At 37.6% G+C, this 60948-nt stretch overlaps 8 protein-coding genes across 18 annotated transcripts; 4 read left to right on the forward strand and 4 right to left on the reverse strand.

Annotated features, from left to right (window-relative positions):
* Positions 1 to 2186: 2186 nt before the first annotated feature.
* LOC113735229 (thioredoxin-like fold domain-containing protein MRL7L, chloroplastic) lies at positions 2187 to 6860 on the reverse strand. Of its 3 annotated transcripts, none has more exons than XM_072082868.1 (7): positions 6451 to 6860; positions 5295 to 5541; positions 4659 to 5176; positions 3449 to 3530; positions 3259 to 3370; positions 3038 to 3164; positions 2187 to 2905 (listed from the first exon to the last, which is right to left on the reverse strand). In XM_072082868.1, the coding sequence occupies exons 2-7, from the start codon at positions 5460 to 5462 to the stop codon at positions 2902 to 2904; spliced, it is 1011 nt and encodes a 336-aa protein (XP_071938969.1). In that variant the 5' UTR covers positions 5463 to 5541; positions 6451 to 6860; the 3' UTR covers positions 2187 to 2901. The 3 variants fall into 3 exon arrangements, with proteins under 3 accessions (XP_071938969.1, XP_027118037.2, XP_027118040.2); XM_027262236.2 differs by having other exon boundaries at positions 6444 to 6860; XM_027262239.2 differs by lacking the exon at positions 6451 to 6860 and having other exon boundaries at positions 4659 to 5162; positions 5295 to 5457.
* A 6445-nt stretch (positions 6861 to 13305) lies between these two features.
* Positions 13306 to 15685, reverse strand: LOC113735227 (tyrosine--tRNA ligase, chloroplastic/mitochondrial). The gene is made up of 2 exons (XM_027262235.2): positions 15579 to 15685; positions 13306 to 15047 (listed from the first exon to the last, which is right to left on the reverse strand). Exon 2 carries the CDS (start codon positions 15034 to 15036, stop codon positions 13495 to 13497), a length of 1542 nt encoding a protein of 513 aa, XP_027118036.1. The 5' UTR covers positions 15037 to 15047; positions 15579 to 15685; the 3' UTR covers positions 13306 to 13494.
* Positions 15686 to 17056: 1371 nt separating this feature from the next.
* On the reverse strand, positions 17057 to 25314 carry LOC140037772 (poly(ADP-ribose) glycohydrolase 1-like). Its single transcript, XM_072082869.1, has 11 exons — positions 24778 to 25314; positions 24451 to 24645; positions 24106 to 24209; positions 23080 to 23284; positions 22790 to 22894; positions 21833 to 21951; positions 20732 to 20875; positions 20019 to 20163; positions 19623 to 19823; positions 18919 to 18981; positions 17057 to 17909 (listed from the first exon to the last, which is right to left on the reverse strand). The coding sequence occupies exons 1-11, from the start codon at positions 25087 to 25089 to the stop codon at positions 17763 to 17765; spliced, it is 1740 nt and encodes a 579-aa protein (XP_071938970.1). The 5' UTR covers positions 25090 to 25314; the 3' UTR covers positions 17057 to 17762.
* A 445-nt stretch (positions 25315 to 25759) lies between these two features.
* On the forward strand, positions 25760 to 27957 carry LOC113722561 (uncharacterized). The gene is made up of 2 exons (XM_072082870.1): positions 25760 to 26136; positions 27251 to 27957. The coding sequence occupies exons 1-2, from the start codon at positions 26077 to 26079 to the stop codon at positions 27704 to 27706; spliced, it is 516 nt and encodes a 171-aa protein (XP_071938971.1). The 5' UTR covers positions 25760 to 26076; the 3' UTR covers positions 27707 to 27957.
* Positions 27958 to 29173: 1216 nt separating this feature from the next.
* On the forward strand, positions 29174 to 32008 carry LOC113722564 (inactive glucose-1-phosphate adenylyltransferase small subunit 2, chloroplastic-like). Its single transcript, XM_072083202.1, has 9 exons — positions 29174 to 29353; positions 29548 to 29859; positions 29988 to 30248; positions 30416 to 30589; positions 30712 to 30818; positions 30924 to 31038; positions 31188 to 31286; positions 31355 to 31480; positions 31664 to 32008. The coding sequence occupies exons 1-9, from the start codon at positions 29174 to 29176 to the stop codon at positions 31778 to 31780; spliced, it is 1491 nt and encodes a 496-aa protein (XP_071939303.1). The 3' UTR covers positions 31781 to 32008.
* Positions 31940 to 41996, reverse strand: LOC113735230 (potassium transporter 4). 3 transcript variants are annotated; one of them, XM_027262240.2, is made up of 10 exons: positions 41627 to 41996; positions 40646 to 40801; positions 39258 to 39498; positions 38924 to 39169; positions 37930 to 37980; positions 37578 to 37838; positions 36615 to 36667; positions 36258 to 36372; positions 35910 to 36164; positions 31940 to 33609 (listed from the first exon to the last, which is right to left on the reverse strand). In XM_027262240.2, exons 2-10 carry the CDS (start codon positions 40799 to 40801, stop codon positions 32522 to 32524), a joined length of 2466 nt encoding a protein of 821 aa, XP_027118041.1. In that variant the 5' UTR covers positions 41627 to 41996; the 3' UTR covers positions 31940 to 32521. The 3 variants fall into 3 exon arrangements, with proteins under 3 accessions (XP_027118041.1, XP_071938972.1, XP_071938973.1); XM_072082871.1 differs by lacking the exon at positions 41627 to 41996 and adding an exon at positions 41386 to 41586 and having other exon boundaries at positions 32334 to 33609; XM_072082872.1 differs by lacking the exon at positions 37578 to 37838 and having other exon boundaries at positions 32334 to 33609; positions 41627 to 41995.
* Positions 41997 to 44116: 2120 nt separating this feature from the next.
* LOC113735233 (RAP domain-containing protein, chloroplastic-like) lies at positions 44117 to 49954 on the forward strand. 6 transcript variants are annotated; one of them, XM_072082873.1, is made up of 4 exons: positions 44117 to 44445; positions 45077 to 47091; positions 47183 to 47265; positions 49143 to 49954. In XM_072082873.1, exons 2-4 carry the CDS (start codon positions 45180 to 45182, stop codon positions 49239 to 49241), a joined length of 2094 nt encoding a protein of 697 aa, XP_071938974.1. In that variant the 5' UTR covers positions 44117 to 44445; positions 45077 to 45179; the 3' UTR covers positions 49242 to 49954. The 6 variants fall into 6 exon arrangements, with proteins under 6 accessions (XP_071938974.1, XP_071938978.1, XP_071938975.1 ...); XM_072082877.1 differs by having other exon boundaries at positions 45350 to 47091; XM_072082874.1 differs by having other exon boundaries at positions 44117 to 44413.
* Positions 49955 to 50986: 1032 nt separating this feature from the next.
* On the forward strand, positions 50987 to 55630 carry LOC113735266 (uncharacterized). Of its 2 annotated transcripts, XR_003459554.2 has the most exons (4): positions 50987 to 51145; positions 52307 to 53259; positions 55243 to 55304; positions 55380 to 55630. XR_003459554.2 is itself a non-coding variant. In XM_027262290.2 (3 exons), exons 2-3 carry the CDS (start codon positions 52309 to 52311, stop codon positions 55246 to 55248), a joined length of 957 nt encoding a protein of 318 aa, XP_027118091.1. In that variant the 5' UTR covers positions 50987 to 51145; positions 52307 to 52308; the 3' UTR covers positions 55249 to 55630. The 2 variants fall into 2 exon arrangements, 1 of the variants encoding a protein (XP_027118091.1); XM_027262290.2 differs by having other exon boundaries at positions 55243 to 55630.
* The last annotated feature ends 5318 nt before the right edge of the window (positions 55631 to 60948 follow it).

Raw genomic sequence — 60948 nt, forward strand, 5'->3', positions numbered from 1 at the left:
ATCCTTACCCCCCTCAGCCTGTTCCTGCACCTCTTGTTGCCTAAGAGAACCCCCTATGTGAGCTTCCTCCTGACAGAAACCAGACACTTCACCATCAACCCTCAAACCATTCAGGTCTTTAGAAAGGTTCTGGCTATCCTGCCTCTCCCTCTCCAAGACCTTATTCAACTCTAGTTGGTTCTTTTCCAGGACACTACTCGGCTGGGCTATTTCAACTAAATTTCCATTGAGGAACTTCCAGTAACGTTTATCCTTATCCACCTCAGGTCTGGATTGCTTGGTCTGTGGTGAGCTCTTAGTGTTTCCTGCTCTCAACCAGGGGCCATACTGATTGTCCACATTTCTACCTAACACTTCTAGCTGACTGGTGCAAGATCTCTCACCATGTCCTACGAACCCACAATTATAACAGAAATCAGGACATCTTTCGTACTTAAACGCAACCCAAGTCAAAGTTCCCTCAGTTTTTACTATGGTCCCTCTTAGCAGGGGTTTTGACAAATCAACAGTCACAAACATCTTCAAATGCCTTCCTTCCTTACCCCCCATTTGGGGTATGATAACATCCTTGACTTGATGAAACACTGCCCCTATCTTACGACCAATCTCTTTAGTGATCCAATGAATCGGTAAATTCCACACTTGCACCCACATAGGAGCCAATTTAAAGGCTTCCATATTACCTTCTATACCTACCATCCACCTGTTCACCACCAGCATTTGGTTATCTATAACCCAAGGTCCCCCTTCCAGGATCTTTTCCCTATCATCAGGGTACGGTAGATTGAATTGAAAAAGGTTCGGGCCCAGTTCTACTACTCCCAAATTTTTGGGATACCCCCATGCTACTGTGACGAACCCTTTAACCCCTGCAAAGCTCACCACCTTCTCACCCATAATTCTACCTATTATACTATCCTTACACTCTCTAACCCCACTTTCTAGATCCCCTAAGTCCAAAGTAGCTCCAGTAAGCTCATTACCAGCTAAAGAAAATTTCTGCATCATATCACTCAAATCCGCCTCCATAGAAACAGACCAAGGTCCTACGGGGAAAAATTCACTACTGAGTAAGGAGATGAGAGGACAGACACCAGTGCCAGAAAGGACAAGGAGAAGAGAAAGATAAGGGAGAAAACTACCGAACTACGAGAAGCTCAGGGCACGGACCCTGCTGAAAAAAAAAACATACCACCGAACAGAGACAATAACCAGAAAACCAGAAAAACAGTAGCTTAACCACAATACGCAAATACTTAGACATGAATAGCTCAGGAATTACCAATAACTCTCAGTTGGAACTGTAGCTGCGAAAAAAGCGTATGCTATCAAGATCGACACGGCTTGCAACTTCATAACTACGTTTCTTCTCATTCCTCTGCTCCAGATGTTTCCATAACTCCAGTCCTGTCACTACTTTTTGCAATAACTCGTGCAATAACTATGTCCGAACAAGAATCAAAAGCTAGTTTTTGGATTTTAGGAAGGTTGTTGAAATCTAGTGCATTACCGGGATTCGTGGGTTTAGGAGTTTGAAAAGTTTTGAAAACCCACCAATGGGGGGAAAGTTCTCTCAAGGAAAGAGAAAGGTGCTCTCAAAGAGAGAGAAGTTACATCACAGATTTGGTAATTGCATCCAAGGCTGCAAACGAATCGCGAGTGGCTTGAATACGAGCTCGGTCAATATCGAACTCGAGTTGAGTTCGAATTAATCAAGTCGAATTCGAACTCAAAAATACCAAGCTCATTCTCGATTATATATACATATATATTTTTTATTTTTTAATAGTAATATTACATATATATCTCTAATATTTTATTATTTGTTAAAAATTTATTATTTTATTCATTTTTAAAAATAAAATAATCATTTTTTTTAAATTTTTTTAAGATCGAGCTCGAGTTTAAGTTTCGTAAAATTAACTTGAAACTCAGCTCGATTAAATCAAAACTCAACTCGACTCGACTCGTTTGCATCCATTTGCATCTCACACAAAAAAAAATCACAGAAAAGGTCACAGGACGAAGGAAAGTGTAAGCAAACCTTAACTTAAGTTGCCACTGCAGGGATCGGAGAGCAGAACAGAATACCAGCTCAGGGACCATTCGAGTCCTAACATTTTCTAAACCTTAAAAGAGTAGTACGTGACTTTAGGCTCCGGAATAGCTACACATTGTCCTGTGAATTTGCTGAATTCAAGAATATATAAAGACGGAAAGATTTGCCTTTGCAATACAGCAGTTCTTGTCGTAACTACATTGATTCCTTAGTGTTCTCTATACAACCTGCATCAGCTTGAAGAAAGTTTGAACAGCATTTGTACTCTGATATCAGACACCCTCAAGTATTGATGCAATGATATTTGTTTAAAAGGAGCATGGAGTTAACATCTACTCTATCTCTGTAACCACTACCAGTGATTTTTGTTTTAGTCTAATAAACAGGAACCTCAGAGAAACAAAAGAGCATTCTTGCAAGCTAACTGTTACAACATAATCTAATACATGATGTGCATCTCGTAATGAATAATCTCACAGGCTCATATCTAAAGCTAAGTTATAAGAAGCCATTTGCAGGCTAGAAGCAACGTCCCACACTCTTTTATCCAATTGAGCTGTCCTTCTGTACCTTCAGCCTTTCATTATGCTAAGCCTTCAACCACAACCTACTTAAATCATGGATTAGCTAGTAGCCCCTTTCTCTTTGTAACTAGGAAGGGAACTTTGTGCTGTTGAAATGAGAATATCGACACCAGGAAGAAGTTCTTAACAGGCAACTCATGTAGGTGATAATACCGCCTCGAACGGTTAAAAAGAAGCAGAGCAGCAGATCTTTGCTGCAACTTTCATATTTAAGCTAGCTTCTATCAAGCCACTGATACATGGTATCAGTATACCAATTTACCTGCCAAGTGTAGAATACTTATTTAACATTAAAGACAACAAACTACACAAGAACCTGGCCCCTGAACATTCGATTTTTAAGAAAAGAAATTGCACGCATTGAGCTGACTAAGAATGTTTAGGCACGACTTACTGCAAGTTCGAACTATAGGAGGGAACATCTTCTTCAATGTTCTTAATGCCACTAAGACAGGGTGGCATTGCTGCTCCAAAGTAAAAGAATGCCATCATTCTTGACAACTCATCTGCCGTTCGAATCGCTGAAGAAGCAAAAGGAAATAAAGTTAAATCACAATGATAGTTTCTTATGAAGGCAATCATCTAATCAGAAACTTCTCAACACTTGAACTTTACCTTTCTCGCGATGTAAGATTTTCCCTGCTTTAATAAATATGAGCTCCGGGAAAACAGAGACTTGTAGAGCAGAGACCAAACCGAGCTCCTTAACAGCATCAATTGCTACACACTATTTTGAAATACACGTATCAATATGCTGAACATGGTAAACTAGCAAATAACCTAATAACTCAAAGCCCTCGCTTACTCTAGGAGATGGTAGCCTGCAGTTCCATATGATATGCACAGCGTTCTCCAATTCATTCCTAATCTTTTCATTTTCCTTTGGTCTGCATAGATTATAAAGCTATGAGGAATAATGAAGAAATCCTTACAGAAGCAACCAATTATAGATCTTTTAAAATTCTTTCCTTTGGATTGCATTCTTGAGGATTTTTTCAGAATAATCAGCACTTCCTCGTGGATGAAAAGGGGATCGGCAAACTATAATGGGCATTGTAAAATGTGTTAGCAAAATGCTCCAAAAATGTTTTGCCAATGACTATTTTGCTCAATATAACCCAGCTCAGAAAATGTAGCTGCAAAGGGTGTTACCAAAAGCCTTCCATCTGAATTTTCATATTACTACCCCCCCCCCCCCCCCACACAACACAAATAAAAAAATAATCCAGGTTCTCCCCGTGGAGCTGAAATTTTACCAAGTACAATATTTTTCCAGATAACAGATCTACAAATATATATGTAGACAAATACCACAAAGTTATCCAAAACCCAGAAAATTAGGATCAACAAGCAAGGGGAAGAGCACAAGAGGGGAGGTAGAGGATTATATCAATTCTTTCAAAATTTTGCTGTTCAGTAACTTTGCCAAGTCAAGCAACCAATCAAGCCTATGTACGTGAATCAAATCAAATGATGCCAATTGCAATCAGTAAATTCTTGTTGGCACATTACCAGGACCTTAGTTCTATGTTTGCAAGTTATTCGATGCAAGGTAGAATATAGAAGCAAGCCAGAGTTCAAAAACTGATAAGACGCAGTCACATAATACTGAGACCTTAAGATAAATCAGCAAACACTTAGCTGGCAATAGCCTGCTATAAAGGTCAAAGTAACTCAACACAGGCTATGCATATGCAATATCAATAGCATTTCTGGACAAACGTTCCTAAATGTTTAACCCAGGGAAGGCCATTTCACAGCAGAAGAATAAGAACTTAAAGAGATCACCTAGCTAAGAAATTGATAGCCAGAAATTATCCCAAAATGATTCAGGCACAGCAAATAGTCAGGCATCAGCACCAATCTACAACACTAAGCATTCATATTAAAAGACGGGCAATTTGAGGTAACTAATCCCGATAACATTTTAAAAAGAAAAACATGGACATTAAAACCAATTAACTTGCACGCACTAAAGGAGTGCTAATGACAACAACAAAGTAAAGCAAACAAACCTTTTATAACGGTTATGTACAAGAACAACTAAAGGACTGATGTCCTTGAACACTGCCTCTTCCCATTCTGCAGATGTTATGTCCTTAATTGGACGGATATAATCATCATCTTGCCACACAATTTCATTTTCACTATCATAGTTGTCATCATCATCCTTCTTGACATTTTTAATGGTAATCTTGTTGAAGAATTGACCTAAGCTGAAACCCCAACCATCAGCATCTTCTGGCCAATTGGGGTCATCTTCGTCAACAACAAGAGGATAATCAACCAAAAGCTTTTGCATCTTTTTTCTACGTTCATCAGGATCTGCCTCTTCATCAACGGCAGGGTTCTTACTGATCACTTCCCTAATTTTTTTCCTCCATTCCTGCCTCTCTTCATCATCCATATCGAAGGCATCATCAGGTATAGAATTTTCACCAGATTTTTTGCTTCCTTTCTCCTTCCCATCCTCCGCCTCTGATACATCCACCGCTTTAGTAGTCTTTAACCTATATTTTCTGAACCCATGAACCTGATCAAAAACCCCTACCACTAAGACCTCCACAATGGTATGAATTGACACAAATGAATATTATGAAGTAGAAATAGACATTAGACACGGAAGGGAAATGAGGATCAGATCCACGTACCCATGAAGGCGATCTGGATAGGCCGTTCATAGGCATCCAGGTTGATGATAAAACAGTATGGTTCTGTTTCTTTCTCCTCATAGAGAGATCACCATAGCATGAAGAAGAATCTTTTCTGCCTTCTATTTGAATAGGTGAGAAACAAGACTGCAGCCTCAATGCATCCATTTGTTGTAACCACGACTGCCTTTTATTTTAGTAGCTGAAGAACAACCTTTGCTGCAAGGTCCTCTTATTGCAACCAGTGCTGCAAAATAACAGTGAAAATATTTTCAACTTGAGTAGCAGCAATGGTGGCCTCAATAGACAAGAAAAGACGTGTGTGCAATACAAATGCAGAAAAGAACCCAAAACAAATCCAATCTCAATATCCACGTAAAGGTAGAAGCTGTACTCCTAAATTACAATGGCAAATGTCAATGGTTAAACAGGCTATCTTATCTTTATTCCATGGAAACACCGTTAGCAATTCCTTATTCCTTCTTTCCAGTCTTCCAGGAAAAAAAATGAAAATAAGAATATATTTCACAAAACTTTTCGTCCGTACTTGACTTTGTGTGATCGTGTTCTTCTCAACCATCAGGGCAGAAGCATGAGATAACGAAAGTATGATATATGAAAGGGCATGACACTAAAAGATCATTTGAAAAAAAAAAATCAGAATTTAGCAAACGCCAACACCAGTGGAGTGCTGAAAAATGAGATTGGAGCTAAATACACACTACTCATTCAACAGCCAACCCAGCAGCCTCAAAATGTGGAATTAACAAACAAAGCCCCATAAAGCAACCCCTTCCTTTGTAGCAGAAAAATGGAAATGTGCAATTCTCCAAGGCTCCCATGAAAAGAAAAGGACAAATAGATAACAATAGAGAAGCTTTAAATTACAATTACAGGAGAAAATGTCTAAAGGTTATCTCCATAGGAAAACTCCCATAACCCCTCACTCCCCAGTGGAAAAGATGCTGTACACATTTCAATTGAAATCACAGAGAAAGATTCAAACTTTGATTTGGGGGAAAAAAAAAAAAAGGCAGCATGCAGCATGGAGGACTCGCATAAATTTGTACTACTACTAACTCCTGATGGCATAGAAGGTACAAAAGTTTAGTAGTAACCAAGAAAGGGATTTGAAGGCGGGCTTCTTACCACTTACAAGTTACAATAGTATTTTGTTTTGGTACTGTGAAAAGCTTGAATCCAGAGAGGGCACAGATAGAGATGTGGGGAGGTGAAGTTCTTTGCTTTGCGGATGGAAACCGGTCTCCTCAATTCTTTCTTAGTTCTTCTTGCTGGTATTTAGTATTACGGACTACAAAAGATAGCAAACTCGGTATCCTGCTACTGTTTTCTACTCTAGCAGTGGCATGGCGAATTTCTGGAGCAAGGGATGATGCAATAATAGGGATAATTTGAGAAACCGCCCGTGAACTTTTATAGCTGTTGCACGATACACCTCAAAGTATAATGTTTATAGGCATCAAACCCCCCTCACTTTGTCCAGAATCATCTTAGACTGCCAGTCTTCCCCTTCCAGATAATGCTGAAGTTGTGTTGCATAGAGTGGGATGTGGTGGTCCATAAAGCATCTAAATAATTTTGGAATATGGTGTTTGCGAAAAAAAACTGTTGTTTGGAATATTATTTATATATCAATTATTTTTGGTACTTTTTCCTTTACTCTTTACCTTGTTCCATTTTACATTTTTCTTATTCTTTTCTGTCTAGTTATTTCAATTTTTTACTATTATTATTTATATATTATTTTTAATGAACTTCAACTTATTCTCTTTTCATCTCTTTTTTATGTTCAATTATTAGTAGTAATAATAATTGCAAATATATGTTAGCTATGTGCAAAGCATATTTTGCATAGTATTCAAATTATTTAGATACATCAAAAACAAATGAGCTCATAATAAATCTAATTATTAATAGTAAAGTTACAAATAATAAGATTAAAATAAAAAGGAAAATATTAGTAGCAGTATATTATTGGTTAAAGACATTTTTTTAGAAAGTTTTTACTCATTTGAGTAGATAAAATTTTCGTACTTTTTGTTTTCTTTTTGGATAAGAAAATTATTTCGAATAATATTTTACTTGCATCACAAACACAATTTACAATAAACATTTTATCTTTCCAACCATCTTTTTTTTTTTTTTGGCGTACATCACATCCCAAAAAATACTATAATAGTTATTTCAATTAATTTTCTTCTTGGACTGTGAATAGTCCATGAAGTGCATGCTATTCTTCCGCACCTGTATCTTGAGTTGAAGTTTGTTGCTTCATATGCATTGCTTGAGCTGCAACTATTAGGACTGTGCTCAATGTGTGTAGAAAACTGTGCAGCATTTGTGAAGAAGAGGAAATAAAAGTGGAGAAACTATGATGAAAATGATAATAAATGAGCATAATGGACAAGTGATGATAGGTGAAGATAACCATTTATATTTGTTTGAAAGGAGGACAATTCTATCAGGAAATTTCAACGGACAGAGCTTGCAAGACACGCGCTTTGTATGACCGTGAAATCTGTGAATAATAGTTTTATCAAGGTACAAAGTGCTTATAAACATATTTTGGGGTATATTATGCATTAATTATAAAAGTTCATGAAGATTTTTTGCATTTAACCTTATATAATAATATTTAAGGACGGCAACAAAGGCGCGTACTCGTACTAATCTCACGGGAAAAATAATAAGGCAGGGTAGGAACGGGGAGGGTGGGGGGAATTTTTCTCTCGCGCTTTAAATGGTGACGGGACAGAGGATGATACCTACCCCATCACGAAACATCGTTGGGGCAAGTATATCCACCACCCTCTTACAAGTCTAGATGCGCATTAAATTAATCCCGCTCTACCCAATACTTGTGTTTGTGTAAACCAATTTTCAGTCATGAAAAATTTTTTCACCTATTTTATTTTGTGGAAGTAAAAGATATGACAAAGTAATGGTCCTTGTATGAATGGTAACTTTTGAACCTAATACTAGGTGTATAGACTTAATTGTGGGCACAAAGATAGAGAGATCAACTTGACGAAAAGAGTCATACTCATGGAAAGGGACAAAACAATTTTAGACCAAACATCCGATCCTGTCTTTCAGTGAATTCTACGAGCCTCCGTTCACAAAACAAGCAAGAGAGGAATACATGAATGTGGGTTAGATCCTCATAACTAGGCTGGTTATAGACAAAGCTTTTTAACCAATTTCTGATAGCAGCAGAGTTGCTGTCGCAAGCCAGTGTTTGATCACATATGCTTCAGCAGCAGTTTCAAATCCGGGGCAGTGGGCAGTAGATAGTAAATACCCTCCATCTCCATGCATGCAATCCCCTATTCTGTCATTTTCTTGTTCAATGAATAGCTAGAATGTCTTCAATTTATCTGCCCTTGAGCTCATCCATTCTCCCTTACAGGTGAATTGAAAAGGAGACATGCATCTTGGGTCAGACAAAATCAACAATCGGTGCAGAGCATCTCCAGATGCACTTCTTTTTCGTCACTAACGAACAATAAAATGTCCCTCAGATACACAGACCGCGCACCCTATAAGGAAAAATTATGCCAAGTATTCTATATTTCCACATTGCAACCAACAGTCATACATGAAAGCATTTACACTGTGCTAGTCTTCCAGAGTGAATCAAATATGAGCCGCACCAAGCCAAGAAAGTGCCCAACAAAGAAGAAATTTTGGTCAATGTTCAGTAAATCTCTTGAAGATTCAGGTGATGCCCAACAGCTCATGCATCATTGGAATCTACCAAGGGAAGGAGCCAACTGAAAAAGCCAACTCTGGTTTCACCTTTTAATCCCTTGGATCCGTACTCAACCATCATATTCCAAAGTTCTCCAACAGTCCACTCATGGGATATAATCCAGCGAGTCACCTGCTCAGTGAAATCAAAGAGAGTGAAAATAGAAACATAAAAGGAAATTGTCAATGACAAATGGGCATGAAAAGAAAGTGTCCATCCATAAAATAAGGAAAGGTGGTCCAAAGTTCAATCAGTCAGATCTAAGAATCTAATGAATAATAGGCTGTGTGTTAGACCTATAATTCGCGAAGTGTAGGAGACACAGTATCCAGAAGCATAAACAATTGACAAGAAATTATTTCAGTATTTGAAATGCAACAGCCACATCATCGGGCACTAAATTTGGTAAAGGTTCAACCGTGCTCCTTCACCACCAATTTGTTACCTTTTGACTTGAACTTAGCCTGCCACAACCTTAAAAACAAGGGAAGTTCCTTGATCAAGAAATGACAATAAATTTAACAGAGGAGCTCCAAAAGATAATGGCAACCATCTTTAAGCTATAGTTAATAAATGGACAGAATGAATTTGAGTCAAAGGGACAAACTAAACTTTGGCAAAGGCAACCAACCAGAGGATAGTTTGCCTTCTAAGATTAGCATTAAGAAAATGCTCGGAGGTGACACCACACTTAGTCACAATTCAACCATTTGATCACACCCCTAAAAGAAGATTGCAGGACTAGAATACAGTTTGTTCTTCACTTTTAGGAAACCCCTTTTTCGATAACAATGCACAAATAGTGGTCAATCATGTACTTTTTCTAGTTTGGCCTTGAAGAAGCTGACCACAAGTGCATGTGGATATATATGAGAATTGTGCAGGTAAGTGCAATAGGAATTGGGACCCAGAAGTGAAGAACAAATTATGATGGAGGGAGCAAGTGTCTGAATACAAAGAAATACTCCAAAGATCATCCCTTTTTAAGGCCACATACTCAAAGCTGACAAAGTAACCAAGACCACTTGTCCTTTACTTATTTTTGTGTTCCAAAAACAGAAATCCATTATTCAGCAGAAAAACAATAAAAAAGAGAAAAAATCTCATATACATTCAAATCAATGTACTTTATTTTGCTTTCCTGGTACTCCTCATAACGCCCGTATAGAGACCTGAAACAACATTAGTATCTGATATATCCACTTGCTGACTGAACTGAAAATTCAGATAAGAATCAACAGCACTCATTAGATTTGATTGATGAAGTTACAATATACATAATCACTCCCAAAGTTTATAGCTTCTCTTCCACAAGCTTCGAGATTGTAGAGCCAACCTCTCTCTCTCTCTCTAAGTTGCCACTATCCTAGACTTTCAAGGTTTGACTGTGCTCCGACCACGATGACTGAAGTGCACAGATCAAAATATGAGATGGAGACATGAAACTGTATGATGTAGGTCGTCAACTTGTTATGCATTATAATCCTCCTTTGTTATGTTAAATTAAGCACACACATGCAGTACACTAAGTGTATTCTCCTCCATGCTTGCTGATCTACACGCTTAATTAAAAACTCAAAGGCCAGATTTACACCAGGAAAATGTTGTCACAGAAAAGCTAAATTGAAGAAAGACTAAGTCTCGACACAGTTAACCCATTGAAACTTCAGACCCATAGGAACCTTGTGACCACCAGTTTCGAAGAAAAAAAAATCATCAGTTTTCGATAAGGTTGCCCAAGCCGGTTGTTCCTTGATATCAACAAAAAGGGCCCGTAGAACATTGCTGGGAATATGCCAGGGAAAAGTTGTCAATTTGCAAGGACAAGCAAGAGTGCAAAAATAGCAGAGCAGTTAATAATGAAGAGGTATGCACAATTTATGATGATGCTGACTGATGGAATGATAACATACGCAAATAAATGATGAAAGTTGATCGTTGGGAGATATGTGGCACCTCTATTGGCAGCAGGAAATAAAGAAAAGAAAGCGCAAGAAAGCAGAGCAGCAATCAACTCCTGTTGGGAAATAAAACAAACACAACAGCCATCAATGTTAACCAGAAGTGCAAATTGTAAAGTAGGAGCAGAAGCAAAGAAGTTTCCTTGAATCAAAATGCATAGAGAAAGAACAATCAATCCAAAATTGAACAGAATAAACGCGTTCTGGCATTTAATTGGTTAAAGTAGCAACATTTGGTGACTACTAGTAGGAACAAACAGCCAATAGAAACAAGCATAAAAAGAAGTCCATAAAGAATGAAGGAATTTGCTTCTTATTCTTACTTGAGAGAGAAGCACAAGGCCAGGCTGCTGGGAGTCCAACAAGCGGAGGCAAGTTGAATTACTATCAAGGGGCTGCTGCTGCTGGCGCCGATAGTGGGTCTCATTTTGAGTTAAAATATTAAGGACCAATTTAGCGCACATGCTAAATATTGAGAACTGAACTTACATTTCTCCTATAATCGAAGTAGGAAAACTAAACAATGAGCATGGGTACGATTTGCAATTTGGTACCAACAAGTTTCCTTAGTTTGGCAATTGGGGGGATAAGTTTTACCTTTGACCAATACTAATTTTACCCTTTTAAGTGTGTTGCTGCATGCAAGTCTTGTAAAACAGTGCAGAAATCAACTCCTGTTGTCATATAAAACAAACAAACAGATGTAAATGGTAAAGCAGGAGCAGAACAAAAGAAGTTTTCATGAATCAATGCATTGTCAAAGAACAGTATGTAATCAAATGGAGTAGCTGTATTCTCACACAAAATTGATTAAACCATCTACATGTGCATATAAAATAATACTAGGTACAAATGATTAATAGTAGTAAGTATTAATAGTACTCCATAAAGAGTTGACATTCTTACTTCAGAGTGTCTAACAAGCAGAGGCAACAGTAGGCATACTCTGAAGTAGCTGCTGCTGCTGATAGTTGGTCTCCAAAAGGGACTTCAAATTCACGAGCAAATCAGCCATCGTTGGAAGACCTAGTCAAACCACCTCACACTTTCTTTTTTTTTTTTTGGGGAGGCGGGGGCTGAGGTGTCTTAAGTCCAGACATAGTAGACATATCGGGAAAGATTTGTAGTAACATTTCAGACCATTAAGCTTTTTTGTTTCTTGCTATCAATACTAGGAAATATGTCTTCAGAGGAATTATAAGAACTTTTTTGAAGCATGTTAATTTAGCATTTGAAGCTTTACCATTGAAGAACTAGCAACTACTATTCATAACAAATTTTTATCCTTCAACTGAGAATCAGCTGGCTCACATCATTTTAACAATCATCCGGGAGCATAAATTCAGATAATAACTAAAAGAAACTTGCTTCTTGTCCCACCAAATGATGCGGCTAAAACAGGGCACCAATCTTTTGTCCTTAAAGGGAGGGGAGAATATTGAATGTTTACCATTACATGACATCTATTGTACCATCACGAATGAAAACTTCTATTTGTTTTATCTCATTTAAACAGACAAACCAACAAGACAAGCCAAAGCCATTGCTATGCAGGGCAAATTGGTCGGTAAAGGGGATTTACTGCAGTTCCATACCTTCCCACAACCCCCAAATTCTCAATAGCTTTCAAAATCAAAACTCCTTTTGACAACGCAAGCTATTGTAGCCCAAAACAAGTTAAAAATTTCTCCGCAGCTTGGGAAAGTTTAGGTTTGTATAAGTTGAATTATCAACGTTACCCCTTCTGAAGAACTGAAAGGCATGGCTATAGATTTTAACTCTTTTACCCAGCACATGCTTCTTTCCATCTCTTATTATCTTTGAGAATATTTGCTGTAGAAAAGAGGTATTCTGTGATCGACATAAGTCTCCACTGCAGTATACAATTTAGTGAAGTGAACCAAGAAGCCCAGAAAGTTGCAAAATTTATTAACAATAGATGATATATTACACATTATGAAGTATAATTTTTTTTTCCAGAAACAATAAGATATATATATATTGATCAGGTAAAACTGTACAATTGTCGGGCAACGGCCCAAATTTCACTTTACAAAAATGTACCTAATACTGAGGATTATCCCATTCCTCATCTTGAGCTATGCTTAGTGCATAATTACAGACTATGTTGATTCTATATCTATTTTCTTGAGATAACAAACAAAATGAGAATTTCAAAAACAAGAGACTTAAGCGATCTCAGTAGTTGCAGAATGCCTTCGAAAGGTACTTCCACTATAAATGATTAATAGTGAAAAAATTCAGATCAGAGTGAAGCTGATGAAATGATAAGTAATATCTATAATAGAATACAATAATCAAGGAAAAGAGGAACAAACGATATTCCAAATAGCATTAACTCCACCAAAATCTACGTCCATATGTTTAATCTAGACAAATCCAAAACTTGCAATGATGAACGTTCTGCGATGTAAAAGAAATGAAAAATAATCCCAGGCAAAGGCAATCAAGAAACTCTTACAACCATCTTATTCTTCTTTCCAGCAGATAAAAGAATAACTTTTCCGTCTATAATATCATTTGCCTCAATCTTTTTTGCCTCGCTGTCAACCCTACTGTTGTTCAGATAAAGCCCTCCTTGCTTGAGTAGACGCCGTGCTGCTGATTTACTCTCAAGCAATCCACTTGAAACCGAGAGATCCAACAGAGACAGACTCAGGACCTGATCGTAAGGGAGCGAACAAGAAGGAACATCCTCTCTAATCCCCTCAATGGTTTTAGCATCCAACTTGGTAGCTGCCCCAGGCCTCAAAGCCTCAGTGGCCTTGAGAGCCTCGTCCAGACCCTCTTGACCATGTACAAACCGAGTAACCTCCTCAGCCAGCCTACGCTGGGCAGTGTTGGGAACATAGCCAGGGGTATCCATGTCCCTTTCCAGCTGTGCAATCTCCTCCAAGCTCAAGAAAGTAAGCATCTTGAGGAACCTGACAACATCATCATCAGGAACCGAAAAGAAATACTGGTAAAAGTTATAAGGGGTAAACTTGGAAGGGGAAAGCCAAATGGCACCATCCTCTGATTTTCCAAATTTAGTACCATCACTCTTGAGGAGGAGAGGGAATGTGAGTCCGTAGGCTGCCCCTTCAACGCGAAGAATTCTGCGGATAAGGTCCGTCCCGGCAGTGATGTTGCCCCATTGATCGCTGCCACCGATCTGAACAGAGACTCCTTCTTGGCGAAAGAGATGGACAAAGTCATAGCCCTGGAGGATCTGGTAGGTGAACTCAGTGTAGCTCATGCCCTGATCAGATTCAAGCCTCTTCCGGACGCTTTCCTTGGACATCATGGTGCCCACCCTCGCATACCTCCCAACATCCTTGAGGAAATCCAGCAGCCTAACATCTTTCCACCACTCATAATTATTCAGGATAGAAACAGAATCAGGGGTAGGAGCAGCCCTGCTAAGAATGTGGCGAATGGTGGCGGAAATCCCAGAAATGTTCTTATGGAGGGTTTCAAGGTCAAGCTCAGGCCTTTCGGAACTCTTGCCAGAAGGGTCACCTACGCGGCCGGTGGCTCCCCCGATGAGGGCGACAGCACGATGACCGCAGCGGAGGAACCAAGAGAGGACAATAATGCCAAGGAGATTGCCGAGGTGGAGGCTATCAGCGGTGGGGTCAAAACCACAGTAGACTCGAAGAGGTGGTTGGTTAGGGGCGGAGGAGGAGCAGACGGACCTGAGACCATCGCTGGTGAGAGATTCCAGCAGGCCCCTCTGTTCAAGAATTTCCACCACATTGGAGGAGGTATTGGCGTGTGAGCGTGGAAGTTGGGAAGCAACAGCTGCTGCTTCTTGTGAAAGCAAAGAAGAAGTAGAATAAGAAGCGAAGTGGTATCGGTATGGAAATGGTGCAAAAGCTCGGAGTCCTTTGAGAAGAAGACAAGAGCGGTAGGAGGTGGAGGGGGAAGAAGGCAACCTGTTTAGTCTGAACAAGGCGACCGCCCCAGCCCCAACAGCAGCAGCAGCAGCCGAAGCCGCCACAGACATCTCTTCTGCTGCTAGATATATATAAAAGGGCATGAAACTAAAAGATCCTTTGAAAAAAAAAATCAGAATTTAGCAAACGCCAACACCAGTGGAGTGCTGAAAAATGAGACTCGAGCTAAATACAGACTACTCATTCAACAGCCAACCCAGCAGCCTCAAAATGTGGAATTAACAAACAAAGCCCCATAGAGCAACCCCTTCCTTTGTAGCAGAAAAATGGAAATGTGCAATTCTCCAAGGCTCCCATGAAAAGAAAAGGACAAATAGATAAATAACAATTACAGGAGAAGATGTATAAAGGTTATAACCATAGGAAAAATCCCATAACCCCTCACTCCCCAGTCGAAAAGATGCTGTACACATTTCAATTGAAATCACAGAGAAAGATTCAAACTTTGATTTGGGGAAAAAAAAAAAAGGCAACATGCAGCATGGAGGACTCGGATATATTTGTACTACTACTAACTCCTGATGGCATAGAAGGTACAAAAGCTTAGTAGTAACCAAGAAAGGGATTTGAAGGCGGGCTTCTTACCACTTACAATAGTATTTTGTTTTGGTACTGTGAAAAGCTTGAATCCAGAGAGGGCACAGATAGAGATGTGGGGTGGTGAAGTTCTTTGGTTTGCGGAGGAAACCGGTCTCCTCAATTCTTTCTCAGTTCTTACTGACTACAAAAGACAGCAAACTCGGTATCCTGCGGACGACTGTTTTCTACTCCAGCACCAGCAGTGGAAAGGCAGGTTTCCGGAGCAAGGGATGATACATAATAATAGGGATAATTTTAGAAACCTCCCTGAGGTTTCTAATAGTTTCACTGTCCTCCCCTGAGGTTCTAAACATATAACTAACCTCCCTTAAAACTAATTTTCTTGTAACAATTTAATCCAATTCAAAAAAGTAACAATAAAAAAATAATTTCAGATGTGAGAAGATTTGTTTATACCAAAAGTGCCCCTCAATTATGATATTAGTTACATTAAATATTTGATCTAGCTTGTTAATTTACATATGGGGCCATTACTATACATGATCAATAAAAAATTTATATTATCCATACAAAAAATAACAACTTCCAAAATTTAACAAAACATTTTTTTTCATACCTTAAGATTCTTGCTATCACCACAATTATAAGAAAATTTAGCTCAACTAAAATCTCTTAATATTTGGTTCCTTTTTTGTTTATCAAGTGCATAAATTGAAAAAAAAAAACTGCCTAATATTTGATCCCCTTTTAGATGCCAAATTAGATTTTTTTTTTTTTTTTTAACATTTCAAATTATGGGAAAGTTAGTACGAGAGCATCTGGCCTACTAAGTGTACTGAAAAGGAAAAAAAAAGGATATAAATAGGTAAAATAATCCCCGGAATGGGAAAAATTACAATAGCTTAATCATTGGAATGGAAAAAAGTATTTTCAAACTCGAACTCTGAAAGCCACCCCAAACAAAAAAATTGATGTTCATCATGAAACATCAAGCACAAAGAGAGAATTAATCCCCTAAAGTCGTCATCAGGGCAAGTTTATCCACCACCCTCTTACAAATCTAGACATGCATTAAATTAATCCCGCTCTACCCAATGCTTGTGTTTGTATTAGAAGTGCAAACAAATCGAATCGAATTTTGATCTAATCAAGTCGAACCTCTAATTAAACTCAAATTCAAGCCGAGCTCGAGCTCGAGCTCAAGCTTAAAAAATAAAAAAATAATTATTATTTTATTTTTTTTAAATGAATAAAATAATAATTTTTCTTAACAAATAATAAAATATTAAAAATATATATAATTTAACTATTAAAATAAAAAATAAAAAATATATATATATAATCAATCTCGCAAGCACCAATCTTAATATTTTTGAACTCAAGCTCGACTTGATTAGCTCGAACTCGTATTCCAGCTGCTTGCAATCGACTCGCAAGCGACTTAATTCGTGAACAGCCCTAATTTGTGTAGACCAATTTTCAGTAATAAGAAATTTTTTCCCCTATTTTATTTTGTGGAAGTAAAAGATATGACAAATTAATGGTCCTTGTATGAATGGTAACTTTTGAACCTCATCCTAACGTGTATAGACTTAATTATAGGTACAAAAGGAGTCGTACCAAACAGCTGATCCTATCTTTCAGCGAATTCTACGAGCCTCCGTTCACTAACAAGAAAAGAAGGAAAACATGAATGCGGTTTAGATCCTCATAACTAGGTTGGTTATAGACAAAGCCTTCTAACCAACAACTTCTGATAGCAGCAGAGTTGCTGTTGCAAGCCAGTGTTTGATCACATATGCTTCCACAGCAGTTTCAAATCCGGGGCAGTAGGCAGTAGGCAGTAGACAGGAAATAACCTCCATCTCCATGCATGCAACCCCCTCCCCCCAACAGAACATCCTGTCATCTTGGGTCAGACAAAATCAACCATTGGTGCAGAGCAACTCCAGATGCACTTCTGCTCGTTCACTGTACAGAATCTCATTTTGTAACTAACGAACAATAAAATGTCCCTCAGATACACAGACCGCGCACCCTATAGGGACAAAATTATGCCAAGTATTCTATATTTCCACAGCACAACTAACGGTCGTAAAGGAAAGCATTTACACTATGCTAGTCTTCCAGGGTGAATCAAATATGAGCCGCACCAAGCCAAGAAAGTGCCCAACAAAGAAGAAATTTTGGTCAATGTTCACTAAATCTCATGAAGATTGAGCTGATGCCCAACAGCTCATGCATCATTGGAATCTACCAAGGGAAGGAGCCAACTGAAAAAGCCAACTCTGGTTTCACCTTTTAATCTCTTGGATCCGTACTCACCCATCATATTCCAAAGTTCTCCAACAGTCCACTCATGGGATATAATCCAGCGAGTCACCTAAAAGAGTGAAAAACACAAAGGGAAAATTGTCAACAACCAATGGGCATGAAAAGAAAGTGTCCATCCATAAAATAATGAAACGTGGTCCAAAGTTCAATCAGTCGCATCTAAGAATCTAATGAATAATAGGCCACATGTTAGACCTATAATTCGTAAAGCGTAGACACAGTATTCAGCAGCATAAACAATTGACAAGAAATTATTTCAGTACTTGAAATGCAACAGCCACATCATCGGGCACTAAATTTGGTAAAGTTTCAATCGTGCTCCTTCACCACCAATTTGTTACTTTTTGAATTTGAACTTAGTCTGCCACAACCTTAAAAACAAGGGAAGTTCCTTGTTCAAGAAATGACAATAAATTTAACAGAACTCCAAAAGATAATGGCAACCATCTTTGAGCTATAGGTAATAAATGGACAAAATGAATTTGAGTCAAAGGGGCAAACTAAACCTTGGCAAAGGTAACCAACCAAAGGATAGTTTGCCTTTCAGGATTAGCATTAAGAAAATGCTTGGAGGAGACACAACACTTAGTCACAATTTGACCATTTGATCACATCTCTAAAAGAAGATTGCAGGACTATAATACAGTTTGTTCTTCACTTTTAGGAAACCCCTTTTGAAATAACAATGCACAAATAGCGGTCAATCGTTTACTTTTTATAGCTTGGCCTTGAAGAAGCTGACTACAAGTGCATGTGGATATACATGAGAATTGTGCAGGTAAGTGCAATAGGAATTGGGACCCAGAAGTGGAGAACAAATTATGATGGAGGGAGTAAGTGTCTGAATACACAGAAATACTCCAAAGATCATCCCTTTTTAAGGCCACATACTCAAAGCTGACAAAGTAACCAAGACCACTTGTCCTTTACTTATTTTGGTGCTCCTAAAACAGAAATCCATTATTCAGCAGAAAAACAAAAAAAAAAAAGAGAGAAAATCCCATATACATTCAAATCAATACGTTAAACATCATTTACAGCTGGCAGAAGTTAAGTACCTGGTCTAGCACCTCCAATGTCTCCAAACCAAATGTGTGGTACAAGATGAAAGGTCTTAAAGCCTGGAACATAGGATAATATCAGAAAAATCATAAAAGAACTGAAAGGAGAAGACTAAATAAAACCAGTTGATAACAAAATGCACGAAATCTATCAACTGATGTCTTCGGAAAGAGAAAGAATGTCCATATTGTATATCAAATAATTATGGTATTACACAAATAGGATATGGGCCAAGCATCCGTTCCTAAACCAGATTCCATTACAACAGCAGTAGAAAAGATTTAGTAAGTCACATGTTTGCAATTCATTCAAGAATTCAATCATGATGACAGAAACGAAGACGCAAGTAAACAGCAGCATATATCAAGAAGCTATCTCAGAATGAATTTGGACTCAACACAACATCATGACAGATCCATTTTTTCTGCAAGACAATACATTAGCTCAACATAGCTCAGCAACTTTCTCAGTATTATCAAATAACATATAGAAATGGTTCACCTGACAATTAACATGGATATCTAATATTTACTAGGAATAGAAGACTGAGAAAGAAGAATTAGAACAGAAAACAGAACGCAGTAAATAAATCTTTCCAGCCTAGCAAAATGTCATAATGTCCAATATGGAATCAGTTTATCACACTTGGTGCATTGCACAACATAAAGAAGCTGAAAATGAAGCCTGTAGAGGGCATCACCTGAGAAGCAGCAAGCCACTGAATAATAGCTTTAAGTTGAGGATCCCCACCAAAAGCACCGCAACCCCAATTCCCTGTGACAATCCCAATTTCCTCTTGATGCTGCGAAGGCTGAAATGCCTTTGTATGAAGGCACTGATTCAGCTGATTTTCTGGTGCTCCTTCAGTTATTTGATATGAAGTTGAGGGACCTCCAAGAGTCTACCCAACAAAATTGACAAATAGAAGCAAACAGCTGTTTGGTTAGTGCAGCATATACTGAAAACTTCCACAATATTAAGAAAGTTACACAAATTAATACATTTAAAAATTCTTCAAGTTCAGTTGAAGGTAAGTCATGCATTAAGCAAAGAGAAGAAAAAGAGGACTAAAAAAGGGTTTGCAAAAAAATCTCACCATAGCATCATTTCTCAATTGTTCTCTCAATTTCTTTACGTCAAAATCAACATCAGATTCCCAGTGTTCATCATATTGGAACAAGTCTTGATACTGCTGATACTTAGACATATCAAAAAAGCCACAGAATGCCTTGTTAATCTCCCTGCCAATCCAAAACAGAGAAGTATTAGAGAAGTTTGTCTAATACACAAGATATCCATCTAAATCATCTATGCTTAAGACAAAGAAAGATAACCCAATACCATAATGGGATAGTGGAAAAAGATTATAAAGGGCCTAATGACGAGCAAACCTTGTCATAACACCCATACTATGTCCCAGATTCATTCATTTCCATCAACCTTTACCCTAGATCAAAGACTTTTTCATTTTAATCCACATCCTTATACTTTCTGGTAAATGGGTTTAGATTAGATCATAAAGAACCAATACAGTTACTCTACCATTCATTCCCAAAAATGAGCACTTAATTGTAAAGAATGAAGTTTCCTACTACCCATCAAAACACCTGCTAACATGTATGGCAGTTGGGTTCTTTGGATGGTGGAAATACTTCAGACTGATGTAGATTAGCATGCCAGAATGCTATCTGTTAAATCCCAAAACATAGAGAGGCCAGCAGCAACAAACTTCTGCAATCGCACGCTATTAGGCAAATCTAGGTGTCCCATAGCCTGATCAAAATAGATCAAGAAACAAAATTTATGTACCTCTGGAGGCATTCAGATCCATACTGTCTCCTCCCAGGACTACAAAGTGCATCTATAGCAATAATTCTTGTCTTCCGCCTCCCGAAAGAATCAGTATCCTTCTGGTCCACATAGTCACCAGAAAACCGGAATGAAGAAGCATACCTGCAGCAATCATACCAACAAAAAACTAAATCTAGCCGCTGCAAATAAAACGAATAAAAGATTTACATCATAGTACAATATAGAAAGAAACCTTGATTCTCATGTTGATATTAGTAATTAAGCAGAAGATTAACTAATATCATACTCTGTGTACCATTCTGAACACTCTTTGGCTCCATTTTTCTGATTCACAGTATACTACTCAACTTTGGCACAAATTGACATAGTGCAATCCCTGCTTCTGAAACTGCCACTAAAGTCCACCAAAATTATCCTGCAGCCCATTGAGCTGTCAAGATCATCCCAAACCCCGTCCACTTTATTTTACTCACCTCTTTGCATTATGGTTCGAAACCTACTAGACCCATTATTCAAGTTTGATTTTGTTTGAAGGTTCAAAACGTTTGCATTAATCACATCCTCCTTTTTTCCAGAAAACAAAAGAAAATGATTAACATTGCAAATGAATAAAACCTTTCTGTGCAATATGCACATGGATCCAGAAAAAAACAGTAGGAATTATCCTAAAAGAAGGTCAGCAAGCCCCGTGATATCATTATGCCTAAAATTATACAGAGCTGGTGTATTCTCTAAGATGCCAAGTATAACTCATCCTAGTTCATGATTAAAAATAACAGCCATAAAATAATTGCAAGGCCTGAACATTTAGCAAGAATTACAAGTTTGAACTTTGAATATAACTACATATAAACAACACAAATTACAACCATAATCAGGCCTCATCTACTAATTTCTATTAAAAACAGCATAATCATTCAAATCTCAAGTAGTCTAGGATGGAATTCTTAATATAAGACATAATTTTAGCAGCTTGTCTGGGATAGTTCCATTCAATATAAATGTGAAAATTCAATGAGCTGTCGTTGTTCCTATTCATCAATATGTCTCCATGCAAAAATAAATATGGTTCAACAGTAATCAGTTATACATACTCACCCTGTATAATTGGAAAACCTTTCTGTACCAACGACTTCTATAGCTTCATTGTCTGCCATTGAAGGCAAGAATAGCATGCCAGCCACCAACTCAGGGTTGATCATAAAACGGATCTCTTCCTGAGACAAAGATTACAAACTAAGTAGCAGGAAAGTTTTTATCATTCTCAAACTCTTCCTTTATAAATTTAAAAGTCTAATGTAACCTTAGTTCATGTCAGAAAATCACACAACAAACAAATAAACATGCAGGATTGTTCTAATCAAGAAAACACTGAAAGACCAGAAGAGAATCCTAATAGTGCTACATGCAAGTTTCCTAGCCCAAATATCTACCTTTCTGACCAAAAAGTCCCTCTTAAACTTAACAGTAACAAATGTCAAACATTCAATCATTCTAACACCAACAAGCATTTTTTACTATCTGAATCAGAACTCATTAAACTTATTTAATAGGGACAAGGTAATCCTTCAGTACTTTAACTTGAAGTTTCATAAAGTTCGTGGAAGAGTCTTCCAAAGACGTCGTGGAAGCCCATATGGGCTACCAAAAGATCTCCTTCATGTGGAGCAGCAATGGAAACACAAAAAGGCAGCAGGAAAGAAAGGGAGCGTGAAAAGTAGAGGCAAATGGCCAAGAAGGAGCCAAAAGGCATCTGGTGTTCAACTTCTCAACAAAGTCCAAATAAGGTAAATTACTATAAAACTTATCCTCCCGTAGAAAAGCACAGGTAATTTACTGCTGAAAAATATATCTATTTGGAAAACAAAAAGGATTATAGACCATTAACAAGTTGCAAGCATAATGCACATAGTGCATCACTAATAGACACAAGCTTTACAAACTAGCTTAGCAACAGGAATCAGATATGCAACTTCTAGAGATGTATGAAGGGTGATTAAGAAATTAAAAGCAAACTAAAAATTCATCAAAGCTGTTTCAAAAGAAAAAGAACACCTGTACACAGCCATGATGGAGAGCACCACCACCTAAATACTGGTTTGCAAAGTCCACTTCCAAAGCTTCATGTACCTGATCTTCAATTAAACCAGATCTTTGGACCTACAAAGAACAGCGAGGACATTAATAGGAGCACATATAAGAATCTTTAAGTAGGCATCAATTTGTTTTCAAGTTATGTGGTGGTTAGGAGTTTTTCACAATCAGATGTAATTTTCAATTCTATTCTTATAAGAATCTTTAAGGTTTGTGTGAGTTGTTAAACAGCATCACTGGTCATTCAATACCTCAAAAGGGCACAGAGGCAGATCAGATTTGATCCAGAAATCAGGCTTTGGATAAGAAACGCCAACAGCTCTCCGATCCAAAGGAAGAACTTTGCGCTCAAATGAGACATTGCCCGTAGGCATGCATAAGCATACCCTCTCAAAATAGTGAACAATGCACTTTATTTTGCTTTCCTGGTACTCCTCATAACACCCATATAGAGACCTGAAACAACATTAGTATCAGATATATCCACTTGCCGACTGAACTGAAAATTCAGATAAGAATCAACAGCACTCATTAGATTTGATTGATGAAGTTACAATATGCACAATCACTCCCAAAGTTTATAGCTTCTCTTCCACAAGCTTCGAGATTGTAGAGCCAACCTCTCTCTCTCTCTCTCTCTCTCTCTCTCTCTCTCTCTCTCTCTCTCTCTCTCTCTCTCTCTCTAAGTTGCCACTATCCTAGACTTTCAAGGTTTGACTGTGCTCCGACCACGATGACTGAAGTGCACATATCAAAATATGAGATGGAGACATGAAACTGTAAGTAGTAGGCCGTCAACTTCTTATGCATTATAATCCTTCTTCGTTATGTTAAATTAAGCACACACATGTGGTACACTAAGTGTATTCTCCTTCATGCTTTCTGATCTACACGCTTAATTAAAAACTCAAAGGCCAGATTTACACCAGGAAAATGTTGCCATAGAAAAGCTAAATTGAAGAAAGACTAAGTCTTGAGACAGTTAACAAAGCAGCCCAAAGAAACTTCAGACCCATAGGAACCTTGTGACCATCAGTTTCGAAGGAAAAAAAATCATCAGTTTCGAAGGAAAAAAAATCATCAGTTTTCGATAAGGTTGCCCAGGCCGGTTGGTCCTTGATATGAACAAAAAGGGCCTATAGAACATTGCTGGGAATATGGCAGGGAAAAGGTGTCAGTTTGCAACGACAAGCAAGAGTGCAAAAATAGCAGAGTAGTTAATAATGAAGAGGTATGCACAATTTATGATGATGCTGACTGATGGAATGATAACATACGCAAATAAATGATGAAAGTTGATCGTTGGGAGATATGTGGCACCTCTATTGGCAGCAGGAAATAAAGAAAAGAAAGCGCAAGAAAGCAGAGCAGCAATCAACTCCTGTTGGGAAATAAAACAAACACAACAACTATTAATGTTAACCAGAAGTGCAAATTGTAAAGTAGGAGCAGAAGCAAAGAAGTTTGCTTGAATCAAAATGCATAGAGAAAGAAGAATCAATCAAAAATTGAACAGAACAAACGCTTGGTGCTAGACTACTAGTAGGAACAAACGGCCAATAGAAACAAGCACAAAAAGAAGTCCGTAAAAAGTATAAAAGGAATTTGCTTCTTATTCTTACTTGAGAGAGAAGCACAAGGCCAGGCTGCTGGGAGTCCAACAAGCGGAGGCAAGTTGTATTACTATCAAGGGGCTGCTGCTGCTGCTGGTGGCGCCGATAATGGGTCTCCAAAAGGGAGGGCAAATTCAAGAGCAAAAGAGCCATCTTGGGCAAAACCTCCTCAAACCACTTCACCGAATCAGCCCTAGGCATCAACTTTTTTTTTTTTTTTTTTTGGAAAGCAAAGTGCAGTAGACATGTCATTACAATACGAATACGAGACAGAATTGATCAAAGAAGAAAAAAAAAAGGATAGACAGGAATTGATTGGGAAAGAAAAGTGCATACGTCGTCGAAGAAGAGGGAGTAGCCGTGGAGAGCGGAGGAAGAAAGGGAGGTGGAGGAATAGTTGAGGGAGCTGCGGAGGTCGGAGATGGCAAGGGAGAGGAGTTGACCGGAGCGGACGTTGCTGTGATGGGGACCCAGGGAGAGGGCTTTGAGAGCTTCAACGACAGGCGGGGGCCAGAAGAGAGAGGAGGAACAGAGATGAAGGGGTAAATACGGCAGAATTGACTTCAAGTCATCCTCCGACTCCAGCTCGCCGTCGCCGCCGTGTGAGTTCTTCTTCTTCTTCTTCTCCGTAGAAGTATCATTCTCCATTTAATTTAAATTTCACTACAACTTCCTTCCTTCTTTCAGAAATAGTATAGTGCTTCCCAGACAGACAGACGGACTCCCTCGCTCGAACGGACTTCCCACCAAAGCCTATTAGTACATTACTCATATGGCTTTTGACTTTGCCCACACGGCAAAAGGAAGAAAGGTTTTTGGTCAATTATCATCCATTAATTACCAACCAATGCAAGTAAGTAGTAGTGACTTCTTCTTCTTCTTCTTCTTTTCAATTTATTTGTTTTGTTTGTTCGCTATATCTTATTCTTACCAATAGTTGTGAGTGTTTCTTTAATGCAGCCACACCAATCTATGAATAAATGAAAATAGATATTTTTTTTTCTTCTTTAAAGCTAATAAAAAGTAACCAACATATGTCTAGTTCAAACGAATTCTCGTTACGGCACACTGCTGTTTGGATTGCTATTTTTAGCAGTTTTTGTAGAAATATGTAATGTAGCGAGTTGATGTGTGTGAGGTAAAAAGGTGATTAAGAAATTTATACATGAAAAACGTAAAAAAAATTTTCGAAACTAACAATCCAAACAAGGTAGACAAATCTTGTAAACACCTGCCCCTTTTTTTCTCTATGTATGTATAGCGACATTTCGACCTTGCAGTTGTTGTATATTGAATCAATCTTATGGAGATTGATATATATCTACCTAGTATATAAGAAAAGAGCCAGATTTAATGCTTTGCTTTCCTCTTGCCACGTGGTTTGTTATGTATCTGACAAGTGGCAAGTTGTTTAGTCTTCTATTTGTTTTCCTTCTTTTGCTATTGCCCCGTTTTCCCCTCAAATTGCATTGAAGCCTATTCTGTGCAAAATTCAGCCTACCTATTCTGAGCAAGTCAGTCCCAACCAGCTATGCTACCGCCGTTGAACCCATTTCTTGCCTTTGTTTTCCTTCTTTTGCTATTGCCCCGTTTTCCCCTCAAATTGCATTCCCCTCAAATTGCATTGAAGCCTATATGTTTCAATTCATAGGTTCCTTTTGCTGCGGTTCCTTCGACCAACCTTTTAACTTGAAGGTCAGTTTGCTGTCCTCCTTCAATCTATCCACAGCTTTTCTTTTTTTGAGTGCCTATATTTTCATAAGTGAAATTTCACCTTTCCCTTTTCTTTTTTGTAGTTTTTCTTCAGTTTCTGCTTCATTTATTTTAAGTTTATTGGTGCTATTTGTTTTGTGTTATCCTTTATGAAACAAACGATTGCTTATTTGAGCAGGTGATTTTGTTAATTTGAATATTTGATTAAAAAACTTTCTTATAGACATAGCCTTACAAAATTATTGCTGAGTACCAGTTTAAACGATGAATATTGGGTTGTAAGGTCCCAGAAGCACTAGGTAGAGATTCTAAGGTCCCAGAAGCTACATTTGTTTAGCATGACAGAGCGGATCCATCTCACCCCTAAATATCTGACCATTTTAATCTAGCTATAAAATTATCCTAAATCTCTCCAGACCATAGGGAAAAAAAAACTACTAAGGAGTATGAACACGCTTGCCCAATTAACATATATGCCACTCAAAACTGATTATAACAACTGCACTTGAATTTGAACTTAGTGGAGATCAATGGCAGTCCCAGCTCCCAAGTATTTTATAGCTTCTCAGCTGTCTGATCATCCACCCCTGCTAAAAATAAACCACACTTTGGTAGATTTCGTTTTCATCCAGATAATCAGTCAAATAGTTCTGCCTTCTTCTCACCAAGTGACTTTCTGTTCATACAACAACTGGAACATCTCTCCTTTGTTGTTTTTCCTGGTCTATATTAATGCGCCAAATGAACTCAAAAAATTTCAGCCTTTTTAGGCCTTTACCCGAATACAAAAAAAAAAAATGAGTCTCATTTAGTTCATTGAGCTCTAATGGTAATAACTATCGAATAATCTGATTCTTACGCTTCTTTTCTTTGGTATCAATGCTGCTCTTTCCACGTAAAAGTGTTATGATAGTAAGAAACAAAAGATTATTTGGTCTTGCCATCTTTCACAATTATTCCATAATCTCTTGGGTATAATATGTTTTGTTTCCTTCCATAACTTATGCTTGGATCCAGTTCTATTTATACAGCATGAAGTTACTCAGAATTTGAATATCATTGCTAATTATTTATACTTTAAAACAAAAAAATTCAGGAGCTTAACTTTTCTGCTGAACTAGCATCTGCACTTGGAAAGCATGCAATTGTGTGTTTCATTCGCTACTATGAGTCAGATTATCAAGGCCAGAAGGAAGGCAAGTATAATATTGTCAAGGCATACACTGCTGAGGAATCAGCTCACATTCCAATGGCCATCACAACTGCAGAAACCAATGAAATAATTCCAGACCAACAAGCTACTGTCCTGCAGCCTACCAAGAAGACTGAATTTTTCAGTCCATCAACCAAAAAGATCCTTGATGCCATTGCTGAATCATCTACTGCTGCAAATGAACTGCCGCCTGCAGTGACAACAGCAAAGAGGGCCTTGGTTTTTGGAACTGTGCCTCCTGGAATTGGTTTGGATTCTGCTGAAGCTAATACACCTACCATGCTGTCCACCAATGCACCTGGAAGTCCCTTGAAGAAGCAGCGTGACGATGAACTCTGAACTTCCTTGAAGCCTTTTGAATTCTTCATTTTGCTAATGTTAAAACACTTTACAGCTGCATTAATATTGACATCCATTAAGAAATTGTTCTTTTGTGCACCTTAATGGATCTCAATATGTGATCTTTTGTAATTGCAGCCTATGATTGCACTTTATATTTGAAGATGTTAGGCTATTTATGAAACTACTTGTCAGCCTTTTGTCATCTTCTTTTATCTGTTGCAATACTAATGATTGGTGATGTTTTGTTGTCTCATATTCTTAGCTACATACTTGATTGATTATTATTTGCTAACAGATTATAGGGGGCCTAGGCTGTGCTTAGCACAGCCGATAACCCCCTAGTATATATATATATATATATACTCTGATAAGGGAAAGGGATACATATGTACACACACACTCCGACCAGGGGAAGGGGAAGGCACGCTATTGCTGGCATTGCAATTGACTAAAAAGCAGCTGGTATCAATAATCATACATACACACATAAATCATAATGCTTAACTTCACTCCCACTTCATTCTTAATCGCCAACCTAAGCAAACCCCCCACCTGCTCCTCCCTGACGCTGGGGTTCCAATGACCATATGCCCCCCCCTCCCCCACGCCACCCCATCTTCAAACCTTCTTCGATTCACACTATCATGTCCCTATCATAATGCAGATGGACAGATACACTTGAGGAGATGGACAGATACATTTGAGGAATACAAGCATTTGATAATTTTTCTCTCGTACCACTCAACAGATCTCTCCCCCACCCCATGCAATTAATTACTACTTATGTTATGTTGCCTTATTCCTGATATGATATTAGTCCATATTTATTAAGAAGAACCATAAAAAAGGGCGGGGAAGGGGGGAGGGGGGGTTGGAGTTGGTCGCATTTGGCATGGTTAAGGTTCGTTCACCTTTCTAATGTACCCGACCCATGAAACACATGCAGTAATATACCATAATACTCAGACAAGGAAAGAAAGATACGCCAAAAGAATCAAAGTTAACACTACAACTCAAGCTACTAGTAAGCAACAACAATCCACTTGTGGAAAAAAAGAAAGTTATGTAGTACTTGCTTACTACTACAATCAACCAGCCAGATGAATATATTTGCTTTGTCTTTTTGCAACACTTTACGCCAATGAAATAGTAGTGTAAATTGTGAGGAGACCAGCTTAATTCACATCATTATCATTTCCTACTTCCTCTTAGCCAGGCACTATAGGCCAGTCAGTGAAGGAATATACCCCCCCCCCAAAACAACACTTGGAGTATCCATGAGGAGGAAGAAACCTAAACATTCCATTCCACCCTTCCCTCTCAAGTTCCTCTCGCTACCACCATTTACTGAAAACCATGCAGGCGCACCACATATAAGGGAATCAAGGGTCATTCATTGGCCGAGCCAACCAAATTAAAACTTTGCCCGTTAATTGCAGTACCCCCTCATTGATTACTCTTGTCATGTCCCTTCATGCTTCTTCCCATCTCAACATTGTGCAGCTTCCTCATAATTATAACTATGCCAAGCCTGCGTTGAAGCTTACTGTCCCTGCCGCTCCTCCTCCTCCTCCAAGCCTGGCAGTTAAAAATGCGCAGCAAAATCCTGAACATGCAGCTGCTCTGTTCCCTCCTGCAAACCAGGTCTTGGTTCATCAAACTATTCTCCCTCAACCCTTTCTTATTCTATTTTCTGTCAAGATCGTTTACTTAATTTGCTCTATATGAGTTGAGTTTCTTGGCATGCATATCTTAGAGCATTACATTCTTGATTCTTCTGCTACCTGATGATCAAAATTTTTGTGGAAGGTTTTTCTTTCTCAATGTCTTGAGATTGAAGCATTTGTAATGTCCAGCAGAGTGTTGCAGCCATTGTTTTTGGAGATGGATCGCCCTCCAGGCTGTATCCTCTGACAAAACGAAGATCAGAAGGCGCCATTCCTATAGCAGGGAATTACAGACTGATTGATGCAGTTGTCAGCAACTGCATCAACAGTAACATTTCCAAGATATACGCTCTTACCCAATTTAACTCTACTTCTCTGAATTCCCACCTTTCCAGAGCTTACTCTGGAGCATCTCTGGGGAAGGAGGGCTTTGTGGAAGTAATTGCAGCATGTCAGACTCCTGAAGCAATGGGCTGGTTCAAGGTGAAGCACTTGACACTACGGATAACCAATTCTTTTCTTATTACTTGGTAATTCTTCATGTTACTAGACACCCTATTCACTGATCATTTGCTTGCATCTGTGTGTTCCTGCTTCTGACTTGATTCTAGGGACCTGCTGATGCTATAAGGAGGAGCTTATCAGTGCTTGAAGAGTATCCAGTTCTGGAGTTTCTGATCCTTCCAGGGCACCATCTATATAAGATGAATTACCAGAAACTTGTAGAGGCTCATCGGAACAACTCAGCTGACATAACTATAGCAGTTCATGGTAGCAGGAGATATGATAATCCAGGATTTGGCATTTTCACAGTGAACTCCAAAAACCAAGTTACTGGATTTCTCCGGGAGCCGGGGATGAATCCTGAATCGGTATGTTTCCTACATTGCTCAATTGTGTAAATAGGTTTTTCTTCCCTCTGAAGACATTATCATTTTCTGACAAACTGAAAGTTCTTCTATCTGTTGGAGTATTTAGAATCAAATTATCTTTGATGCTTTCGTTTTGAAGGAGGCCAGCTGCACTTGTTAATTTGCAGGCACAGCATTCAGCGACATTCACTGATATCCCCACCCAGTACAATATTTATCCTGGCATGGGGATTTATGTGATTAACAGAGATGTGATGATAAACCTTGTCACAGAACATTTTCCAACCGCGAATGATTTAACAGGCGAAATAATGCCTGGGGCAATTTCCTTGGGGATGAAGGTCTGTCTAGCTGATTCTAAGTTCTAACATGCTTTCATTCTAAAACCTTACCTGCATCGCACTTTTGCGTTTCTATCTTCTAACTAAGGGTGAAGTTTCTTTGTTAATGCAATAATGACTAGATTCACGCATACAAGTTTGAAGGGTATTGGGAGGATATGACAAGCATTGAAGCATTCTATCATGCAAATATGGAAAGCACAAAGAATGCAAGCACTGCTGCACATAAGTCAGTTCGTAACTTGGAATCCATCAATACCAGGAGCTTAACAAATGCTGAAACATCAAATATACACAAAAATGACTTACTAGTTAAAAATGTTTGTGCTGACAGCAGCTTTTACGACAGAGACAATCCACTTTATACTCTACCTCGACATTTGCCTCCAACTCTGATAACTGATGCTGTCATTGTCGACTCTGTGGTCGGAGATGGCTGCGTGCTAAGCGTAAGAAACTATAAACTTAGTAGTTATCAAAACCAAAACCAAGTGCAGTACCGGCATCAGTCACCACATTTCGCATCTTTTACTGTCAGAATAGTGCAGACTGCACAGTTTGTGCAATATAATGAGCTCTTATGATTTCTTCTGAGCAGAGGTGCAAGATCAAAGGCACGGTGGTTGGCATGAGAACAAGGGTCGGAGAGGGGGCGACCATTGAGGATTCAATAATAATGGGTTCTGATACATATCCAGTAAGTAGAATACTTACTCACTTTCACCTGTATTTGTGTCTGTCAGAATAAACAAACTACATTTGCAGGGAAGTATTGTTCAAGGGGTTAACGCAAATCATGGTGTCAGCAACATTCCTATTGGGATTGGGGAAGGTGCAGTCATTAAAAAAGCTATTGTCGACAAGAATGCAAGGATTGGCAAAAATGTTTTGGTACTCTTTCTAATCAATCATTACACACAACTATTACTTGTGAAGCAATTCTGCAATACCAGGACTTGCTTACCAGCTGCACTGATTCATTTTTTTTTCGACTCAAAAGAGTTGCTAATGCCAGTCATTTTGAAAAAGTTAAAAAAGGACTCTTCAATTTACTTCTCCTATATAATGCTGCAGATCATAAATAAGGACAATGTGCAGGAGGGAGACAAGGAAGCAAATGGCTACGTGATCAGAAAAGGCATAATCATCATCATAGAGAGGGCAATTATCTCAGATGGAACCATTCTGTGAAAAATTTCAACATCTGGTCCTCTCCACTTGCTCCCAAGGAAAAAAAGACCTCACAGGCTTCTTCCTTCAATATTATGTTGGCATTTACAATGACTAAATAGCTTCCCTTGGGAACCTCAAATGCATAGTGGTGAGCTCCTCTTAAGAAAAAAACAAAAATAGAGGATAAATCCATTTTAACAACCTCAAACGACAAGCGTATTCCTAATAATGGAGTAGTTCCCAAAAGGATGTGTACAAATTCACTAATGAAACATTTGAATTTGGGAACCTAGCAAGTACAGTAATAAATTAGAGCCCAGCATCAATAGGTAAATACTAATGGAATGGACTTTTAAATCCACAGAAAAGAATACAAGAATCATAGCTGAAACAACGCCAGAGCACAAATCAACAGTCTCCCCAGTCACCAAACAAAATCTTTCGCAATCAAATCATTTAGCCTCAAGTTTTCAGCATTTTCGCCGACTCGGTTCCCAATCCAAAAGTATACAGCTGCATAACAGGCACGACGCTTTATCAGGAGTTTAACCCATCATTTTTTTGGTGTAACTGATCAAAATGATGCTATAACATCAACTAATTATATACACAAGCTGGGTACAATCCAACACAGCTGCATAAAGCAATTTATGACCTGAAAGCTATGCTGCTACAAAAAGCTTATCAGCCTTGACTGATGTGCTAGCGTATCGCAACCACTGATTCAGGAACTTCAGTTAAATAGAACTGATGCATTAATTACACATAATATATCATGCCAACTTCAATAAGGCTAATGTGAGGAATGTTTAGAGCCACAGCAGGACCCCTGCAATTCTTGCGAAGGAAGGAGTATCCAATATCAATTACAAGCTTTTTCAAATACGAGGATGACCTTCTTGCCTTCACGTACGAGTGTCCCATAATATATGCCACGCCCGCTTCCTTGGCCTGGATCAAGTCCAAAAGCTCTTCCCTGACCGAGACATCCATGCCAGGGCTTTCTGGCAATTGAAATCTGACTTGGCGTCTCCTCATCTGTGGGTTCTCATCATCATAAGCTGATCTCAAACTCTGAAGAGTTAAAGATCTGCTACTCTGGATGGAGACAATTTCATCAGAATCATCCCACTCAGATACAACTAAACTTGAATTGGTTCCCACATTTCTGGTGCTTATCACTGCCATCCTTCCATCAAATGATGCATTATCAGAACTTGAGAACTGCGGTTCAACAGCTTCCATCTGGATGAACTCTGCTATACTTTGAATGAGCAGGTTTTCAAAGTTCCCATCATCTCGCTGTATATCCTTATATCCATATCTGACAATACAGCGATATATACGATACGGTCTTGGACAAATGCGGCCGACAAGGAAGCGTTCTTCAGGTGAGACATAAGGCACGGGGACCGATTTTACACAAACAAAAACCAATACCGAATGAAAAGCAGGGAGATTTGTCACAAAGTGTGAGAAGATAGGAGGCACTCCTGTTGCCAATTCTGAGTAAATCAGACCTATCCCAGGAACACGAACAATACCAAGGCTGGGGCCCAATCCAAGCAGCCATTTCAATGGAACTTTATTGTGCACATCAAAGTTGTACTTCTTACGTGTCCCATAATGCCAGACAAACATGATGAACATAAATATCACAGAGAGCAAAAGGGAGACCCATCCACCCTGAGGAACTTTGATGAGTGCAGCCGACAAGTAAGCACCTTCAATGATCCAAAAGAAAAGGAGGAATGCTGCTGCAAACAGGAGATTCCTTTGCCATACGAAAACTATGACGAGTGACATGAGAAATGTTGTTATAAACATGACTGTCATGCAAGCCAGGCCTGGAAACCAAAACCTCAAGGTCAAAACTTAAATCCACTTACAACTCGAATATTAGCTATTGTCAAAGATTTTTAAACATGCTGTGGAAGAAGAATGAGTATCCAATATAATAGATGTACCAGAGGATGAAATATAGTCTTCATGCATCTCAAGAAAAAGTGAGCTACCAATTAAACCCTGAAAAACATATATTAACGTTGCCTTTATAGGACAGGTTTGTCAATAGATATACTTTCACTCATACTGTTATTCTTTCTTTCTAGGAGAAGGAGAGGGAGAGACTGAGAGATAAAAACAAATCTCATTTTCTTACTTCTTCTGTTCTAGGCTTTCTAGTTGAATACTTATTTCAAAATGCATTTTTAAATCTCTCATAGTAACATTCCAAAGCACATTTACTGGTCCATGACCGTGAAGGTAAACTCCTTGTGATGTGTCTTTGCACAAAATCAGATATCTCATAGGCGTAACACAACACTCAGAATAAAGACCACAAACTAAACAAATAAAAAAAAATCCACTTCTTAAGGACAAGATTGAGGAAGAACACCATATTGCATCTTGCCTTTACAAGTTAATACGTTCATGTCACAGTTAGACCCTTATATCTGGTAAAGGCTGATGTTATTGCCAAAGCAATAAGTATCCTGCTAGAGCAATTTCCCAAAAAATGGAAAACTAGGAATAGAGACATGCTCTTTATTAGATAAGCATTCTTATCAAAATTGTACACTGCAAACAAACAACTAGAGATGCAAAATCCAGAAAAGGGAAGTCGGAAGGGCAGTGGCAGCATCAGCTGGTGAGTGGCTTAAAGGGCTCAAAAAGTTGTGGAAAAGTGAGAGGTTAGGAGAATTTTGGAGATAGTAGGATTGGTGACAGAGGGACAAGAGAGGAAAAGAGTGAGCATCATTGCCATTTTTTAACATCAGTCTTTGGTTAACTAAAACTTGCTCAACACTATTCAATTCAAATCAGATGAGAGGCATGACCTTCCTCGCCCAATTTTAGAAATAAAAAAAAAAAAGAAGAAGAAGAAGAAGAAAAGAAAAGAGAGGGAAAGGAACTCTTAGGCTAAATCAATATGTCCCTCTAAGTTCCACCTCTGCAAAACAACATCCATCCATCATCACCACCTGTCCCTGCATCCTTTTTCCTTATCCTATGCCACCACGAGAATCCAAAGCTCTCCCTCTCCTGTCAAACCAAATCCATAACCACCACCCAAACCACAAATCTCCCATTCACTCTAATGCCTGCCCTCACCTCCCAGTCTTTCCACCTTCCCAAATCTGCCTTCAAGCTGCCCCACAGCCCTCTCCTCTGACAAAACAATGCGCAGTTTCAATCCACCTAATGTCCTATATTTACTCTCCAACATCATAGTGAGCTCCTCCTTCCTTACCAAAAGTGCAGATCAAACCTTTCACCTCACATAAGCAGATATTTCCTTTAACCCACCCCAGCCCCAACCCCCAAAACCCAAAAACCCCTGGCCTGCACAAGACTTCCAACATTGCCCAGCCTCAGTTCTCACAGAAATCACCAATCTAAGGGCTTCAGTTTCTTCAAGTGCTTGTATGTTCTAAGTTGATGTGTGCAAGTTCTTTCCTCTGCTGGTGTGTCCCTATGTCTACACAAATTTTATGCAAGATTCTGGATTGTGTTTGTACATGCGTAAATACTATTTCATACATGTTTATGCTACTCTCTCTTTGTTTCTATGCTTTTTTTTTTGGGGTTATTATTCTGTGTTTTTAGGAGGACAGGGTTCTGCCTACCAAAGAAAGGAGAGAGAATGTTTTGGAAAGGTAGACGAAGAGGGCAAGTGCAGCACCAGCAGCAGGGCAGAACCCTTTATTTAGTTTCTGTATCAGTAGTTTGATACAGGAGTAAAAAGGAACGCAGGGAAGTTGGTGTTGGTATATACCCTACCATCATTCATGCTCAAGCGGCTAAATTAAAATGCTTTAGCTATACATTTCTAAATTTGAGGGAATGTAACTGTATGGAGAAAGCTGAAGGTATTGAACAGACAAACTCATTTGTCAATTTTTAATTCATTTGCAATCAGATGTAATAAATCTTTGAATGGTAATTGCCTTTCTGGTTAATTTTTCAATTTCTTTTGGTCAAGTAAATCAATTCTGTTAATTGCATCAAGATGGACTAATAATGAAGATTAAACAACTATTAACATATCCCCAAAAAAAAAAATTCAGGTGAACTTGAAAAAAGAGAACTATTGGGTAATAATCAAATGCAATAACCTATAGCATAATATATTTAGTTAACTTACCGTATGCATTCCCAATTGTAGTTGTATCCTGGAATCCAATTGCTATAGCAAGGGTAATAATCATGAGAATCCAATTTATTTCTGGTATGTAGATCTGCCCATATATGTGTCTTGAGGTGTGGACAACCTTGACCCTTGGGAAACAACCAAGTGCGTTACATTGTTTAACAATAGAAAATGTAGCTGAAATAATAGCCTGACTAGCAACAATTGCAGCAAGAGTGGCAATCACAAACATAGGCCAATATACGCTACCTGCAAAAGAGACCACCAGCAGAATGAAACGTCAAGTTTATTTCATGCAGAAACTTATGGGAGAAATCACAAATTGTATAGAAGAAAACTAACCAGGTATTGAGTCATAGAAACCACGTGGAATGGATGGGATATTTTTTGAGAGAAAAGCAGCCTGGCCCATGTATTGGATCACAAGACAAGGGTATACAACAAAGGTAAATGCTATCTGGAAAGTTAAAAACAGGAAAACCAACACAGTGAAAAGGAAGATCACTGATGTAGTGGTTAAATTACACTCAGTTATGCAACCCATGATGCTTGTTATAATACTTCCTCCAAGCATAGACTGATAGTCCATGATCTTAAGATGAACTACCACAATAACATCTGAAGAGGCTTACCCTCCAGCCCCCAAGATGTAGAAGGAAAATTCATTACTCAGCACCAGAAGAAAATAATAGGACTTACCCGAATTGAACTGGCAGTAAAATGGCCAAGATCTGCAAACATAGCTTCAGTACCTGTTGAACCGGAAAAAAATAGTAATTTTCAGAGTCAAGAGATTGTATTCACATGGTTTTAGCAGTAGAAACAATAAGTGGACACATTTTGAACTCTAAATTAACAAGTAATTACATTCTTCTCTGTTTTAGCCAAACTAACATTACGTTCAGTTTTGGAAAAACATTCACCCTTATTGAAATAAAAGACACGGGTTCTCCAGAAAATACAATGAGTATATTAGGCCCAAAAAACCAAATGATGACAAAATACAAAAGAATAAAAGCAACCTTCCCCACCCAACTCTGAAACTTCAACCAGCCCACCTTGCTCAAAGACTCTCAAAGTTCTGTACACAATTGAATTTGACTACTGAATTTGTTCAAAGTTGAAGCTCAAGAGACTGTATCTAAGGTTCTGGGGGATGGCTTATTGTAGTGTTTTTACAGCCAAATTTGTTACCATGGGGATGAGATAGGCTATGGTGGCATTGCTTGGATTTTGGAAGCCGACTCGGAGCGGTTACAAGTTACAGCAGCAGTTCACTGTCACAATTTTGTATTATGGATTGGTTGGCTTTCTGTTTTCTTTTTGCTATCCTGAATTGGCACTTCAATTGATTTAAAATCTAGATTTTAGGCATTGCCTCAGGATGGCATGTGACAAACTTTATGCTCAAGTAATCAAACTTTACAATCACCATTAAGTATTTAATACCACGGAGGTTCTTTTCTACAGATGACTTAGAATAAAGGGGACATTGTCATTTTTCAAAATCTTAGAGGGTCAAGCAGTTATTTGGCCAGCAAAATGGGTTCTAAATGTATTTAAACCTAAAGATAATGGGGTGAACAAACAAAAATTGCTTAACCACCAGTCACAACTTTCCAATGTGACAATAGAAAACAACCAACATACTCTTACAGCTACCTGTAATGGCCAGGAGAACTCCTCCAAGTGATATCCATCCATCTTTGCCAGTTTCCTTGAAGAACTTAACAATGTAGTGTGGAGAAAGAGCAGAGACTATTTTGGGGTTCCAATGTATTACATTGTACAGCCCAAGGGCAAATATTGATATCAACCAAAGGACGACAACTGGTGCAAATAGAAAAGCAACCTTGTGTGTACCACAGTGCTGAAGAGCAAAGAGCCCAACCAATATCACACAGACAATCAATATAACTTCACCTATATAAAAAGGTAGTTTAAAAGCCATAAGAAAGCAAAGTAGAAAGACCAACAATAGTCATCATTGACAAATAAAAAGATGTGCATGTACCCTGAGTTAACTTGTTCTCTGCAACTTTAATTCCAGACACAGAAGACAGAACTGCAACAGGATAGCATAATCCATTAGTAAATATGCCTGAGACCAAACATATAGTACAAAATTTAATTACAAAAGCCCAGGCAAGATGATTTCCAACAGCCTTAGTACAAATAGGTGTACTGGAGAAAAAGTTGAGTATTACTAAAAGGAAAAGATAAAAAATATATATATATGTACCACATGTAAACAAAAATCCATTAGAATCTCATAAGATATTAAGGTATCAATTTACGAAAAGTTGCATCTTTGTCATAAAAAGTAAGAAGGAAAATACTCCCTCCATCCCATTGTTAATGTTATGTATTCACTTTTTTGGATGTCCCAAAATAAGAGTCACTCTCTAAAAGTCAACACAACAGTTTATTAGTTTTCCCACTTTGCCATTTGAAAAAGTAGCTTTTCCCACCTACCAATGTGTTCCTCATACTTTCACATTTTGAATTTGAGAATAACATTGTAAAATCACCCAAATCCAACACATCCAAACACAATGATTACATGTTCCCTTAAAGAGTTGGTTTCCGAAAAATGACCCAAATTATGGGACGTAGGGAATATCAAACATTTCCAAAAGTAAATTAGGAAATTTGTGTAGGTTTCATTCTCATGGTTAGATTATAGCTTCAACCATTTAGACATCGGATGTCATAAAAGTGTTATTGGAGCATACTCTAAGCACTTTTCTAACGATTATATCATACCCAATGATTGATGGCATGAACATAATTATGTCCGTGCAAAACAAAGAAATTATAGAAGGGATCATTTTCCTCATAAGTGAAGTCCATCTGGAAATGTACACCACTAAAGTCAGATTGTAGCTTTGAGTGATTAACTCAGAATCTACCATCAAGCAACCTGGAGTACAAAATTCTAGAGCTATCCTAAACCCAAAACTAAGTGAATAAATAAATAACAAATGCCTATAGATGTACTAGCCTACCAGAAATTGCAGGAGTGATTACACCATCACCTATGACCATGCAAGCCCCCAACAATACCACAAGAAGTAGAACCGTTCGCGACTTCTTATGTTTCTCAAGAAATCGCCTCAATGGTGCAGATGAGGCATGCTGAGCTGAAGGGCCATATTTATAAGTGGATAACTCCTCATCAGCTGCTTGTTGATTTGGAAGTAAACTAAACTTTGCATGTCTGCAGAGCAGAGAGTAAAGAGCAAATGTTCCACCTGAATGTAATTGAGTATAGTTGGTAAAAGAGATGCATATTCCTTCTATAATCCAGAAAAAAGTTCACAAAAACGTGGATAAATATACCTTCACCATTATCATCAGCACTTAGCAGTATGAGCGTGTATTTGAGTAGAGGTATCAATGTTAAGGTCCAAAAGATGAGAGAAAATGCACCAAATATGGCATCCTCATTGGTATGACTTGACAGCTTCCCAACAAATATGCTCTTGTATACGTAAAGAGGAGAAGTGCTCAAATCTCCATATACCACCCCAAAGCTTTGGTAGGCCAAAAGCAAGTTTCTGGAAAGATCTGCCAAAGGAATCTGCAAGTCCACACACATCAATTTGTAGTTCAAATTCAAATGTGCTGGTACAGATATATTCATATCGAGGTGGATAGTTTCTTGGATGCAGGATGCATTTGTTTGTGATCATATGTGGCACATAAGCACCGCAGAAAGAGAGAGAGAGAGAGAGAGAGAGATGTCCTACAGGTGACCTGAAATATTAAATAGCCAGAGCTCCAGAAAAACAATTAGTAATACAGAAGGTCAACAGACTTTATTTTAGTGGTTATTTAGAGGGGCAGAGATGGCAAGCAAGAAGTAAGGTCGGGGGAGTAATGGAGGGAGTGCGAATCAAACCTCCATCCTAAGACAATAAACAGAGACCCTTGCGATACCCGATTCTTGAGGTTATTATTAAGAACATAAGAACTTAGGACAGATAACTTCCTTTCCTACTTTTCCAAGCTAACAGGATATTGTCCCCCTCTAGCTAAGAATGGAGAATGTCAAAGCAACTATAGGCATGCTTTAGACCCTCCTTGTCAATAACTTTTCGGACACCAAATTTGTTCCTTGGTGAAGCAATTTGTAATCTTTGCAGCACAGGAAAAGAAAACACCTTATGTCAACTTTCTAGGAGGATACATTTACTTTTTCTGGATATTATCTACACTACCACTCAACATCTGATCAAACCAGTAATAGCACAAGTGATGCTAAAACAGCATCAAAAAACACAGTACTTACAATCAATAAGCCTATCATAGTAATTAGATGGAAATATATCATAAGATAATAAAGTGAATTCCTAGTCCATAACTTAAACAAGTAAAAGTTCAATGCTTTACATATTTGCAGTTCACTAAATAAAAAAAAAGGTTTATTACTAAGGTGAGTTGCAGGCCATTAATGGGTTCTTTGCTCTTTTGTAAAGTTACTGATTAAATAAAAATGTTGCTTGCTGTGTGAACATTATTAGCACCCTACAGAAAAGTATAAAATAAAAAAAAAAAAAACTTGAAATTATATTTGCCCCACCGCAAATAACCCTGGCTCTACCACCGCTCACAGGCTCTTCAATAAAGAACTAAAATTAATAAAGAACAGTAGTATGACATGTATAGCAAAGGGTTTCACAAAGAAAACTAAGAAGGCAGGCAATAAAAAGCAGATGTTCCAATACCTTGGCAGCTAAATTTTTGGTCCTCTTGGGCACCTGGGTTGGTTCAGTTCGTCCCTCTGGTCCACTAGCACGACTGGAATTTTGACCTCCATTGGCTGCTTGCTGACGCAAGACATCATCACTGTCTTCCTCGCGATCAATATCAACAGTATACATCTATTGCCACCCAGCATTATATACAAACAATTTCAAAAGTTTTTATTCAATTGATGTTGCTAAATGTTTATTTAAAGAAGAGAAGTAGTAAGAGTTTGAACAAGCAAGCAAGCAAAAAACTTTGCTGAGAACAAAGCAGAAATTGAAACTCCAAGCATTAAATTAATCCAAAATGTAGAGAAGTCCCAGGCAAATAAATTCAGTTACAAGAACGATTGAATAGTGCGTTTCAGAATGAAACCCATCTGGGCCAGCATAGAAGCTAGAGGAAAACACCAAATTAATTGTAAAGATAAGCAAGTAGTAGATACAGAAAAACGAAATCTTCAGGTAGCAACAAATGATGAACCCATTATCACACAAGCATACATAAACGACATGTCAATATATGTGGAAATTCAGCTCACAAATAAATAATTGTCAATCAATCAATCAAAGCTCAATGACAAGGGAGAAACAGCGAAGTGATATCCATGTCATCACAAAGTTAAAGTTCGTATCTTTCTTTGGAAGAAATGATGGAAATACATATGCATAGATGATAGACACAGGATTGGAGAAATCCGGATTGATGAAGAACATACTTGGAACAAAATCCAGGATTGGAGAAGAACAAAACAAACTATCCACAGACAGACAGACGGGATGGGATGGGATACATGAATTAAAAATGAAACCCCAGAAAGCTCCACCCCCCTGGCAAAGGCAGAAATTTACATCGATGGGTGCACGTAGAGAGAAATGCCAAAAAAGGGAACAGAGAGGTCGAAATCCCAAAATTAATAAGAATAGAAAAGGGGGGGGGGGGTAGAAAAAATGACTCACCGCGGAATTGGGGGATGGATTGATGATATGGGCGACGGAAAGGGCGGAGGGGAAGATGGCAGGCTCAAGCTATATTGATTAACACAACACAAGTAGCAGCAACACACTTCTTGTTGTGTATTGGGAGGGAGGGAGGGATACTACTGTCTGCAACTCTATATCTCTTCTCCTCTTTTTCTATATACATATATATAACCAATGAAAGCATTAATAATTATCAATTGGTGATGATGAGAATTGATGTCAGGCTTCATCAACATCTACATCTGCTCGCCTGCTCCTCTGCATCTGCATCTTATGAAGTCGTAGTTGTATTTGGCTCCTGACTCCCACCATTTCACTTTCACCTCTTTTTTAAGTTTTTCTTTTCTTTTTGGTTCGGTTTTTGACTACTCGTTAGTACTACGTAGGATAGAGGGATCATTTTTGTGACAACAAGTGTGCGGTGGGGGGCCCCTGTTTTGTGTTCCCATCCCCCAATCATTTTTAAATTTTAACATTAAAATTACACTAATATGCATATATATATATATGGGGTCCTAGTACCAACTGGCAATTTATTTAGAGAGGAAAGAGGGGCAAGAACGGTTGCAGTTTATGGTCAAGATTTGATTAAAAAAAATTTTGAGATTCAGATTTTATCTTGTATCTTGTTTTTAACAATATATATGAGACTCACAAAATTTTGTTCTAGAATTACACGTTATTTTGTTGAAAATAAGTTACATCATTTACAAATAAATTTATGGCGCGTGCAAAAATGCACGTAATCTTAAGGAATGATTGCTCCTGCAATCGTTCCTGCCTCAAGTCGTCCTTTAAAGAGTACCTTTGATAGAGCATGATACACCACCACTGCAACTGCAACAAAGTTGGTGCTAGTAATGATTAAGGGTTGTGTTTCGAGAGGAGAATGAACTAAAATCTTATAAATGAAGTTTGAATTTTTGTAAATTATTGAATTGTTAAGTACTAAATCTGACACGTACGTTTGAATGTATATCGTATTAAATAATAAATAAATAATTTATCACTCATTTTTAAAAATAAATTTTATTTATAAAATTTTAGTACCCCTTAATTAATTCAAATATCCCATTTTTTTATTATCAAATGTATCTGAATCGTTGAATTTGAGAGACAATAAAAATGATCCATCCACACGATTTTCACGCGCATCAGCAACAGCATCTCCCTGTTCCTGATGCGGACTGGACTCTCGTACCCTTTACCACCACCAAGCACTAACTAGTCATTTCTGGCTCCGCACCACAGCTTCTCATTATTAGAGGATAAAAATTGAGAGACTTCTTCCTAGAGGGACCGTAGAATTTTCGTACGTGTGTAAGCTTAATATTGATTTTTTTCCCATCATTTTTTTTTTTCAATTTTTAACCAAAAATTCAACATGAAATAAAGTTTGCAAAATTTTAATTTCGTGAATTCGTCTCTGTATATTTGATTTTACATAAAATATGAGTGAAATACTATCTTTTTTTTTTTTACAACACGAAAAATAAAGCAAACTAACATAACAAAATTATAGTGTCCTCGTAATAAATTAACGATAAAAATTATATTACTCTATCATGAGAGAAACTATATATAATTTTTTATCTCCATCTCTATACATACATCGAGTACTTTATTCCCACAATATATAAATAAACAAAAGGGATCCACGTTAAAAACTCTCCATAATCATTTACCTCTTGCACCGATTTAAACTCAACAAGTAGTGCTTTATCATTTTTTTTTTAGATTAACTAACTTTTTAATCACCAAGTTAAAAAAAAAATTCACTAAGAAAGTAACCTTTGATGATGAGTATAATTATCTTAAAAAACCAATGAAAAATGCATGGGTGCACGGTACACACCAAGTCGGGACATTGAACGGGTGATCCTCATCCTCTAGATATGTAGATAGATGCATCGTATAACTCTAAACTTGGGTCCTTGAGCCTCTGTGGAAGAGGATAATCCTCTATTTTTTTTTTTTAATCTAGTATAAACGGGGAAATGGAATGCCCTCTATTCATGAGTTCCTAAGATGGCACCAATTGTAAAAACAATTGGGGAAAAAAAAAATTAGATCCAATTGTAAAAACAACGAGAAAAATCGGATAGTTGACCTACTGGAGTGATATGACCTGAATTAGAATTGCAAACGTGTCGAGTCGAGTTAAACTTTAGGTTAATCGAGCGAGTCTTGACTTAATTTCATCAAGTTAAAATTAGAGCTCGAATTCGACCAACTGTTAATTTAAAATTCGAACTCAAACTAACTCAAATTCTGAGTCGAGTAGAACTCAATTTCCAAAAAAATAAAAGTAATTATTTAAAAAATAAATAAATAATATAATATTTTTTGAATAAATAAAAATATATAAGGAATATATATAATTTTATTATTAAAATATAAAATAAAAATAAATAAATAATATATATATATACATATATATATATATTTATATGCTCGAACTTAGGATTTAATAATTTGAGTTCGAACTCGAATTCGATTTCACTCTATCAACTTGCAAGCGGTCGGTTGGTTTGCAGCCCTAACCTGAACTAGCAAGAGAAGTTGCATCAGAGAAACCAGTCGTCAGAGGTTATCAAGTTGGTTTCGGAAGTAATTAGTAAATGATGAAGTGAGTATTAGAGAAGTGAATGCCGTTCGTTCACCTTTACTCATAATACTTTAGCTTCTTCATTGAGATTGGGATAAGCTGTGTGTCGGTGGTGCGAGCGAGCTCCCTCCCTCCCTCCTATGGAATAGAATAAGGTTTATCACTATCCTTATCACAACTGATTAAGGTATGCTATTAGACATATTTTGGAAGTTTTTACAATTGTCCAATTCACTTATTTCTTGTAAAAATCTTTCCTTTGGCTCTCCTCTCCACTTTTATTACTTTAACTAGACTAGTAGTAGTATTAACTAGTCTATCAAAGCTGCAGAATTCAATTCAATTCAATCTTCTGCTACTTCTTCTTCTTCTTCTTTTCTGACTCTTCCATTATCCCATTTCCGCCCTTAATTTAATACATGCAATTCGCATATTTCTTCTTCTTGTAACGTAACTGCTTCCTTCCTGTCAAAGTTTACCATTCTTCCTGAACAATTAATTTTCTTCTTTGGTACAAATTTACAACCTCCTTTTTTTAAAAAAAATGGTATATATTAATTGTTGCTGTAACTAATTGGGACAATAATCCTCTTTTTTGGTTTTTTGGGTGTATAGTTACAGTATTGCAAAATGTGGCAAGTAGTTTATACCTTGATGTCGTTTCTGTGTAGCTATATTTCTTTCGATGATTGTGGAAGTTTTCCACTTCAAATTGATGTTAGTTGAGTGAGCCTTATGTGTTTGTTTTTTTGCTTGACAGTAGTTGAGCATTAACTCGGCTCACTACATCCTAAACTTTGCTTGCTCATTTGTGTCAGCGGATGAGCTTTTCGCCTTCACCATTGTTGCAAGCCGTCCGGGTGCCACATTTCCCTGCAGACCAATCAGTATCACCATTTCTATTTGTCTGAATTTTACTTGATGGAAAAGCTAATCCTAAGTACTACCGCTTTTCCTAGCTTTCAAAGAAAACCCTCATTACTTTCCACCTTGGTGCCTTCTGATGCTACTGTAAAGCTGGCAGCAGCAACAATTCCCATCACAAGTACAAAAACTAAATCCCCTTCCCATTTTGGTCTTCTTTTGCATAGGAGTTGCTGCGTTAATCCTTACAAGGGCAATAACGCTGTAGGCGTTCGGACCCTTCACCATGATCATGATGTTGACGACAGCAACGACAAAGATGACGCTGAAGTTGCGGGTGACCATCAACTGCAAAAGGAGGATTCTGCTAGCACTGATTGGGAGGTGAAATTTCTTGGGCAAATGGGCCCTTTCCAGAACTTACCCTCTGAAAAGAGGAAAGAGCAACAGAAATCCAGGTTGTTGCAAGATACTGATAAGATGGATTGGTGTGTGAGAGCTAGGAAGATTGCCCTCAAATCTATTGAAAACAGGGGCTTGACTTCTGTCTTGAAAAATTCTGTCAACGGTAATAAGAAGAAGAGAAAGAAGAACAAAAAGAAATCCAAGGTTGAGGATGTTGTTATTAAAGAACTGGACGATGATTCAGATTTTGATATTCACGAGGGAGATTTCAACAATGTGGCTGATCTGCATTCTTCGGATGATACAAGTGACCTCAGGGAAATGGTGAGTATGATGGCTGATGGAATGTTTCAAGAAAGAAAGGACAAAACCATGGAAACATTTATTCAGAGGATTTCTCAGTTTTCGGGGCCATCTGATCGTAGGAAAGAGATTAATTTGAATAAACTCATTGTTGAAGCACAGACTGCTGAGCAAGTATTGGAAGTCACTGCTGATATGATCATGGCTGTTGTGAAAGGGCTTAGCCCTTCACCGCTTTCACCTTTGAATATTGCAACTGCATTACACAGAATTGCCAAAAACATGGAGAAAGTGTCAATGACAAGGGCTCGCAGATTGGCTTTTGCTCGTCATAAAGAGATGTCCATGCTCGTGGGAATTGCAATGACTGCATTACCTGAATGCTCTGCACAGGGAATTTCAAATATTGCATGGGCTTTGTCAAAGATAGGTGGCGAGCTTCTGTATCTCTCAGAAATGGATAAACTGGCAGAGGTAGCCTTGACCAAGGTTGGTGAGTTCAATTCACAAAATGTTGCCAACATAGCTGGTGCTTTTGCCTCTATGCGGCACTCTTCTCCAGAACTATTTTTGGGTTTAGCCAGAAGAGCCTCAGAGATAATCGACTTATTTCAGCCACAAGAGATCGCTCAATTGTTGTGGGCTTTTGCTTCTCTCTTTGAGCCTGCCGACCTTTTGCTGGATTCTTTGGATCATGTTTTCAATAATATCAACCAATTCAAGTATTCCATGGATGTTGTAACTAAAAATGCTAGTCTAGAAACAGGAAGGGAAGTTAATGGAGAAGCCACATCTGAAAGCAATTTATGCAGCCCTGTCCTCAGTTTTAATAGGGATCAGCTTGGGAATATATCTTGGTCCTATTCTGTTTTTGGACAGATGGAACGTGTCTTCTTTAACCATGTTTGGAGAACGCTAAGCCAGCTTGAGGAACAAAAGATTTCTGAGCAATACCGGGAGGGTGTAGTGTTTGCTTCTCAAATTCATCTTGTGAACCTATGTCTGAAACATGAATTTCCACATCTCCAGTTGTCTCTGAAGAGTGATTTGGAGGAGAAAGTTGCTCGAGCAGGAAGAACCAAGAGATTTAATCAAAAGACCACTTCCTCATTTCAGATGGAGGTGGCACGTCTTCTTGTTAGCACAGGCCTAGATTGGGTCAAAGAATATGAGATGGAAGGGTACACCTTGGATGCAGTTTTGGTTGATATTAAAGTTGCACTTGAGATTGATGGTCCAACTCATTTTTCAAGAAATTCGGGTTGGTACCATCTCTAGAGACCTTGTAGTATCTATTTTAATTTGAATTTTGCTTATACTGCAGTTAATCTAATTCTTAACCTACTTTGAAGGTGTCCCACTCGGACATACAATGCTAAAACGCCGCTACATTGCTGCTGCTGGTTGGAAGCTTGTGTCCGTGCCGCACCAAGAAGTGAGTAATCTACTTAGTTACTAATTCTTCTTCATTTTCTTGGTGTGCATTAAAAAATGTCTTATTCAATGATCTAGAATGAGTTGACCCAAGAGATTCATACAACCAAACGATAACCAGTCTCTGTATCTCCGCCTCGTTTCATACTACCCTCCTTGCACCACAATTTACTGTCCAAAGAGGAAAAAAAAAAGATGCAGATGAAAATTCTGGCATTGGTTTCCTTTCCTGAGACTTTTTTAGCATTCCTAGGTTATCATCTCTATGATGTCCGTATGTCATACCTGTTGTTGGCTAAGTGACCAACTATTAGGAGTCGAGACTTTTCTCTGAAAGCTTCTTTACATTCCAATTCAGAAAAATACTTTGAATGCAAAGTAGTTTTTGGTAACAAGAGGAACTATATGGTTCAGGATACGCTGTTTTCTTTGCAATGCCTTGGAAATCAAGTACAAATTTCTATATGGACGTGAAGATGTTAGAATTGATAAACTTAAAATTTCACATCAAGCAAATGGTTCCTTCATATTACTGGATTGCCGTTGGCAGAAATTATTTTGGTGGTGATAGTTGAATGTTACTATACTATGTGACTGGATCTGTTTAATCTGTAAGTGGATGACTAGGCCAAAAAGTGTAGGAATTCTTCTATGGGTGTGGGAGAAGGCCCGAAGCCTTCAAGACAAATGTTTGGTTTGTCCCCCGAACACCTACCAGATAACAGAAGTTGCCTTCTGAAATGATAGGCACTGACAACCATATAGTAGTTTGAGGGGTATAGAAGAAAGCCATAAGAGCTATCTATTGGATTCCTGAGTCTAGAATACAATTGGTGTCATCAACTCACCTTTATGACTTTGATCTCTTTATCAACTATTTAATCCTATTGCTGTACCAAAAACATAATATTTCGGGACTCTTTTATTCAATGGTTGGTACATAAACAGTCTGTGAACTAAGCAGCAGAATTCCTGTATTGCCTCTAGTAATTTGTCAGTTTCAGAAAGCAAAAGGAAAGGGTAATAAACCCTTTTGTGTAGTACACTCTGGTGTGCAAATTGTGATCTTGTAGAATTTAGGTTGGATTTTGCAATATTTTTGCCTGTCTTCTTATTGTTATAATAAGGTTATGTGCATGAAATCTTCAGATGTATCACCAAATACGCATGAATTATATAAAAACGCTGATTTTGTACTTTGAGCAGTTGGTAAAGAAAAGTTTACTTCTAAATGATAGTTCCATGCTCTTTAACAATAGATTCATTTCAAAAGAATGACTTTTACACAAACACCATGGAAAAGATTCTGGAACTTTTCAGAATTTGCCATGGCGAAAGATTCTCCAATTTGAGACCACATAAGTGCCTTTAGATGGCAAATTATTAGTGTGCTCTGAGCTACGGTGCCGGTCATGTACTAGACAACAACCTTCATTCTCCACAAGCTTCATTAGTTTCAGTTTTCACTGGAATTTTGAAGCTTCCTTGTGATTTTGCGTGCTATACCTTTGTTTCCCGTCTTTGGAATCAGCAGTTGATTAAGAGAAAGTGTTATACGAACTGTTCTTAATTGTATGCCCTATAGTAGAGGGAGGTCAAATTTTCATTTGTACTTTCCCTCGTTTTCCAAAGTAGATGCATGCGAGTTTCAATCCCTCTTACTTTCTGTGGGCCATCTGCTGGGAGTTCCAGTTTAGTGATTTTTCACCCCGTGCTACAAATATGTATGAGGATACATTTGACTTAAAAAAAACCACTCCTAGTTCTTGGTGTTTTTCTGAATCCCTAATCCATGGCAGGACTCCCTAAACATATAGAAGCAACAAATGAAAACTTTTGACATGTAGCATTTATGTGGTGGTGGTGGTGTTGTTGCAGTGGGAAGAACTTCAGGGCGAATTCGAGCAGCTGGATTACCTAAGAAGAATCCTCGATTATCACATTTGTAAAGAGAGAGAGCATCACTCGGTCTGGTGAATTGGGTTAAAGTGTGTTAAAAGGTTTCCCTGGTCGAGGACAAATGAGTGTCACTCTTCACTTGAGTTAGCTGTTGCTGTTTCCGAGTACAGGTACATATGAAGATACAAGCTCAAAGACTCTTGTCCACGGGCTCCTGCTTTTGTTAAGGATTAAAACGACTCGTATGGAGGCCCACAATCTATTTGGATGAAAAATCAGCTCTTGTCTCGGTCACTTGTGTCCCAGGATGTGCCACCACCATTTAATCAGTAATTACAGAAGATTCTTGGGGCAGGAAAGTATCTGAGTTTTTATGCCATGTAAAAGAATCTTTTGCTTAGAACAATCTTCAGAGGTATCTCATCGTGTTGAGGAACTTGGAGACGGCCATGATCAAAGCTGCAAACCAAAGATGGACAAATATCCAAATAGAGCTGGAAAGCAAGAAGCTGATTAGCCAGCTACACTCAATGCTCATGTCATCAGGGAAGTCGACTAGCTACAATCATTGAAGACGTGCAGTCCCTTTGTACTTTGTTTTCACAGTGCTGCTCCTCCCCCATTAACATAGATGATGATAAGAATGTTCAAATGAGCAAATATGCTCTCAACATTTGGAGTGCTGAGGCACTCGAATAGATGATGCTAGGGCCTTTGTCCTTTTTGCTCGGACCGTTGTCCATGTACTGTACATTTTGACAGGCAATATTATTACAAGCTGTCGTTTCAAATGCAAATGCCACATGATTAGGATAGAGCAGGGTGGGTCTTGGCATGCAAATGCAAATTTGTTTAGGTGGTGAATTGGGCCTGGTGGATCAGATAAGAATCTCACACAAATGTTTTGCCAAATAAAATCTCATCGGTCGCTTGCATTGCATATTTGCATTGCATGAGAACAAAAACATTTGTTGACTGTTGATGAGGTTGTTCGTTGAATTTTAGTAATAAGACAATGAGACGACACAGCTGTACTGCATCCCCGCCTCTCGTGTCCGAATCTCAAAGTCAGAACCCCCAGGGCGGGGGCTCCGTTGTCTTAGTCACTTGTGTTTTTTCCTTTTCTATTCACCGGTTGTCTTAATCAATCAGTAGTATTTATGTATGTCAAGAGTATCATTCATTCATTAATAGTATTACAGTGGACGTGTGTGATCAAAGTTTACAAATCCAAATTTTACAAAGGGAAAATCGTTCAAAACGTCCCTCATATTTTGTAAAATAACTTTTTTCGTCCCTCACTTTTAAAAGTGTAATTTTATGTCCCTTACATATTCACATCGGTCAAATTTAGTCCCTAACTAGGTTTCGATCATTTTTGGCTGGAATCCACCACGTGCAAGGTACGTGATCATTTTTAAAGGGTAAATTTGTCAAATTATATTTTACATAATCTGATTTATAGTCCTCTACATTTTATAAAACAAATTTTTTCGTCCCTCACATCTTATAAAATAATTTTTTCATCCCTCGCAATTCACAAAATGAATTTCTCCATCCCCTCACATTTCAAAAAATGAATATTTCCATCCCTCACTAATTATGTATGTCAATTGCAATTTAGGAATTTTTATATTCATATCAATTGCAATTTAGATGATATGTCCTGATTTTCAATAATTTTTTTTTTTATAAATGGACTCTAATTTCAGTTTCAATTTCAATTCTTACAAACGCATTTGCATTTGTATAGACATTACAGTGTCAATGTACAGGATTAATTCAAGGCAAAAATAATAAATAAAAAACCAAAAAAGGAGTTTTGTAGCGAGCGTACTTGGGCCGGTGCAGCATTCTTGTTTTTGTTCACACTAATAAAAATCAGAACAGCAAAAGTCTGTATCCGTTCTCATCGTTCCCATTCTCACTCACGCTCTCAACTTCCCACTCCGCTTGGATTATCTACCAAATTTCTCTCGCAGGTATATGAATAAATGGATTCCACAAAAAAAAAAAAAAAAAGGTGTCTGTTTTCTTTATCTTTTTTCCGTGATCCCATCTCCTTTATCAGCAGATTGTATTGTTCATTCAGATTAATTGCTACTGCTTTGTGTTTGCTTCTAGTTCGTACTCGTACCTGTGAATTTGGGAACTTGTTCCATGTCGATTCATTTCATTCATCTCTCTCCCTGTTTTCTGTCATAAATGCTGCTGCTGCTAGTATTGCATTCTTGGTGCAGATCGGATCTGATCGAAATTTTTGGTTTATTTTTTTTTAAAAAAAAGTTTATGTCTTTCTGGGTTTTCTTTTGGATTGTTCGTTCACTCATTGCTGAAAGCCAGAGCATTCTTCAGTGTCTGATATGTTCTCCCTGTTTGTATTCTCTTTTTCTTTTTTATGGCTTCTTTTTTCTTTTGGTGGTTGTTAAATGTTTTCTTTCATTTCTGCTTCTTTATGCTCTTTTTATAGTGAATATTATTAGTACCATCTGCCAAATACCGTAGCTTTAACGCCCATCGTTTGCTCATTGCTTTTCCTTGCTCTGTTGCTTTGTCTCCGGAGGATTTCCTTTTCCATTGGCGTCTGTCTTAGTTAAGACACTACCACTGTAATTTGTAAAATGAGTGTTAATCAGGTTTATTACTCTGATCTTGGGGGTGGGGATGAAACTCTGCTTCAGCTTCTCCTCTACAGCCTATACTGCCACCCCTTAACTATTACTCATTCATTCTTTTTCAAGGGTTAGCATGGTAGTTGCTCGTCTCTTTTTATTCATGCTGCTGGAATTTTCTCTTACAAACTTTTACCAAATGTAATTTTTACCTTAACCTATTATTGATTTTTTTTTTTTTTTGTTTACTTCTTTTGCGACTCAATATGGAGACAAAACTTGAGTGAGTGCTAGCTAAAGTTGTCTCATCGAAACTGGTTGCTCATAATATCCTTTTCTTCCTGTACTTGTATAGCTTCAGCTACTTTGTTTTTTTCAAGTTGCCTAGAGTAGTTCCTGTATATTGTGTTAATTTGTTCAAACTTTAGAGCGTGGATTATCAATTTATACTGTAAGTTGCTTTCTCTTTTTTTTTTTTTTTTGTGCTTACTTTTCTGCTTTATCATTCTTCTTTACTATTCTTCTATCAAGGCATGGCATCTTCTGATAACCCAGAGATAGTTGAGAGGGCCATCAAGGAGAAAGAGGAAAAAGAAGACAAAAAAGATGAACAAAAGGGCGGATTTCTTGAGAAAGTGAAGGATTTCATTCAGGATATTGGAGAGAAGATTGAAGAAACCATTGGATTTGGGAAACCCACTGCGGATGTCACAGGAATTCACATCCCTTCCATCAATCTTGAAAAAGCAGATATTGTTGTTGACGTGCTTGTTAAAAACCCAAATCCCATTCCAATCCCTCTTGTTGATATCAATTACTTGGTTGAGAGTGAAGGGAGGAAATTAGTATCTGGGCTGATCCCAGATGCTGGAACTCTCCATGCACATGGTTCCGAGACTGTCAAGATACCACTTACTTTGATATATGATGACATTAAAAGCACCTATGACGATATCAAGCCTGGCAGTATTATTCCTTATAGGATCAAGGTTGATCTCATAGTGGATGTGCCTGTTCTTGGCAGGCTAACTTTGCCACTTGAGAAGACTGGAGAGATTCCCATACCATATAAGCCAGATGTTGATCTTGAGAAAATTCGTTTTCAGAGATTTTCTTTTGAAGAAACTGTTGCTCTACTGCATCTGAAGATTGAGAACAAAAATGATTTTGAGTTGGGGCTCAATACACTTGACTATGAGGTTTGGCTGTCTGATGTGAGCATTGGGGGTGCAGAACTCCAAAAATCAGCTAAAATTGATAAAAATGGGATGAGCTATGTTGATATTCCCATTACCTTCAGGCCAAAGGACTTTGGATCTGCTGTTTGGGACATGATTAGAGGAAAAGGCACTGGCTACACCATCAAAGGCCACATAAATGTGGATACGCCTTTTGGAGCTATGAAGTTACCCATCAGCAAAGAGGGTGGTACCACTCGCTTCAAGAAGAACAAGGAAGATGGAGGCGACGATGACGATGATGAGGTTTGTGGGTTCTTAGTGTTTGTTTGTCTTTTGGTGTGTCTTTTTCTTCCTTTCAATGTTGTTCAGGCTTTTTCATCTTTTAACTTCATTTCTGTGATGATACAGTAATGTATTTTTCATCTTTTAATCAGTCTGAGTTATACCGTGGGAATTGACCTGCAAACTCTGTATTTGCGTAATGTTGAAAATATTGACTTGACCAAATTATTGCTGGTGATAGATTCAGAAAGTATTTAATGCATATATTGAACAAAATGTGGGGTATTTATGTAAATATATGTTGTCATCGATATTGGGTACTACCCAAGTTTCATTTTTGAGATAGGCTAACTAGAATGCTGGAATTGATGGTTAGTGATAATTTAGAAGAGCTAGCTAGTTGGATGCTAATTGAAGATGTAAGTTCTCGAGTACATCTCTATTGCAACCCTTGAGATGCATAGCTCTCACGTGTTCTAGTGAGCAGTCAATGATTAGGCTTTGGTTTTTGGAACCACATGTTGCGAGTTCATACAGATTTTCCTCCTCTTAGCAAACCACTAATGAAGTCCTCTGAACTTTCACAATTAGTACATTCGATAGTCTGAATTCCGAAAGATTGAATTCTTAGATGCTGAGTGGGATACATATTTATCTAATGCATAATTTCACGAACATGTCTTTAGGAACTGTGGTTAAGGTGAATTCTCAGTATGTTGGGAACATAAATGAATGACAACGAAACAAGGATAACGCTTTTTATTTTTACAGTGATTTTATTCTACAACATGACATTAAACATATCCATGACTGTGTAGCTAATTGAGATCTTTCTGATAACCTTTGAATGAACAAGCATTCATCACTTTTTGTGCTTATAGCATACTGCTGCAGGGGACAGAAATGTGTTGCTTTTTTGCCAGAATCATTTGAATGCCCTTGAGTTATATATGTTGGTTTTGAACTTAACATATTATTGCCCCACCTAATATAGCTGGGGCAGTGAAATATCTTGTTGTTGGACTTTTTGCAAATGTTGGCTGAGGAAAAAGCGCATTGGTTTCAGAAGTCATTCCCCCCCCCCCCAAAAAAAAACGCCCCACCCCTTTCCCTTTAAGAGTTCCCAATGGTCCCTCGCATCGAAATATTGTTAACAAATGACCTGTAGTTTTCCAAGTCTTGTGACCATTTCCACCTATCATCTTACTATTTTCGTACTGTTTCCTGAGGAATAGATGGTAAGGGAAATCTTTTGACATTTCCTGTAAATTTCAGCTTCCTTTTCATTGTTTGGAGCAGAGAAACTACAAAATAAAACTTTATGTGAGAAGAATGAATCTGATCCCTTTTTGTGGGAGGATGATTCTGGTAGTAAAAAAGGGTAGGAGCAAACAATTTGATCGATTTTTTTTTTCAACTTTCCTAACCGTATTTCGTGTCTCACATTTAAGTCTGTTGTCCTCCTTTCATATGGAAACCATCTTAACATCACTTATCAGTGTCTTGTTTGCTTTACTTTGGAGGCCTGAAGTTTTGATGTCTGCACATGCCTATCATATTACTTTGAATCACTGGATGTGGCAGACTTAGGTGCTTATTAAGAATCATTCAGAGCTACAAGGGCTTTTAATATCTAGCATGATCTGATATCAGTATATTTAGAAATAATGAAAGAACTAAAAGTCTACTATATTCTGTAAGAGGTCCTGCACCGTGTAGGAATGTTATTAGATAAAATGAGCTCCAACCCCTGAAACTAAAGGCACTAGCTAATACAAACATTGAATCTGTATTCAGCGTCAGGTGCCATCATAGATAGATAAAGAGTCTATTTGTGTTTGTCCTGTTGCCTTACAAATCTGTCAATGTTGATATTGGCCACAAGGGAGGCAAACTAGAATGCTTTCCCTGGCTTTCTGAGCTTGTTGTAGTACATTTTTTTTTCGTTCTGTTGTTTGCATCAGATTGGATGTTGGATTAACATTTACATTTTTTGTTCTACAGGAGTGAAGACAATCTTGGTAGGGGAATATGGAAGCCAGAGCTGAATATGTGCTGTTGTTGAGGTAGTACTGCCTTAATAAATTAATTTAACTCGAGCTCTGTTGTGTACCTCAAATAATGCAAATTCTGTAATCTAGGAGGTGTGTTTTGAATCATTTTGTGGCTGTGGGCGACTTTGGTTGTCTGTACAAGCTCTCACTCATTCCATGCGCGGGTAATATCTGAGTGTAGTATCCTGGTTGACTGGATATATTTTCCTGATAGAGTACATAGTGAGGCTATGCAGCATCAGTATATTATGCTTGTTCTCTATATTACCAGAACAATTTTATACTTACTTTTTTTGTTTTTTTGCTCTGGATAATGGAATCGCCCCCATTGAACTGTCTGCTTGAAGTTTTGGTACAGGGAAATATGTCACATCGTGTGAGAACTTTACAGCTTTGGCTTAGAATTGCAAGTATGAGTTGCCTCTGTAGTTTTTAGTGATGGGACATTGAAGCTTTTGCCAGATAAAATTTTGACTCTGAATTACACAACATTAAGCCTGAGAAGCTTGCCTGATGCATAAGTTACTCAGCCAACTTGACGCATTACATTACGAGTGTGTGATAGATCACAGTACAGGCTTTCCTCCAATTCAACGAATGTGGTATTTTTGAGTGGATAGGATGGGATAGAAGGTTGTAGGTGAATTGGATTTGGTTGATGATAGAGCAGAGGAATGGTCTGATACTTGTATGAAGGATGCATGTTTTTGGGGTCTAAAGTCGTGGATTTGCAAGTTGGACACGGCAGTGAGTGAGACGGAAGTGGTGGAATAGCCAGACAGACGAGTACGCATGATCATATATATGCAAGTTGGACTTTGGCTTTCTATATGTACGTTTATATATTCTGTCTTTCTTTGACTTTGGGTGTCTAACCTGAGTTGATGGATGGATGGACCGAGAAGAAGAAGAAGAAGGATGATAACTAAAAACACACTAATGAAACGTTGCAAGTAGTACACACTAAAGGATGGTGTTCTGACGGACGCTCTTTGAAGTTGATTTTTCCAACTTAGAAAAGAGGCATGAACGAAAAAAGGCCATTGTGTGTACGGCAGATTGAATTTATCTCTTGCTCTTGTCGTTGTTCAGGTTCTAAGATAATATTGGAAATCCTCAGATAGAAGCTTCAGGGTAGGTGTAGGTGGGTGGGTGGGTGGGTGGCCGGAGGTTGTGAGGACGGTGGGGCTTCCTCTACTTCTTGTTGTTGTCGTCATTTTTTTTTGTTTTTCTGTCGTAACGATAATATTTGTATGATCTACTCTAGTCTAATATAAGGGGAGGAGGAGCCGATGAGATTATTCCGTCGGAGGAAGCCGCCTCAATTAGGTCCCAACCACAATTAAGCCACAATTTTTTTCGTCGTTAGTTGATATATGGTACTTACGTAACATTGATGAGTCATTTGAGAGTAGTACTACGAGAGCTGTAGTGTTTGGAGGGTCATTATCATTCTCATTCTCATCACTAGATGTGGCAAAAAAGTCAAAAACACAACAATCCACCCAACCCGCTTATTAATTTTAGATGATGGGTTGGGTCAATTGGGTTTTGGGTTTTATTGGGTTGAGTAAGAATAATCCAACTTATTCATTGGACGGGTTGGGTTTTTTATTTGGGTACCCAATATTCAACTTGTTTAAAAGTAATTAAAAATAATAAATACAAGATTTAATACACATATGCCCAACTATTTACAAGTATATAATATTTTATGCTTTATATTAGAACTGTGGTAATTCTAAAATATTAATATGACCATAGCATCATGTATGATCCTAGATGATTCTAATTAACTAAGTGATGAATTATCTAACTGTATCAAACCAATAAAAAAATACCTTCTAATATATATTATATGTATATAGATCACGATATTAACTTCGAATCAATATAGTTGGCTATCATTTGTTTAAGTCTTTTTTTAAAAAATTTTTGTGGTAAAGGAAAAAGTGGCTATGGGAAAGGGAAGGATCCAATGGAGACACAAGGGAACAAAAAGAGGGAGAATCCACTTCGAACCTAGATTACTATACTAGCTAAACAAATTCCGACACAAAATCTTGTTTTCTAACAAGTGTGTGCACAAGTAACTAAACTTAATGGAAGAGGCAATTTCAACAAAATTAATTGAATCAATGCGTAAAGTTAGGACTCAACTTGCAGAATCAATGTCGAATCAAAGTTTTTGAGAATATAAGGACTAAAGTACTAACTTATTTTCTATAATTTCAAAATTATTATACAACAAATTATATGTCTCTTACTTAAATTTTCAAGTATAATATAATCTAGCATTCAATAATTTATATACATAGAATATTACAATTTACAATAAAACAAATATGAATAGTAAAAGTGTTAATAAGTTATGACAAAAATAAGTTTCAATCAATTAGTAATGTTAAAAAAAGTACAACGTAAACAATTTTTTTAGTTAATCTATTTAAATGTATAATTTATTATCTAAAATTCACAATACAAGCAATATAAAATATTATTCTATTTATGATGTGTTTCCAAGGAAATTAAGAAGTGAGTGTGTGTTTGTGCGTGTGAAAATATATTTATGTATGTGAAAATGTGTTTAAATATGTGAAAAAAAAAATTGTGTGTGTTAAAATGTATGTGAAAAAGTTTATGTATTAAAATGTATTAATTAATTTGTTGGGTCATATTTGGATCATAGGTTTGAGATAACCCAATATGACTCAATCCAAAATCAACCCAATCTAAAGTTAAACGGGTTGAGTATAATCCATTTAAATGAAAATTCAATATTAACCTGCCTAAAATCCGCCCAACCCGCCCAATTGCCAGGTATACTCGTCACTTTGGGAGGGAGCCAACAGTCACATTTTGAATTCGGTCAAAAGAAAGCAAATAAACGTGTAAAATCCATTTATGTTTATTATTGCCTTCTTCTGCGAACCATCCATCGAAATTTTGCTGCTTTAATGGACTGCAAGTCAACACGTGTCTATACGCCACTTGTACACGAGAATCGTGCATCTGTGATTCGTGTTTTAACTTTTAACACGGGACACGAGGGTCTCCTGTTAAATTTTTTTTTTTTAAAAAAAAGAGTAAATTTAATTGGAGAAAGTATATAAATGTAGAGTAAAAAAATCATAAATTATCACAGTTATCCACTTTTGATCTCAAATTTGCCTCCAACCGATCCCTAAACAATTAAATTGCACAGTTTAAAGAATTATTTACGATCATTTACGATCAGTTGAAGGGTATTTTATACAGCCTCTCAATCAAAAGGCATTAGGAGCAAAATTTCAAGTTAGGTTTTTTCAAAGATTCGTGGAGAAATCTTATTCGGAGGTTAAAGAAAAATGAAGGGTTTCCTTTTTCTCGAGACTTCTGCTCTCTCGATGCTCTTAAAATTCTGCTGTGGATGCTTTTGGCTAGGGGTGCACAAAAATCCCCTTGAGTTCCTGTTTCAACTATGCGTACTTTTAATTGTTTTAAGCAACACTTAGATCGGGGATTAAAATTAGACGACGGTGATAGTTTAGTTTAGGAACTCTCGGATTTTTTGACTAACAAACATAAATATGAATGTGGCAGAGTAATAATTATCAGTACGTGTATTCTATGTTAGGTGTGATTTAAGTAATTATTGCCATCGAGCACAGTTAATTAAAACCCTTAACACATACTCCCTCTCTTTTTTTATAACTGACGTTTAAGAAATTTGCTCTTAAGTACTTTTATCTGTCGTTGTATTATCCCCATGCAGCATTAATTATTTTTTCACAATTTTACCCTTTTATCTCTCTTTACCAATACAGGGCTCTTAATTACTACTCCTAGTAATTATTACTTCTCTCTTTGCTTTTGGCCTAGTAAAACAGTACCATTTAATACTCTAGTGAGAGAAAACATGAGTGAATTGGACAATTAATGAGGGTACAAAAGGAAAATAGTGTATAGATTTAAACAATGAAAAACTTTTCTTAATTAGTGTGCAAAACCTTAAACGTCAGTTATAAAAAAAGGGAGGGAGTACAGAGAATATGAGATGTGATTTTCAGATAAAAAACGCTAGGTGCATGAGAAATGATACCAACACGACATGAGATGGCATCAGCAGTAGTTGCAAAAGCGTGGTATTTGATTCCGTAATTATAGTGGAGTGAGCCATGAGTGTTTTTGGTCGGTTCGGCAGAATTCCCTACTTACACTGAAGGATATTTTCTGCATATATATATATATATATATATGTATATATATATATATATGTATATATATGGACGGCGACAAACCCACGTGTGCCATTTGTTTTGCTTTCTTCGTCTTGTAATGGTGCATTAATCCTCTATTCGCGGTAGGTATATTAATCCACTTTCCTCAAATCTGCTTCTATTAGTAATGCCAAAGATGATCATAGTGCCGCATAGAGTTTGATAATATCCTGTTATTCGTGAAAGATTAAAGATACCATCGAATTATATATGGGGAGAGAGAAAAAAAATCAAAGAATCAAAGAATTTAGTACCTAATCATAATGCTAAAGCTCTATAATCACCTCACATCAAAGACGAAAAAGTTGCTTTTCCTTCAAAAAAAAAAAAACACACACACACATACAATACACTGACAGCGTATATACTATCACCGTTAGATAAATATCACATAAGTGAAATTTAAATTTAACATATGTGGCGGAGCATTCATCTAACCATGACAGTGTATATACTGTCAGTGCATAAAAGATTAATCATATACTCCCTCCGTCTCACTTTAATAGTTCTATTTCTTTTTTCACACAGTTTAAGAAAAAGTAGTTAACTGCGTTGGCAAAGTAAATTTAGATTGCTATTTTCCTAAAATACCCTCACATTAAATATGGTACAACTTTATGGGAACTTGAATTGATAGTAAAAAAAGAATCAACTCTCATTAAATGAGGTAGGTTTATAGTAACAACTACTTACATTGAATAAGGGTATTTTAGAAAAATTAAAATACACCTACATTCTTCAATTGGAAAGTGGACTATAATTTGGAACAGATGAAAAAGGAATACAGGACTATCAAAGTGAGATGGAGGAAATATATATATATATATATAGGGAATGGAGAGATGGTAGGCTTAAGCACGTAGTTACGTAGGGGTGGTGCATTAAGGAGGAGGAGGAGGAGGTTCAATTCAATGAATTGCTGACCGGTTTTCCTAATTAGGTGCAGTTTGGTGTGCCTGTATATCTTATCGTATACTACTATTAGGTGCTTTTCGATTTCTTCCTCTGCTATTGTGTCGTGCTTCGTTGGGCTACTTGCTCTCTTTCTGCCTTTTTTTCCTTCCCTTCTGATCCATTGACGATGCATCGTATCATCAATTACCAAACTTCAAGACCCGTATATCTTTTTTCTTTGGTTTCTGTTTATTTTATTCCTTCCCAAAAAAAAAATGAAATTGCTGTTGTGTAATGTTTTGAACAAAAAAGATTTTATCTTTAATTGCTGTCTAACTGGTTAACAAATGGCAGTAATATATTTTTTTTCCAACACAGGGAGGAGTATTTCAATTTTCTGATACACTAATCTTTCTGCGTCTGTGCATCCCGTCCTCCAAGAATACACAAACGATCGAGAGGTGATTCGAACGCACGATCTCCAAATCTAATTAGACTATTTC

The sequence above is a fragment of the Coffea arabica genome, chromosome 3c (genome assembly GCF_036785885.1).
Source record: "Coffea arabica cultivar ET-39 chromosome 3c, Coffea Arabica ET-39 HiFi, whole genome shotgun sequence".
Lineage (NCBI taxonomy): Eukaryota > Viridiplantae > Streptophyta > Magnoliopsida > Gentianales > Rubiaceae > Coffea > Coffea arabica.

Excerpts from the sequence above, each read along its gene's own strand:
- LOC113735227 (XM_027262235.2), bottom strand. The coding sequence starts at position 15,036 with ATGTCTGTGGCGGCTTCGGCTGCTGCTGCTGCTGTTGGGGCTGGGGCG.
- LOC113722564 (XM_072083202.1), top strand. The coding sequence starts at position 29,174 with ATGTCCCTTCATGCTTCTTCCCATCTCAACATTGTGCAGCTTCCTCAT. Across the intron at positions 30,819-30,923 it reads GCAAGCACTGCTGCACATAA|CAGCTTTTACGACAGAGACA; the intron begins GTCAGTTCGTAA and ends TTGTGCTGACAG. Across the intron at positions 31,481-31,663 it reads GGATTGGCAAAAATGTTTTG|ATCATAAATAAGGACAATGT; the intron begins GTACTCTTTCTA and ends ATAATGCTGCAG.
- LOC140037772 (XM_072082869.1), bottom strand. The coding sequence starts at position 25,089 with ATGGAGAATGATACTTCTACGGAGAAGAAGAAGAAGAAGAACTCACAC. Across the intron at positions 23,285-24,105 it reads AACTTTCATCATTTATTTGC|GTCTCTATATGGGTGTTATG; the intron begins GTATGTTATCAT and ends ATGTTGTTTCAG. Across the intron at positions 20,164-20,731 it reads GGATCTGAATGCCTCCAGAG|GGAGATTAACAAGGCATTCT; the intron begins GTACATAAATTT and ends TTGGATTGGCAG.
- LOC113735266 (XM_027262290.2), top strand. The coding sequence starts at position 52,309 with ATGGCATCTTCTGATAACCCAGAGATAGTTGAGAGGGCCATCAAGGAG.
- LOC113735229 (XM_072082868.1), bottom strand. The coding sequence starts at position 5,462 with ATGGATGCATTGAGGCTGCAGTCTTGTTTCTCACCTATTCAAATAGAA. Across the intron at positions 3,531-4,658 it reads GTACATAACCGTTATAAAAG|ACCAAAGGAAAATGAAAAGA; the intron begins GTTTGTTTGCTT and ends TAATCTATGCAG. Across the intron at positions 3,165-3,258 it reads AATCTTACATCGCGAGAAAG|CGATTCGAACGGCAGATGAG; the intron begins GTAAAGTTCAAG and ends TTGCTTCTTCAG.
- LOC113735230 (XM_027262240.2), bottom strand. The coding sequence starts at position 40,801 with ATGTATACTGTTGATATTGATCGCGAGGAAGACAGTGATGATGTCTTG. Across the intron at positions 37,839-37,929 it reads AGAGAACAAGTTAACTCAGG|GTGAAGTTATATTGATTGTC; the intron begins GTACATGCACAT and ends CTTTTTATATAG. Across the intron at positions 36,373-36,614 it reads TTACTGCCAGTTCAATTCGG|ATAGCATTTACCTTTGTTGT; the intron begins GTAAGTCCTATT and ends TTAACTTTCCAG.
- LOC113735233 (XM_072082873.1), top strand. The coding sequence starts at position 45,180 with ATGGAAAAGCTAATCCTAAGTACTACCGCTTTTCCTAGCTTTCAAAGA. Across the intron at positions 47,092-47,182 it reads TCATTTTTCAAGAAATTCGG|GTGTCCCACTCGGACATACA; the intron begins GTTGGTACCATC and ends CCTACTTTGAAG. Across the intron at positions 47,266-49,142 it reads TGTCCGTGCCGCACCAAGAA|TGGGAAGAACTTCAGGGCGA; the intron begins GTGAGTAATCTA and ends GTGTTGTTGCAG.
- LOC113722561 (XM_072082870.1), top strand. The coding sequence starts at position 26,077 with ATGTTTCAATTCATAGGTTCCTTTTGCTGCGGTTCCTTCGACCAACCT. Across the intron at positions 26,137-27,250 it reads ACCAACCTTTTAACTTGAAG|GAGCTTAACTTTTCTGCTGA; the intron begins GTCAGTTTGCTG and ends AAAAAAATTCAG.